At 39.5% G+C, this 72089-nt stretch overlaps 1 protein-coding gene across 1 annotated transcript; it reads left to right on the top strand.

Moving 5' to 3' along the window:
• The first annotated feature begins 22388 nt into the window (after positions 1 to 22388).
• LOC121441953 (tRNA-uridine aminocarboxypropyltransferase 2-like) lies at positions 22389 to 67522 on the top strand. The gene is made up of 6 exons (XM_041643374.1): positions 22389 to 22632; positions 43958 to 44048; positions 46732 to 46826; positions 47128 to 47320; positions 61629 to 61757; positions 65953 to 67522. Exons 1-6 carry the CDS (start codon positions 22415 to 22417, stop codon positions 66121 to 66123), a joined length of 897 nt encoding a protein of 298 aa, XP_041499308.1. The 5' UTR covers positions 22389 to 22414; the 3' UTR covers positions 66124 to 67522.
• Positions 67523 to 72089: the final 4567 nt, after the last annotated feature.

Below are 72089 nucleotides of genomic sequence, written 5' to 3'. Positions count from 1 at the left end.
CAGTGTGTAGTGTTAATCTAGGCATTCCACAGCCTCAGGGGAGTGCTTGCTGTGGCCTTTAGGTGATGGTGGCTCAGTCCCTGCTCTAATCAGGATTTTCCTCATATCAACAGTATGATCCTTGAAAAGTGCTGGAGGCCACTGCTGTCTGAAATAAATGCTGACATCCATAGTCTGCATGGGTAGCCTCCATGTTTGTGACTCATTTCAGTCACTGCCCAGCACTGTTTTTCTAAGCTAGAATGTGTAGCACAACCATTTTACTGGTCTTCTGAGATTATTTAAATGCATGGTCCTCTTCTAAACCTTCGGTGATGCTTCACCACGACCACACTTGGTTTCGCTCTTGGGGGAAGATTTCCTGCACCTGTTCAGCTTCCACTTTTTCGTGTTAAATGGACTCATTAGTTAATTTTTATGTATTATTGCAGAAATATAGAACTCTCAGCAGACTGAACAATTGACACACATTTTGGTGGCCATACAAGTAGCCACATATTTTTTCATTGCCTGCTGCAATAGATTCTTTGCTTCCCCTTACAAGTGATTTGTTAAGATATATTATATTTATATATTGGGGTTCATGATGGCATTTTGACACAAGCATACAATATATTCTCATTTAACAACAGATTCATTCCTCATTGCTGTCTTGTCCTACTCACTCCCCACTTCCCAGAAAGTCCTCCTCCTACTTTGTATCTTTGTATATGTGTATGTCTGTGATTGTATGTGTGTGTATGGGCATGTGTGCATGTGTGTGCGAGTGTGTGTGTGAACCAATGAGTTTAATTAAGACTACTTTAAGGGGTACAAATGGTCATCGGTAACTGTAGCACTGAAGAAAATGTCTGTCTCTCCTACAGCAACTGTTAACTACCTATAAATCAATTCACTTTGTTTCTAGCAATGTCCTGCTGCTGCTTGTGGAGGGCACACTATTGTCACATGACAGAAGGCAGATAGGCAAAAGGCTTATGCTAGTTTCTTCTAGCATTATAGTAAGACAATACTTTATTTTAAAAAATGCACCCCACCTCTTAAGACCAACACAGTAGGATTTAAATGCCAACATCAACTTTGAAAGTGTTCTAGTTTGCTTTTATGTTGCTGTGATATAAACCCTCTACCCAGGAAAGGAAAGAGTCTACTTCATTTTGCACTTCCAAGTGACAGTCTCATCACTGAGCAAAGCCAGAGCAGGAACCTCAAGGCAGGAACTGAAAGAGAGACCGTGGGAGAGCTCTGTTTACTGGCTTGCCCCGTGCTTCTCATCCAGCTCTCTTCTCTTTCCTGTCCTCCTGCCTAGGGATAGTACTTTCCACTGGGCTCTTCTACATCAATTAGAAGTTAAGAAAATGCCTCTCACACATGACCACAGGCTAGTCTGATCCAGGCAGTTCTTCAGCTGAGATTTCTTCTTCCTAGGTGACTCGGTGAGTCATGGTTGAAGCTAGCTATGACAAAGAGAATACATTGAACCAGCAACATTTTATAGAGTTTTATTTTGGTAACCTTCTTTTTCTTCTTTTCATTTCCTGTTATTTTCTTCCTGATTACCCTACACATCTTAGTTGGTCGGCATTAGTTTCAGATTTACACTAAATTTCAGTAAGAGAGCTGATAGAAATGTTGCTCTTAATGTAGACCGAGTTCCTCTTCCTCTTCCTTTTGGGGCCATATTATGAAGCATATTGTATCTATAACAGATACAAATGTTATGGTCCAGCATTGCATTATTTTAGTTACTTGTAGATAGTGTTATGGGTTTGTTTGTTTGTGTGTGATCCTGTGTAAGGGAGTACATATGCACATGTGTGGGCATTTGCCTGCAAAGGCCAGAGGACAATCTCAGGGGTCATCCTTCAGATGACATCCACTTTTATTTTGCCATCTCAACTTCATTATTATTCATGGGTCATTGTTTTATTAATTGCGCATTATTTAAATCATGCTACAGAAACATGTTGTTGAAAAGGAGTCAGCTTATCCACCGTCTTATTAATATTTATCGTCATATTGCTACCATTCCTTTTTTCTCATGTAAAAACTGAGTTGTAAAAAGGTTACATATTTGAAGCCATATAATTAGCATTAATATGCTTATTCCAATAGGATGGCTGTCATGTGTGGAGAGTTAACACTGAAATTTAAGAGGTCTAATAATAAAGGCTTGCTGTGCTTATATTCATTCTCGTTCTTGTTATATACCCCTAGAGAGTCGCTAGGAGGTTGTATGCTATATGCACCCTGCAAGATCCAAGGTGGTGCAGATCAGCCACCTTTTATCTGCGTTATCTAGAAGAGGCTTCCACGAACACAAAGGTGGAGGTGATGAGTGAGGCACTGTATTCTTTAAATTAAAAATATTACTGCCTTACTCTCGGCCTCTAAATAAGAAAACAGAATAACTTTTACTTTTATAGACCCGAGAGGAAAGTGGAGAGGTCATTATCAAACTTACACGTCAAAATTGAGCAAAGGTTGCACATCACCGGTGCCGTTTTAAAAATTAGTGCACAGAGTAGTAGACTCCCTTATGAAATTATAGTACCTGCTGCCAGGAGTTGGCTGACCCACCTGCGCCTCACCTCCATCATCTTCCTGGCCCTATCCCCTCTAAGCCCTCGATAATCTCCCTTTCATTTTCACGGCACATGTTCTATTCCTCTCTCTGCCTCTCTGTCTTAAAATTGCTCCCTCGTCCATGTGGCGCCCTTCCTAGTTTCCTGGGCTCTACACAGACTCACTTCGACTAGATATAAACACACACAAAAATAAATGCAAAGATCCACAAGGGAGAGGACATGTCTTTTTCTGAGCCTGGTTTACTTCACTTAATATAGTATATTCCAGTTCCATCATTTTCTTTGCTGAAAATTGCCTAATTTAATTCTCTCTGCTAAATGTAATTTCATTGTGGACTAGTATATTTTCATTATCCATTCATCTGCTGATGAGCATCTAGGCTGATTCCATTTCCTTTCTATTGTGGATAGAGCCACAGTGAATATAGATGTGCAGGGATTTCTATAGTACAGTATAGAGTCCTTTGGGTATTTACCCGGGAACAGCATCACTGAATCATATGGTACTTCTATTTCTAGATTTCTGAGGAATCTCCACACTGATTTCCATAGAGGCTGCACTAATTTAGACTCTCAGCGACAGTGGGTAAGTGTTTCTCTTTGCCCATACTTTCTCTAGTGTTGTTGTTTGTTTTCTTGGTGACAGATAGCTACTTTGGCAGGAGTTAAAAGGGATATCATAGTTTGAATTGTATTTCCCTGATGGCTAAGGATGTTAAACACTTAAAAACATATATATTGTTCAGTTATATTTCTTCATTTGGAAATTCTGCACACCTTCTTATTCCATTTTTGAGAGATTGATTTCTTGCCTGATCTTTTGAGTTCCTTGAATAGTCTAGATATTAATCCTTTCAGATGTGTAACTGGAAATATTTTCTCTCATTTAGCAGGCTGCCTTTTCACTTGGTTAATTTTTTTTCATAAGAAGTCTTTTAATTTCACAAAGTACCATTTTTCGAGTAATTATCGTATTTCCTGAGTCACTGGAGTCTTACTTAGAAAACCTTTTCCTCTGTCTTGAGAGGTTTCTCTTACTTTTTCTTTAGCAGTTTTACAGCTTCCATTCCTGGATTATGATTTTTTGATCCACTTGGAGCTGACTTTCATGCAAGATGAGAGCTATGGCTTTAATTTCACTCTTTTCCATGTAGACATTGGATTTCCACAGCATCATTTGTTAAAGAAGCTCTTTTCTAAAGTGAATTCATTTGGAATCTTAGTCAAAAATCTCATGGTTGTAGCTGCATGGATTTATGACTAAGTTCCCACTTTATTCCATTGTCTTACATGTCTATTTTTGGGCCAGTGCTGTGTTGTTTTATTTCTGTGGCTCTATATTGAAGAAATACGAAACCAGGTGCATCCTTTATGTTATATATTGTACAATGATGTTACACATTAGCTCTTTACACTTATCCTATATAACTGTAACTTCATGCTCTTTGACCCATTCATGGTAGCTTGAATGAAAATTACTTCCATAGGCTCATAAGAGTGGCACTTTTTGAAAGAACTAGAACATGTAGTCTTGTTGGAGTAGGTGTGGCCTTGTTTGAAGAAGGATGCTACTCAAGTATGGATTTTGAGGTTTCAAATGCTCAAGCCAGGCCCAGTGTCTTTCTCTCTTCTTGCTGCCTGAAGATCCAGATGCAGAACTCTCTCCTCCTTCTCTAGGAGAAGGAGGATGTCTGCCTGGATGCTTCCTACCATGTCGATAATGGACTACACCTCTGCGCCTGTAAGACAGCCACAAGTAAATGTTCTCTTTTACAAGATTTGCCATCATGGTGTCTCTTCACAGCAATGGAAACTCTTAACAAAGGCACCATCTCTTCCCTTTCTTCTACACTATGTCCTTGGTAAACAACATTCATCTGTTGCTATGTATTTTAATTTTTTTAGAGCCTATATATAGGTGAGATTTTGTGCTGTTTTTCTTTTTCTACTTGGTTTATTTCACTTGGCATCCTTGTGTTTACAAACATAGAACTTCCTCTTATTTTCAGGAGAACTATTATTTTTTATTATTATTATAAATTATATATTTTAACTTTTATACAGTTTATATCACCCTTTATATTAAGAAAAGAATACTGCAATACATTATACTGTCCTTTAGAATTGTACTCCACAAAGAAAACCCTCAGTCTCCCACTACATATACTTCCAATATCCAACCATTTCTGTGAATACTTCAGTATATATAAACACTTAAAACTATGAGTTCATGTGAATACTAATAATTTCAACCAGTTCAAGCAGTGGTGGTGCACGCCTTTAATCCCAGCACTCAGAAGGAGGATTTCTGTGAGTTGGAGGTCAGCCTGGTCTACAAAGTGAGTTCCAGGACAGCCAGAGCTACACATAGAAACCCTATTTGAAAAAGAAAAACAAAACAAAAGTAAGAATAATTTCAATAAAAAGCAAAGGGCTTTGTCTTACCCTCCTCCATGACATATTTCCCTCTTATCCCTCAAGGAGAGCTCTGATTCCAAGGAGAATTTACTCAGTTACACATTCCATGCCACCTTCCAGAGTTATGTGACAGGATGGAGTCTCAACCCCACACAACTTAATCTTCTGTGCCTTTACTTTAGATGCTCATCTCATGATATATTTTTGGGGGAAATTCAGAGTAAGTCACACTGCTACTCACCTCCCTACATGTCCCAATTAGTATAAATGCTCTTGTAACAGCCACTAACATGCAAATGTCTGAGTTAGGGTTTCTATTGCTGCAACCAAACACCATGATCAAAAAGCAAGTGAGGGAGGAGAGTGTTTATTTGGTTTATACTTCCATATTGCTGTCCATTTTGAAGGAAGTCAGGACAGGGAAGGATCCTGGAGGTGGGAGCTGATGCAGAAGCCATGGAGGGGTGCTGCTTACTGGCTGGCTTCTCATGGATTGCTCAGCCTGCTTTGTTATAGAACCCAGGGATGGCATCACCTGTCACAGGCTGGGTCTTCTTCCATTGATCACTAATTGAGAAAATGCCTTACAATTGTATCTCATCGAGGTATTTCCTCTACTGAGGCTCCTTCCTCTCCAATGACTTTAGTTTGTGTCAAGTTGACACAAAATCATCCAGTACAGCAAGCTAAAATCATAATATTACAATAACAGAATCATAAACTACATATGGAAAATGAAACCCAGTACATAGTCAGTAAGAAAAATTTACTTCCTCACACTTCTATTTTAATAGTCCATGTTTCTGTTCTTTTATGAAAATAGAACCATGTTATTGACAGTAGTTTCATTGGTGAATTAAATTGTAGGTATACAGTTAAAGAAAGAAAGAAAAAAGGAAGCAGGCTAGAAGGAATGGAGTGAGGGAACGACAAGCGTATTTTCAGGGCTAATGCTTTGTCATTAAGTGGCTTTTATGAATCACACACTTTAGCAATGTGTCACTTGACCCACACGCTCACCACAGGAGCAAATGTGGGAAGAAATGAACATGAAACCTTGATTTTGATCTTAGGCAAAAAGGAGGAATGTCTCTTTTAATTTAGTACTTAGGTAAAAAAATAAAAATAGTAGGATTCTCAGATCAAAGAATTTAATATGAGCTTAGAATACAACAAAACATTTCTTAGCCATTTTAAAGACAGAGGAAAATGTACGTCTTTGTCCTAAACCTCATTTAGAGATGAAAGACAAATACAGCAGTGAAAAAGACTCTATGTTGGACACAAGGAAGTTCTTTAGAAACATGAACTACACTCAAGAGGCAGAGACAGTGGCATCACTTGAGCCCATGAGTATAACACAAGCTTGGACAACCTAATGAGATCATCATTTCAACAAGACAAAAAAATGAATATTTTAAAAGTTAATTGAAAAGTTTAAAATATACAGGGCAGTTATTTCCAAAGCATTAACAGTGTGCTTCCTACATACAACTTTGTTTTATGAGCAAAATCATCATAAATTGTTAACAGATGTAACTCTTGGCATGGAAATGTTCTTTGATCTCTCATGTTTGTCTATATAGAAATCTTCATAAAGTGCCCTTTTGGGTGAGGAATAGCAAGTACTGTTATGTGCAGTCTTGCTTATGGAGTTGTTCTTTAATTCACACGATGACTTTACTCAAATAGATTGGGGATGGTTCCTTTGCTGATCTTCCGGGGCACTCTTCCCTACCAGCTGGAGACATCTTCAAGCCCCGAACTATGTCTACAGTGTTGTGTAAAGCTCCTTCACTTGGAAGAATTTACCCGTTTGACTCCAGCACTTGAACAACTGAACTTCCAGATAACTCACAGGAAACAACCCTGCATTTCTGCTTGCATGGGCTATTTCACTCACCAAGGGCTAGCTCTCTAATTGCTACCTGGATTGTACGATTTAAAAAGAGGTGGAACAAAGTTCAGGCTTTGCCACTTGTTTTAGTGAATATTTAAAGACAAGATGTTATTGGTAGTGGATAATTGGTGGGGAGGGATAATCATTCTCTATTGGTGATATGGCAACCACGAGGATTCTCATGCTCTGGTGGATGGCCACACACCCACGCACATAAGTGCAGCATTAACTGAACTTTGTGGGTTTTATTTAAAAAATACATGACATTGGAAGGGACACATGATGGCGGTCTGTGGGAGGATTTGGATGGGGAAAGAGGGTGCATATGATCATATTTTGTTATGTACATGTATGAAATTCTCAAAATGAAGAAAACTAAAAAAGGAACAGTGAGTTAAAAATTAAAAAACAAACAAGCTACATTGTCCAATAAATGGCTTTAGTCCTCTCTGGGTTCTGTGAATGAGCTAAATGGGGCTGGGAACTCTGTTTTCTCACCAGTGGAGGCCAGTCTCTGGAACAACCATACCCCTAACACACCTCTGGTGCATTTTCTCCAGTGGGTAGAACTAAGCCATAGACTAACTTCACACAAGCACAAACAAATATGTTGCTGTGTGACAGTCATTAAAACCCAACCATTTATCCTTCCGTTCCAGATCCTGCCTTTGGCTTCTGGAGTCCTTCCTCACTTTGTCACAGAGAGGAATGAAGATCAGGGAAGGCAATCCTCACCTAAAGCGTAGCTCTGTTTGATCTGGCTGCACCCTCAGAGGACGTGAGCAGGATGCACATAGCCAGAGCTCACCAGTTATTCACAGTAGGACCTTAGACTACTGATATCTTAATTTCTAGTTGGGAATGTCGTTGGGAATACAGATCTCACCTAGTTAGATTCTAGTGTTCACAATATGCCTTACTCTTATTTTTTGATTTTATGGACTTTAACAAGTCAAATAATACAGCTCAGTAAAATTGATTTTCTAATTTGGGAAGAGAACTATGGATTAGTTTTGATTCTATATACTAACAATCTTTTCTTCTTTGTACTATATTTTTCTTGGGATATTTTTTTTTTTTTTGTTTTGAGACAAGGTTTCGTTGTGTAACTTTGATGCCTGTCCTGGAACCCAGCTCTTGTAGACCAGACTGACCTTGAACTCACAGAGATCTGCCTTCTTCTGCCTCCTGAGTGCTGGGATTAAAGTTGTATACCACCACTGCCTTGCCATCTGGGAATATTTTTACTTTGGCTAAATACATGTGTAGAAGTGTATGGATCTTTTTAGTCTTTAACTATTTAATTTTGTGTATTAGCTATTGGCCACTGTGTGTGTTTTAAAAATAGAAATAATTTTTCAAAAGCTAGGGATGCACTTCAGTGTATGGATCTCTAGTATGTAAAGAACCTAGTTTGATTCTTAGAGCCACATCACACATGTGCACATACAGACACACACACACACACACACACACACACACACACACACACCTACAACACATATCAAGCAAGAAATAATAATCTTGCAATCTTGGTAGACATGATAGCTTATATCTGTTATTACATGGCTTAAAGGGTAAGAGAAGGATTGTTGCTTCAAGGCCAGTCTGAACTACTTAGTGTGTTTGAGGCTACACTGGTCTAAATAGAGCAATTGCATATTAAAGCATCAAGAAAATATGTAAAAAGAAAAGTATCGGGTTGGTTTCAAAGGGTAAATAACCTCTTGATTGAGACCACACTTACATACTTAAGGCACAATTAATTCTGTCTGTTGATCTATTGCTATATTTAAATCCAATTCTGGTTTACTCAAAAGTTACTCAAGAACAAATAGTTTTTAAGCTAAGGGACTTTAGAAAAGTGGAGAGACGTTTCAGTTTCCCATTTGCTGGCCTTTCCTTAAGTGGCACTCACACGACTTCTAAAATAAATAAAATAAATCATCTAACATATGCTCAAGTGATGACATTTTCAATGAATGGGGGCTTTGTGCCTAGTGAAAAATCTAAAACTCTCCCTTGTGTGAATGTTACAATGAATGCACTCACGGTCTCGACACCTGGCATTCTAATGTGATTTGAATACTTAGTTTTCTTTTAAGCTTCCTCTTTCTTTGTCATAGCCACATCTGCTTTCGCAACTTTGTGATTTTTGAACTTCCTCTGCAGAAGAGTTTTGAAAGCATTTTTGTTGTTCGTTCGGTATAATCATTATCCTTTTGGAAGCTTGAAGCTATAGTAAAAGTGATGATAAATTGAATCATAAACTGTTGTAAGAGAATATTTCCCTTGTCACATTTTGGAGACAGGGTTTCAAGTATTCCAGTCTGGCATTAAACTTACTGTGTTGCAGAGGATAACTTTGAACTTTTGACCCTACTGTATTCATGTCCCAAGTGTTAGAATGTAGATGTGGACCCCCAAATCCAATTTATGTGGTATTGGTGTGTCATGGTTGTTGTTGTTGTTATTATTATTATTAGTCAAGCTGTTTGGAAAGAGAAAACCTCAATTTAGAAAATGCCTCCATCAGATTGCCGATAGGTCATTTTCTTAACTAATGGGTGATACAGGAGAGATCAGCTCCCAGTAAGCAGTACTATTCCTGTGCAAGTGGTTCTGGGTTGTATTCAAAATCAGGCTGAGCAAGCCAAGGGTATCAAGCCAGTAAGCAGCACTCCTCCATGGTTCTGCTTCAGTTCTTGCCTTCAGCATTGTGCTCCTGCCTCGACTTTCCTAAATGATGGACTTGAATGGAGATCTGGAAGCTGAATTAACCCTTTCCACTCCACATTGCTTTTGGTCATGGTGTTTTTTTTTATTATAGCAATAGAAATCTAACTAGGACATGGACTTTGTGCATGCTTGGCAAGCATTTCACCAACGTAGCCACTTCCCAGCCACTCTGTAAGAGATTTTATACCAAGCATATTTTCCTTATGGATTTTGGTTCAAAGTATTTATGTAGTTACTACTAGAAGAACGAATGCCCAAACCATCTCTCGCTGAATCATCAGTGGATGTTTAATGGATTCGTGAAGAAATAGCAACTCAGGAAATAGTAATTCTAATCTTGGCTGCTTCTGACATAACTTGATGATGTCAAACCTTTCATTTTACTCTAAGGTATTTTTATCTTAGACCTTACAAATATGGGAAAACTATTAATAAGTACCCCCTCCCCAGAGGAGGGAAGAGTGAAAGAGGCTTCACAGCAGAGGAAAAAAAAAACAGGCCAGGAGATAGGCTTTCTGAGGACAGCCTTGTCAGGAAGAAGCCATGTTAATTTAGACAAGCGACTTAGTTTTGCAGAGGCTGTCATCCTGCCTCATCTGTCATCAGCAGGTGAGGACATCTTTCTTCTTTAGCTTGTACGCTGCAGGAAAGCACACAGTACTGAGATGCTGGGGACGGACTTTATAAATCACAACGTGCCCTCTACATGTGCTATAATTCCATCAGGAGCAGCAGGGCTCCGATGCAGCACCATCTGCTGCAGCAAAAAACGCGCTGTGGCACTGCCCCGTGTCAGACTGCTCAAAAGCTGTGTGAGTCGCAAGGCGACATCGTGTTCAGCTTTGTGGGAATTTCTAGGCTAGCATTGTCATGAAATTCAAAGCGTGTTTATTTGTGAAGTTGGATTCTATTTCTGTCAAACCACATGCACACGGCTTCACTGGTTTGCATTTGTCATGAGACGTGTCAGACCTTCCCGTGACTCACCTGCCCCTTTTTCCATTAACTGTGGAAGCCCCTCCTCTGGAAAAGGATGCTTATAGAGGAACCAGGGGCCATGTCTGTGTTCCAGATTCCTTAGACCTCTGCAGTACAGCAAAGGGATCTGAGATCTGCTGTCTGGAGCAGCTTCTCTCTGCTCTGCACCCTTTACTGATCCACAGGAATTGGGATCTTGCAGGGACACACAGGCACACAGACTGTGTGCAGGCACACACACACAACATGCCCAGGTAATGATAGTCCACACCTCTTACACCTCCCCCCAAGTATCACCGTTTGGAGGGCATTTTCATTCAAACCACACTGATTTCATGGCGTGGTGGTGGTGATAAAAAATCCTATTTGGGAGAACTTGTATTTTATTTTTAGATTTTGTTTCATTTTATGTATATGAGTTTTTTTTTCTTGCATGTATGTATGTGCGCCACAGAGGTTTGTGTCAGATTCCTGGTAACCAGAGACTTGGTGGTTAGGTACCATTATACGGTGCCAGGAATTGAACCAGTCATCTGCAAGGACAAACACTCTTAGCCTTTGAGCTATCCAGCTCTGAACTCACATTTTCAAAAGTCAAAAGTATATTTAGTAACATAAGCATCAAATTCAAACATGGCCTTCCCCTAATATTCTATGCTTTTATATCAATGGGATATTTAATATGTTCCACTATTTCAGGTTTTCCTTTCCTTCCATATTCCTTTCCTCCCTCCATTTCTATGAGGTGATTTTGACCTTGTCCTTCGTTTCCTTGTCTCTGCTTGCTATGTGCTGGGATTGCCAGTGTGTGCCACCAATGCCTGATTCAACCACGGTGCTCTAAGAGTAGGGACAAAAAGATTTTTTGGTTGATTACTAGATCTTTTCTTCCTCAACTAATTATCAGGTCTTTATATCACTCAGTTATTCCAAGAACAACAACAACAAAAGATCATTTTTCTTCTTTAGTCTACACACATAACCATAAGTCAGTCTTTTGAGTTCACTTGTAAAGGTCATCTTGAGTCTGTGAACTTTTTTAAATGTCTGATTATCACTTTATTATGTCACATCTAATTGCCATTTTCTTTTTTCCTTCCTTCCTTCCCTCCTTCCTTCCTTCCTTCCTTCCTTCTTTCTTTCTTTCCTTTCTTCCTTCCTTCCGTGCATGCATAGATATATAATCCCACCCGGCACCACATGTTTAAAAAGTTTAACAGTAGGTTGCTGATAAAATATTTCATTACTTCAGTGTTCAAGCCTCAAATTCTCTAACGATTTTCACAATTCTAAGAATAAGAACATTAATACTGACATAATAATATTACCTAATCTATAGACTTTACTCAGGTCTCAGTTTTCTAAATAAAGGATGGTCACTTTTAATGTCTCCGAACGTTAGGTCCAACTATACCTCAGAGAACACTACCACAGACACACATTTATCTTTTATTTATTTTTTAATTTAGTTTTTTTTTTGTGGTAGCCCTGTTTGGCTTTGAACTTGTGGCACTTTCTGCCTCAGCGAGTGTAGGAGCCATCTCTTTATTATTTTTATGGTGCTATTCTGTAGATACAGGAAAGGAAGAGGGGACTTGGCTCCATCTGCCTGCTGTCAGACACTTCTTTGGTAACCTCAAGTGTCTGGACCTCGGTTTCCTTAGCTATTTGGCAGTAGATGGTTATCTCGGAGAAGCCCCTAGGTTTTAGAATTCCCAGATGATCGCTTACACTCTCATATTTAAGTCTCAGGCAGAATTACAGCACTGTTCTGTGGCTCCTTGCTAACAGTCGGGCTAACTATAGGAAGCATAGGATGATCACAGTTCTTGAGCTAACAAGGCTTCTTCCTTTGGAGGAAGCAGATGAGAAGAGTTGGGCTTCTATCTACTCTAGAGTGCAGCTCCCAACCTTTTGGCTCCTCTCAGCCATGTTCCAAACTCTCTGCCAGCCAGACACTGCAAATCTTTACCATGGTTGGGCCTTGTAAATCTACCTGACCCTTCCTGCCATATGCCTTTCTCAACGCTGCAGGTCTAGCCTAAGTCCCACATCTAGCACCCCAGCCTAGCTTGGTCACCCCTATTTTTGCAGGCTCAACCTTCAGACTCTAGCCAGGACATACCTTGTCTGTCTTTTGTCAAGGCCCCTCTTACACTATACTCAACTTCTCTGCCCAGCCAGGTCCTGCACAACTTGAGCCAGGGTCTAACCAGGTGAGCCTGATTAATCACCTCCTCCATTAACCCTTTCCAACCCCCAGCCCAGCCTTAGAGTGACAGGATGAACGAAAGTACTCCAATCAAACAGGATCAAGGAAGCAAGCAACTGTCATCATCCTAATATCTGTCAAAATTAAATTTCATTTATTGAAAGAGATAAAGATACTTTATTCTAATAAAGGAAATAATTAGCCAAGAACACATTCCTCCCCTTCATACATATGCAACAAACTCTGATGCACCCAATTTCATAAAATGTTTACAAGTGCTGGAATTGAAGGCACAGATTAATAACCAGTAATACTATCTTCAATCCTCTCCAATAGACAGGTCATCTGGACAAATAATAAACAGAGAAGCATCAGAATGGAATGACGACATACACCAAAAATCAGATGGCCGTAGGATGGTAGGCTTTTATCTAGACCTTTAATTTATGCCATTATCCACTTTGTCTATTTTTATGACAGTACCATGCTGTTTTCATTAGCTCTGTACTATTACTTGAAATCTGGGGTGGTGATACCTCCAGCAGTGTTTAGTTTTCAGGATTTCTTTGCCTTTCTTGGGTCTTTTGTGTCTCCATATGTGTTTTAAGATTTGTTTTTCGATTTCCTTGAAGAAGTGCACTGGAGTCTTAATGAGGATTGCACTGAATTTGTAGAATATTTTTGGTAATATGGCCAGTTTCACCTTAGTTTTCTGAACCTATCAGCTTGGGATTTCTTTCTATCCTCTGGTATTTTCTCAGTGTCTTCTGTGTCCAGAAGTTTGCACCATATACATTTTCCCTTCCTTGATAGACTCAGTATGATTTTTGAGGCTCTTGAGAATGGAATTGTTTCTGTTTTTCCCTCCCTTCGGTGTGTTTACCATTGGTATACAGGAAGGTTGTTGGCTTTTATGGATTAACTTTTTATCCCGTTACTTTGCTGAACGAGTTCATCAAATGTAGGAGTTTTCTGGTGGACTATTCTATGTAGAGAATCACATCATCTGAAAATCAAACAGGGATATTCCCCCCATATTTTTCTTCAGACAGCATCTCACTATGGAACCCTGGATGATCTGGAACTCACTATGGAGTTGAGGATGGCACTGTGGATCTCTCTTTTCCAGAGATCCACAGAGACTGCCCAAATGCTCTGTTTGATGATTTCAGCCACTTTGTCCAGGTCCTTTCTTTTTGCATCCTCTGTATCTCTTTCTCTTGTCTTGTTTAAGGTGAGACTTCAAAGACTGTATCGAACAGGAGTGGAAAGAATGGGCATCTTTTTCTCAAATCGAAGTTTGATGTAAATGCTTTGTGCTTTTCTCTATTTAGCAAGATACTGGCTGTGGGCTTGTTGTATATTGTCTTTATTATGTTGAGATAACTCCCACATATCCCTTGATTCTTTGGGGCTTTTAACGTGAAAGGACAATGGACTTTGTCAAGAAACCTTTTCTGCATCTAATGAAATATTCATGCAATTTCTATTTTAAAATAGCTGTAAGATACTAAAGTTCTCCTATGCTCAGGGGCCTAAACCAGCGCCAAATCTGGCCCTACCTGGAGTCTGCTGGTTGTTCTGAAGCTGCTGGAGGGTGGAGAACTTTCCAAGCACCAGTAATTCTTACCCTGCTTCAGGACTGTTCGTATCTTCAGTTTCAGCCCAAACCACTGGGCTGAGAATAGGTACTCCCACGAGTTAGAGAAACAAACCTGGAGAAAATCTTGTCTCCATGCCGGGTCTGCAGCTTTTCTGAAGTTGCTGCCAGATTCATATATGGGTTTTACATTCTTTATCATTTATTTGTTTTGTGTGCTGCAATAAGTCTTCTGTAAAAGTCATCTATTTTGTTTCATTGATTGATTTTAATTATAATAGCACCATATGCACCCTTATCTGGGAAGAGAATAAAATGTTCCCTGGAATTGTTCAACAGGCAGTGTTATCTAGAAGGGATCCATGGTATTAAAACTTACCCAAGCCCTGAATTTCTGGAAAAGAGACAAAATTAAATCCTACAAGATTTTATGTTTAACAAAAGAAGCCTTTTTCCCACATAATGTAGATAAGCTAATACTTCTCTTGTTTCCTTAAAAGGCTAGACACCACACCCCCAACCAGAGACTCTCTGATCTTCTTTTTCCCTTCACTTGATCAACACTATTGGTAAGGCTCTTGACTAAATTTTAAAAAGATTTATGTGTTTTATCTTTTATGTTTGTGTGTGTGCACTGAGTCTAAGCCTGTGCGTCACGGTATACAGGTTCTCATAGAAGCCTGAAGAGAGCATTAGATTTCCTGGACCTGGAGTCAGGGCAGAATCTGGCTCCTCAGCAGGAGGAGCAGGTGTGCCACCAATGCCCAGCTTTTTTTGTTTTTCCTTTTAATTGAAAATTCATATAGCATATTTTGGTCATGGTTTTGCTTCCTCTGTTTCCTCCCAGGTCTACCACACCTCCTCATTCAACTCCACATCTTCTTTCTCTCTCTTTTAGAAAACAAAGGCAAATAAAAAAATGAACCCAAATAAAGCAGAATAATAAATAAAACAGCAGAAAAAGCACAAACACCTAAAAACACAAAATCAGGAACCATAGCACACAAGCGAAAGGCCAATGAGATAGAAAAAAAAAAGCCAAACAAAGCAATGCGAGACAAACAAAACAACAAACAAACAAAAACATTAGTGAGTTTGCTTTGTTGGCCATCCACTGCCGGGCGTGAGACCTGCTCTTAAGCGTGGTTATATACCCAAAGAGAATTTCAGTGAGTTTATTTCAGAGAAATAAGGCTGTCTATTGGGAAAGAACTTATTTTTCCTTTGCAATTCATTGCCAGTGGAAGAAAGCTTCTTAGATGGATCATACCCACTTCCCCCTTGGCACTAGGACCCACCCTGGCTTGAACTTGTGCGGGTCTTACGCATGCTGCCATGGTCTCTGTGGGTTCAGATGTGCATTAGTCCTGCTGTGTCCGGAAGAAACTGTTTCCTTGGAGTCATCCATCCTCTCTGGCTCTTAACATCTTTCCGCTTTCTTCTTTGCAAAGCTCCCTGAGCCCGGAGGGGTGGGGTTTGATGAAGACATCCAATTTAGGACTGCATGTTCCACAGTCTCCCACTCTCTGCACAGTGTCGTGGTGTGGGCTTCTGTTTTAGTGCCCGTGGACTGCAGGAGGAAGCTTCTCTGATGGCTGAGACCCACCTGGGTCCAGGTTCAGTGTGGCCCATGTTCTTTGCTACCAAGCCACTCTCTAATCACTCAACTAAGGTTTTCTCTTTTCATATTGAAATTTCATTTCCAGCATTTGTTTGTTCCTTTGCACAGATCTCTGTCTTGCTTGAATTAGTGTTTCATAGTAATTCACCTAGCTATTTGTATTCTCTTTGAAGTTGCTGACCATGAAAATAATTAATTCCTCAATTCTTGATCTGGCCTTTCATCTACTTTGATAGCTTTTGATCAGTTACAGGAAAGTTAAGAGCTTTTGGAGGGGTCATGTTACTTTTTTTTCATATTTCTTGTGTTTCTATCGTGATATTTAAGGATTTATTGTATTTGATGAATCTCTTCCACTTGCAGGTTTATATAATGTTTTGAAGTTTAGGAAATGTCTTACTTAGGGCTCTATTACTGTGATAAAAGATGCTGACCAAAAGCAGCTTGGGGAGGAGAGGGTTTATTTCATCGTACACTTCATTGAAAGAAATCAGGGCAGGAGCTAAAGTCAAGATCATGGGCTAACATTGCTTACCTGGTTCTTACCGCTGGCTTGCTCAGCTTGATTTCTGATATATCCAAGGCCCAACTCCCCAGGGATGGCACCACCCACAATGGGTTGGGTAGGTCCTCCCACATCACTCAACAATCAAGAAAATGCTCTACAGACTTGCCTATAGGCCCATATGATGGAGGCATTTTCTCAATTGAGGTTCCCTTTCCTCAAATGACTCTAGATTGTGTCAGGTTATCATAAAAGTAGCCGACACAGTAGAGATAGACTCTAAGTGTGAAGTCTCACGGGAACTGTTGAGAAGAGCTGACCCGCTTTCTTTCTAGAGTCAAGAAGTGATAAACTACTCGGTTTGAGGAGAAGGATCTGGTCGTGGAAACTAGTACTTTAGAAAAGAGAACCATTTTATCAGCTAGCTCCACTGAACTTGGTTACATACAGGGCTGCAGTTTTTCTTATGCTCACTCAATGGTGGCTGTTTGTCCTCCTTTTACAGTATTGGACTCTCCGAGAATGCTTCTATACCAGGAATTTCCCATGTTTTTGCTTTCAGAACTTCATAACAAAAGGAATCTTTGTGTGGGTTGTTACCTACTGATATTAACAGTATCAGAAATTGAAGTGGAAATTTCTATACTCGTTAATTTTAAGATAGCAGTATGATATCCATTATATGATAACAAAATATATTTTCAATGAGCAGTCTGCGAGAAGGGTGGTATTGATTTGTTTTTCAGATCTCTGAAATGTCTTTTTGCATTCTGCTATCTATTTCTACATCCAATCTTATGTTATTTCCACTCACGCATACATAAACAATTTGGCATGAAACAGATATACTATAGAAAAAGCACGTCTTTTTTTATAGTCTTTTCAGATAATTATATTATGAACCTTGTACCAAAATTTTAGCATATCGGTGAACTTGTCCTGTTCAGTTAATTCAAATGCATCGACACTTTCTGTGCTCTGAAGATGAGAGAAAAAAGAGATTTTGGTAAGTGATTTCTACTCTGGTAAAATTCCCCACGGTGGTGTTTTCAAACACAAGCAAAAACAAAACAGAACATATAAGGCAGGCGTGAAGGCTAAAACTAGGATCTCAGCTCCTGGGTAGTCTCGACTACATAGGACAATTATGTCTAAGAAAATAAGCAAACAAGCAAGCCGACAAGGAAACTGACATTCATTTACTATCCCTGAAGCAATAACTATTGCCTTCATAAGCTAGAAACCCAAGACCAGTAACCTTTTTTCCCCCTTTGGAATGAAACCTCAGTTCTTCTTTTCTGGCAGAAAAGCCTGGTTACGGTAAGTAAATTCCAATAGTTCACAGCCTTCGTGCTCACCTGGGTCACATAAGGAGTGGCAGATTCTGTTTAATCAGGTTAAGACTTAAGATGTACTGAATAATTGCGAGTGCCTCACAGAGGATTAGAATCACCCCCAGACAGGCTGGTATGGTGAAAACCTTGCAGGTTTGAAGCTGGGCAGTGCAAACTTCCTGCGTGGTGCTGACCTTTCTGCAAATGCAGGGTCAGCTCAGAACAGTGGTTCTCACTTCGAACTGGAGGCAGAATTCTTGGGAGTATTGACGTCTACAGGCTCTGGGGCTCTCAAGGGACCCCAAAGGAAACTAGACTGGAAACATCCTGTGTTAGACTGCCTTTCATTTCCCACCGTGGTCTAAGAGAAGCTGTTTGTAATGACACAACTGACTTTTATTTCACGTAATAGTTACTTATTTAACTATTAAGTTATTCACTCAAAGATAGTTACTTCAAGATAGAAAAAATGCTTCTATTGTTATAAGACTAATTGATTAAGCAATCAAACAAACAAAACAAGAACTCTCCCCCATAAATCCAAGCATATAGGATACACGAAATCCTGTAGGCAAATGTTGAAAATTACATCTGTGAGCAAAAGGCGTTAAGTTTCCAAGTGACTGTAGCATAGAATTTCAAACAAACTTTAAAGCAAAATCACACAGGCAGGAAATTGGAGCAGACCTACAAGGAAAATCAAGCAGAGAAATGGGGCTGCTCTGTGTAGAGCTTGTTTTTCTGACCTTTCTCATCGCTGTGACAAAATATCAACAAGAGCAACTTCAGGACGAGTTTACTGTGGCTCACAGCGTGAAGGTCCAGCTCATCATGGGGAAGACAGGGTGACAAATGAACACATTTCAGACACAGGACATAGAGAGATGAATGGTTGTGCTCAGCTCCCTTTCTCCTTTTCATTCAGTTCAGCATCTCAGCCCAAGACGTGGCACCATCGTGTTTCATGCAGGTCTTTCCACCTCATGTAAGCTGGTTGATAATACCAGACCCAGGTGTCCACACATTTGTCTCCTAGGTGATTGTGGATCTGTTGACAATGTCTCCTGCCACAGAGGGAGTGTCAGAAACTTAGGGGAAAAGAGAATCTGATAGCAGTGCTGTAACTCAGGAGGAAACAGACTATTAGATCTTGGTGACACATTGGGTAAAACGCATGAAGCTGTGCAGGAAGGCCTTACTCTGAGAAGACAAGAGCAACTGTAGACTACAGGAAACAAAGTGTCTAGGAACTCGGGGGAAGTCGGGGTTTAAGAAAAAGAGGAGCATCTCTCTATCATTGCCTAGGTTACTTAGCACCAATTCGTTAACACAGTCATGTCAGATGGACTCAGGGAAGCTGCAGAAATGTAAGCATCACTGAACTCATTGCTAATTCACATAGAAAAAGATCAGAAATATTTCTTATGGAAAGGGCATCAGGGACCCAAGGAAAGTACAGCTAGCAGGAAAGGGCGGAATTGACAGTAACCGTCTTCCACATATGATGGAAAGGGCATCAGGGCATCAGGACGGAATCAACCGGACTTGTCCTCCTGGTATAATACTGGTACTGCTTTGAGGATTATTAGGTCTGGTGTCTTTATGCATGTTCCATGTTCTTCTCAGAATACTGTTTACATAGTTCTTGGGTACAGTGCTTGTAAGCCATGTGAAAAGCATAGTATCTTGACATTCGGTGATTGTATGTCATCTAATTTCTTAAGATAATGATTTATTTATTTACATTTTATGTGCATTGGTATTTTGCCTGCATGTATGTCCATGTGAGGGTGCTGGATTCCCTGGAACTGGAGTTACAGACATTTGTGAGCTGTTGTGTGGGTGCTGCGAATTGAACCTAGGGCTTCTAGAAGAGCAGCCAGTGCTCTTAACTACTGAGCCATCTGTCCAGCCCCTATATTTCATTTTTCACATGCAGTTTGTATGAATATGAAATTACTAAATTTGGTGAGCATATACAAGGTGAAAAGAATTTTGGCTCCCATGACATTTTCCCTCTGCCATGTTTTTGCATGTAACACTACATGAATGGAATCAAAGTTGCCAGTTGAACTCAATACAGAAAAATTGCCTTGGGTGATTGGAGTTGAAGAAGTGGTGAAGAAAGGCGGAGGGTTTTTCAGAGAGGGAAGTTCCAGAAGAGGCAGGGAAAGTTAGAACGATGAAAAATAATCAGCCCAGTTACTGGCTTTTAAGATGGAGGAAGGGGGGCTCTGAGAAAATCATGCGAGTAACTTCTAGAAGCTGGGCCCAGCTGATAACACTGCAAGGAAATAACCACAAGGAACTGAATCCTGCCAGTGACCCGTAGGAAAAAACACACCCCATCTTAGAGCCTCCACATTTGTGGCCATTTGTTGCAGTAGAAAACAAAATGCCCTGCCTTTATTTTTATTTGAATCAAAGATCATCCTCTGTTGGCCCTACTTCTGCTGGATTGGCAGGGTATGTAATATATGGCATTACTGAGGTCCTTGCTTGACATGGTCCCCTCTTCCTCTCACTTAAAGGGGCCCTATCATAGAAACTCGTGAAGGGAAGAAATATAAAACCCTGGTTATCTGCATAATGAACAGCTAACTGCATTATTCTGCCCCTAGTAAATTGTATTTCTTTAAAAGACATTTTATTTCCTGCCTTAGTTACTGCTCTATTGCTGTGAAGAGACATTATGACTCTTACAAAGGAAGGGAAGCTGTCTTACAGTTTCAAAGGTTTGGTCCATTACCAGCATGGCAGGAAGCATGGCTGCTGCATCCATGGCACTGAACAGTAGCTGAGCCTGCTAATCCTGACCCTGGCCTCAGGAAGAGAGAGGATGGAGCCTGGTGTGGACTTTTGAAACCTTAAAGCCCACCCTAGTGGGTTTTCTCCAGCAAGACCACACCTCCTCCAAGATCATACTTGCCAATCCTTCTCAAGTAGTGCCGCTCCCTGAGGCCTAAGCATTTAAATATATGAGCCTCTGGGGCCATTCGCATTCAAACAACCACTTCGTTCCTTAGGTCCTAGCCTTTTCCAAGCAGGTTACTGCTAGACTTGTGTTACTTTTGTATGCTCCATGGTGGTCACTACACACATGGGTTTCCTCGAGGTGCTCCAGGTCAGGGTTTGAAATGATAGGCATAAGGGTGTATATTCCACTTCCCTGAGGGCGTCAGATACCTGTTTTTGATCGCATCCCTTCTCATGGAAAAGATTTAATAATTAGCTTGTTTTGTTTCAAGGTGTTGCTGAGGAATCCCAGGTCTAGCCCATGCAAAGGACACGTGTCTGCTAACCCTATATCAGCCCCTGAGAAGCTTATGTGCTTGTTTATTAACTATTTAATTTTTTATTCTAGTTAACTACTGGGAAATTGGACTTGTAGAGAGATTTTTCTTTCAAATATAGAGATGAAGCAGGACTCGTCCGTGGCAATGGTATAAACTGAGCAAGAAACATGGAGAACTGAATGGGGCAGAGGTGGTGACACAGATGAGTGGCTGGATTCTGCATCCTTCGACGGTCAGAGCCAGGGACCAGGTGAGGGTTTCTTTAGAAAACCACCGGCTGTTAGCACTCATCTGCTGAGACATCAGCAAAAATACCTTGCTTTCCCTGCCCTGAAATGAGAGAGCTGGAACATCCTTTGGTTTAAACCTAATCAGTAGAAAATTTAATTCGTTAGTTAGAAATAGCTGGTCCTTCGATCTATACCTGTAGCCAGGAATCTTTATTTTCTGATTTATCCTCCTTCCTACAGTTGCTGAGTTTCATTGATATCATAATTTTAACACAAAAGTGCCAGTTTTTTTTTTTCTACTACATCCATTCACCAGGTAGACTGTCCCCTTCTTTTCAGGTTATCCCCAAATAAAAGAGAGATACTGTTTTTAGGGTGAGAACTTCGTTATAGGTAGTGCTTGTGTAGTGTTTTCTCAACCACACAATGTGTATCGTAACCACTGTTCGATTCCAGGCGGTTTGGGTAAACACAGCACTGGGATCAAACAGTGTCAAATGTGAACAAGGCACGGGACACAAGAGATCCGAATTTATACTGGAGCAGTTCCTCGACCAGTTTTCAGCGATTCCAACAGCTCCTTTGCAGCTTTTGGCCATTAAGGGCGCGAGTGGCCGCAGGGTTGAGCGCGCACACGTCCTAGAATCCGGCACTGCTGCCTAGAATTTCACGTTATCCTTTAAATACAGAGAATGGCGCTGAGGTTCGGGGTCTGGGTAGCTTCTGGAGATGACTCCTTTACTTGTCTCAGGAAAACTATACTTACTAGCATGCCACATTGCCACGCCTTCCCTCCTACCTATGGACTGACCTACCCCCGCACTGACCAATGGGCTCCTTAATTTCTGCAACGGGGCGGGGCCTCACGGCACTTCTGAGGCCCGCCCCTTACGTGACGTGCGTGCGTGCGTGGCGCAGATCGCTTTCTTCAGCGCGTGGCGCCCCCCGGCGGCGGCGCCCCCTCAATGCGACGGCTTGACTGCAACACCAGCCATGGAGCCGCAGGAAGAGGCGCACACGCTCGGGGCGTCCGTGCTTCGGCCTCCTGGGGCCTCGGGGTCGCCGACGCGGGACGAAGAGGAGCGGCCGGAGGGCAGCGCAGCGCCGGTGGCGGCTCCCGCGGGCGAAGAGGGCGACGGCGCGGGCGCCGACGGGCTGTGGGGACTGCCGGTGGAGCGCACCGAGCGCAGGCCCGAGTGCAGCCGCTGCAGGTGAGCGCGGGCTCGGCAGCTGCGGCGCCCTCTGCCGGCCAGGCGGACTCCGCGCGCCGGTCGCTGCAAGAAGTCTTTCACCCAGGGCCATGATGATTATTTAACCTTTCTGCAAGACTTAGTTCTTTGTGTGTTTGTGTTTTCATGGCAGGGTTTCTCTTTGTAACAGAGCCCTGGCTATCCCGGAATTCGCTTTGTAGACCAGGCTGGTCTCGAACTTACTTTAGATCTGCCTGCCTCTGCCTCCCGAGTGTATGGTTTAAAGCGTGCACCACTAAGCCCTGCAAGAGTTAGTTTTTTTTTTTCCCCAAGAAATTTAAGAGTCTTTGATACATGGAACTCTCGAGGCCTAATGACATTAATACTTAACGACGCTTAAGTGGGCTGGCCATCATGAAATGAATCGGAGGAGAATAATAAAGGGACTGCTTGGATTGAGAATTTTTAATTTATTTATCAGTGTTTACTGAAAACCAGGTTTGTTAGCTGAGTACTTGGGAAGTAGAGGCAGAAAGGTCAGAAATTCAAGGTCATTTTCAGCTACCTATCAAGTTGTAGGGTAGCTTAAACTATATGAGACACCTTCTGATTTTTTTTTTTTAAAACGGAATTTCTGTGTGTCTGCTGCATGCTGGCTGTTCTGGGTACTAGAAATGCATTGAGGAAAAAAATAAATCATGGTCTGGCCCTAGCTGGGTACTTAGAGGCTCATGCAGAGCGTTTCTTGGGTGGATGATGACAACCCGGGCCGACTGTTCACAATATAGCTGATTATTCTTCGGGGGCCACCTCAGGTGTGTTTCAGCTGTGTGATTTGTTCCTCCTGCTTATTTAATTGCAGAATTTAAGAAACAGCACTCCTTGCCATTTGGACTGATGTCCCTGGTTCCTGAAAGGTCTTCAGCTGTCACCCATCCCTGGTGTCCTTTTTAATCATTACATACTGGTCAGCCTTGTCTTATTTTAGTACCTGAGGTCTTCAGCTTAGAAGGAGAAACTTTATGTAGGTTTAGGGTCTCAGAGTTTGCAGCCCATAGCTTGGTGGGTTGTGTTGGGCCTGCGGTTCTGCATAGGTCATTGTGCACAGAATAGAGGCCTATAGAAAGGGACCAGATGCCCAGCTTATAACCACTCTGCAGTTCGCCATCAGATCATATAGTTGCCCTGAAATGGCTTTGAGTATAACACCCGTAACCTTTATGAGCTAAAACCCAGTGGATCGTTGCTGTATTACACAGTAGATGAGCTGGCAGCTTTCTGTATACACTCTTTCACACACTCTTTCTTTAGTTCCCCTTGCATTTAGATGACTTCTTTGGCCCAGTCTCCTTGGCCTATCCTTCTCAAAGTCTAAATGTTGGGCCTCTCTGCTGGAAGCATGGAGGTCCTTCAGCCCACAACCAGGAGTGTTAAGCATGCAGGATTGTCTTCTCAATGAAAAAAAAAATGTAAAAACTATTCTTCCATCCAGAAGGCTGGGAATTGGAGGTGATTAATAGCCTGGTGATTTGTGTTATCTGTTGAGTCAGGCCAGATCAAACTCCTACAACCAGGGCCAGAGGTGGCTAGCAATCTAAATGACCCTTACAGCCAGGGGCTCTCCAAGGTCCCACAACCAGGACCAGAGATATCTAATAGTTTAAGAAACTCTTATTAGTATCTGTATAGCCAGAGGCTCCACCAAGAGTCCACAGTCAGGAACAGATGTGGTTAATATCCCAAGTGACCTCTGTGCTCTTTGAATAACTAAGACCCGGCCAGCTGCTTCCTTAGGCCCTTAAGCTAGTCTAGGTAACCTATCTCTAGAACCCATCTTCTTGGAAGAAATGACGCGGATCCTGAATCAAGTTTCGATATAATAACACTTCTTTGTACACCAGGGACTGTATTGCACTAGGAAACCTTTCCCCAAATTATACTGTGTTTAAACTTGGCACTAAACCACCTGGCATTAGACTCCCCAAAGTCTTGATCCAGGTTGCTGAAGTTGATCTACACCAAGTTTTCATCCTCGCCTCCATGCAGTTTGCTTTCCTGCCTGCCTGATACCTGCAGAGACCCTCACTTCTCCAGAGTACTGATTCTAAGTCCTCTTCTCCTTCAAGCTCTTCCCACTTCCCACTGGTGATTTACCCAATTTCTTGGGAGATTACCATGTTTTCTCCACCCTGGGCCTTTCTCCTGAGCTCTAGACCTACACATTTGCTTATTCCTTTCTGAGTGCTCTGCTAATCACTAACAATACAATGACCCAGGTTCATTTTCTTACTGGATACAGATAATAAACCAGCAAGCAAGTGAGCTGCAGACTAGGGGGCAGGCAATGTTGGAAAGGAATCAAGATGATGGGAAATAGTTGAAATGGCGTTAGGAAAGCTCTGGTGGGTGAGGTGACAAAGTAGGATGCCTTTACTACTTGAGCACTTGGGATATTTTATCTTACATGTTTTGACTTTTTGCCAGAGGTTGGCTAGTACAAACTCAGAGAATGGATCTTGATTGTAGGGTACCTTTTTACCATTATGTGGCCTGCAGTTTTCCAGCTTTACAGTAATAGAAAAGCAATATGCATTCAGTAGGAACTGGATTTCAGACTTCGTATTTTATCTTTTCTTGGATTAGCAGTATGGCTCAGCGCGCTCTCGAGAAGCTGGTCAGCAGCTGTGAGCCGCAGTTCTGTTAATCCCACTGTCCTCACTGGCATTCTCACTGTACTGTATTGCTAAATTATTTCACCTAAGTTACGTGTATCAGATACATTTTAACTTAATAATCTTTTCACTTCTCTCCCATCCCCTCCTTTTCAGCATGGTATTATGTAGCCCAGCTCGTTTCCAACATTCTGTAGCCTAGAGTGCCCTTCCATTGATCCTTCTGTCTCCCACTCCACTTGTGGGTTGCTGGGGATTTTACCAAGGGCTTTAGGAATGCACCATCTGAGATACATCAAATGGATTCATGACAACAATGTTTAGGGTAAAAATTTAGGTATTCCAAAAATTTAAATTTTTGTACATATAAAAATCATATTTCTGTCGGGCGGTGGTGGTGCACGCCTTTAATCCCAGCACTCGGGAGGCAGAGGCAGGCGGATCTCTGTGAGTTCCAGGCCAGCCTGGTCTAGAAGAGCTAGTTCCAGGACAGGAACCAAAAAGCTACGGAGAAACCCTGTCTCGAAAATTAAAAAAAAAAATCATATTTCCAAGGAAATTCATTAATTTGCTTTTTCCTGTTTGCATAGAAAATATGTTTACTCTAGAAAGTGGTTTGTTCATAATACATGAGCAAAGCTGATTTGTAAATTGTCATGTAAGCTAATCATATGTTCAAAGTTGAGCAAAGATCATACATGCCAAGAGACATTTTCCCTCTTAATCTTAATTAAATCTTTAGAGAGTGACCAGTTAAAAATGAAGCACATTAGCGCTTACTAAATATTTGATTTACTTTCCCTTAGAAAAATAAGAATTACAGTATTATACTCAGACATTTTCTTCAAAGAACATTGAACCACATTAATCCCTATGTTAATTTGTCCCAAATTAATAATTTATAGTATTAGTAGTGCTTATGGAGTTAAGGACTATGTAATCAAGTGATATTCTAGTTTAAAATCTGGTATTATTTAAAGGAGCTCTTAAGTTATGAAGTAATTGAGAAGAAAGTGTGTATGTGTGTGTACATATGCTCACCTGTCAGGCACGAGTATGGAGGAGCGAGGACAACTTTGTTCTCCGTTGTTTCTCTCTTCCCATCTTTAAGTGCGTTCCTGGAATCAAACTCGGGTCTGTAGGCTTTTGCAGAAAGAGGGCTGCTGAGCCCTCAATGACTCCAAAGTTCTTTTTGTACATTTTTATCTAGTAAGATAGCTTTGTGATTTGAATAGTGTTTTCCCTCTCTTGGTTTTAAGCTTCTCCCCCCAACCTCTCTGTGTGTGTACGTGCACATCTGTGGAGAATAGTTGGTCCTCCCTGTGGTCCTATGCCAGGCTAGAGGCCCCTGGGCTGACAATATAGACTCAGCTACAGTGCTGACTTTATGTAGGCTCAGAGGATTTGAACTCAGGTCTTCCTTCTGTGTGGCAAGTGCTTTACCCATTGACCTATGTCTCCCACCTCTGTGTTTTTGTCTTTAGACGCTGTTAGTGTTAGATGCTTAGTTCTGGCTTTCCTGGTTCTGTTGCTGCTGCACTGGTCATAGAAACAAGGTGTTTCTTTGCCTTTTCTAATACATTGATTGTTTTCCATGCCTTTGGTTATGGCCATTTTTAATTATTTGAGATTTTTATTTATTTATTTTTTCCAGTTCTCTTGCCAGGTGTTGGGATGACAGTTGTGTCCCACCATGCCCAGCTCATTATTGCCCATTTTAAGGGCAAGCTTATATCTTCTGAGCCTTCTTTCTGCCCATGGCCAGATTCTTATTTCTCCTGATGGCTTGTCCTTTTTATTTTAGGAATGCAGATTTAAAGGTAGTACTGGTAGGTATTTACTTTTTTCCTCTGCTAAGGTTTTTTTTTTCTTTTTTTAAATTTTTTTTTATTTCTGTTGGAAGCCTAATGAAAAGATGGGGAAAGAGCATTGGAATAGAGTGAGGAGAAGATTCAGGACCATTCAAGGAAAGAAATCCAGAAAAAAGTCCATCAGTACAGCACTGGAGGGTGAAACAAGATTCTTGCTCTTAGAGTACACAAGAGTGAGTCCAAATGTGAAATCTCCACTCTCTCCTTGTGTCTTCCCTCTGCCCTGTTTCTGAGCTCTTTGCCCATCTGACTTCTGTCTGTTGTCTGTGGTTGAGTTTGGCCCTAAGAAAGGACTTTGCTCAATATTTATTGCATAGCATGGAAAACATGGAATGGGAAGGAAATCAGGAATGGTGTTTTACAGAAGATTTTAGCAGAATCTTACAAGGAAAGAAATTATTTTGCTGACCCCCAAGTGACCCAGAGTAGTACTTAAAACCACAGGGGTTGTTATTAAACTATATCCACATGTTGCTTCCATATGGTAGATATTTGTTTTCTTTAAAATTACATTCGACCTGTTGGCTGCTTTCAGCAAATGATTGCTACCTCCTCCCCCATCTCTGTTCCTGTCTCTCTCTCTGTATCTCTCTCTCACACACACACACACTAACAGCTATTCTGAGTCTGAGGCATGGAAGAATGCATAGTTTAAGATTAAATATTAGAATTTAGCTTATGTCATAGAAGCTGATTTCATGTGAAGTCCAAGGGAGGATTAGGTTGGACTATACTGTTTTCTGAAAGGCAAGTTAAACAGAGTGAGTATATAATAGTGAAATGGATTAAGTGTATAATTTTGAATGGTCTCAGGGCGTATTATTAATTTGGTTGCAAGATCTTGTTGAGTTAGTTCTGAACGCAAGAGATATTTTCGGAAAAAGTTATTCCCACAAACAAAATAAAAAGAATAGGTATGCAATAAGCCCACTGGCCTTGCAAAAAGGATTAGAAAAATCAGCTCAGTAGAAACAGATCTGGTTTGTTTATATGGATAAGTTTCTTGCCAGACTTATCTTTGTTTTTGAGTTGGGATAGCATGCTTAAGAATATATTCATTATTTCAACTGTGCTATAAGTTTACATTCTGTGGTGGTTTGAATGAGAATGGTCCCCATAGTCTCCTGTATATTATTGTGTGGTTCCCAGTTGGTGGACTGTTTAGGTCTAGGAGCTGTGGCCTTGTTAGAGGAGGTGTTGTCACTGGGCATGGGCTTTAGGGTTTCAAAAATTCACTCCAGGCCCAGTCTTTTTTCTCTCTGCCTGCTACTTGTGGCCCTCAGCTACTGCTCTGGTGCCATGCCTGCCTGCCTACTGCCTTGCTCCATACTGTGATGATCTAACCCTCAGAACAATAAACAAGCCCCCAGTTAATTTTTTTTTATACGCTGCCTTGGTCATGGTGTCTCTTCACAGCAACAGAACAGTAACTAAGACACATTCTATTGCATTATATTTGTAGTGTTACATAGTCATCAGCACTATGTGGGCCCAAAGCCTTTCATCATCCTAATATAAATTCTGTGTCTTAGGTTTCTATTGCCGTGATAAAACACCATGACTAAAGCAGCTTGAGTAGGGTGGGGTGGGTCTCATTTCAGCTTATACTTCCTGGTAATGTCTGTCACTGGTAAGTCAGGGCAGGACCCTAGCTAGAGGCAGGAGCTGATAGAGAGTCCGTCGAGGAGTGCTGCTTACTGGCTTGTTCCTCACAGCTTACTCAGCTTCTGCTCTCTTAAACATCTCAGGGTCCTCTCCCCAGCTGTAGCACCGCCTGTAGTAGGTTGGCTCCTTCCACATTAACCTTCAATCAAGAAAACGCTACAGACTTGCCTACAGGCCAGTCTAATGGAGGCTTTGTTTGGTGTTTTTTTTGGGGGGGGGGTTCAAAATGGGGTTTCTCTGTGTAGCCCTGACTGTCCTGAAACTCACTCTGTATACAGGACTGACCTCACACTCGCAGAGCTCCACCTGCCTCTGCCTCCTGAGTGCTGTAGGCCAACATCGCTGGCTTAAGAGGTATTTTTCTAATTGAAATTATTTTTCTCAAATGATCTTGGATGGTGTCTTTAGTTAACAAAACACTAACCACCATATTGTCTCTAGTTTTCCGTGTATCCCTTTTCAGGACTCAAGTAATTTTACTTTTTTCTTGACTCTGACAAGAAAACAAATTCAACATATATATGGGATCTTACATTGTGCTCTAATGTTTGTAAGCATTCTATAATGTTTGCGTCAGCATACCATATTTCCCCAATGACTGAAACCTTTAAAATCCTTTCTTCTGCACCATATGTTATCATTATCGGTCTCTCTAAGCTGTGAGGTTCTTCAGGCTTCTCTTGTTTTTCATGATTTTGGTGCTTTTGAAGGGCACCTACTGGTCAGTTACTCTGTGAAATGTTGTTTAATTTGGGCTTGATTTGTGATTTTTTATGGTTAGTGTAAGGTTATACATTTTTTGAAAGGATAACAACTGCAGAGCAGTGTGTCCCTAGCATATCACATTTGAGTTTCATAATAGGATGGATGCCTATATCAAAAGAACTGTGTGTGCAGGTGCATGTCCATGCTGAATACTGGTGGGGGGCAGAGGACAAGGAGTCAGCTGTCTCCTTCTACCCAGCAGGTTCTGGGGATCAAACTCAAATGATCAGACTTGGAGGCAAGCATCTTTACCTGCTGAACCATCTCACTGGCCTAAGGGCTGCTTGAAAATTAATTAAATGCGTGTGGATGTTCTGCTTGACTGCAGTCCTGTGCCCCACATGACTGTGCCTGCCGCCTGGTGCCCGAGGAGGCCAGAAGAGGGCAGCAGTTACAGCTGTTAGCTGCCATGTGAGTGCTGGGAATTGAACCCAGGTCCTCTGGAAGAGTCACAGGTTTCGTTACCTGATGAGCCATCTTTCCAGCCCCATTGTTACCTTTATTTATAAATTTTAGTTTATATTATTCATATTTAGTTTATATGTATCTGTTTTGCGATTTTTTTCTCTTGGCTTTTTTTGGAGTACCTACCACCCAGCTCCCAAATAAATCACACACGGAGTCCTAATTCTTTCTTACAATTGGCCGTCCTTAGCTTGGTTTGTTTCTTGCTAGCTTTTCTTAAATTATCCCAACTACCTTTTGCCTCTGGGCTTTTTCCTTTTCTTTCCTCTGTATATCTTACTTTCACTCTGACTCCATGGCTGGGTGGGTGCCCCTGGCATTCTTCTCCCCTTGTTCTATCTTGCTCTGTCCTGGTCCTTGGTTCTCCTTCTATTTATACTCTCTTGTCTGCCAGCCACACCTAACCTTGCTCCTCCCTCGCTATTGGCCATTCAGCTCTTTATTAGAACCACGAGGTGTTTTAGACAGGCAAAGAATTAAAGCTTCACAGAGTTAAACAAATGCAACATAAACAAAAGTCACACACCTTAAAATAATATTCCCCAACACGTATTTATTAAAACACTATAAAGATTATTAGAATTGATAGTTTCAGATACAAACTTGGAAATTAAACTTACTCATAAAAACTTTTACTCTTTTGAAGTAGCAGCTTAAAATAATACTGTACAGTTAAAAACATTTGCTTTCTTCCTATTTTTCTTTTAGCTATTTCTTTTCTATTTTAGTTACTCTATAAAGAAAGTCATTTAGGCCTGCTCAGGGTCAGGGTCATCACCATCCCTGCTCACCAGTCTCTGGTCTGTCCTGCGGGACGTCTTCTGGACGGCAACACCTCAGGATTCATCTGCTGTGTGGAAAGAGCCTCTGGAATCCTTCCCCAGATCAGCTGGCAACTAAACCTTTACACATTCACCCTCAAACTGTAACAGCATTCTCCCCAGTGACCAGTATGTGGAATATATGTGACGCTAGTTGAACATGATCATAACGGGGCCCTCTTCTTTTTCTTCTTACTTTTTTTTACTTTATTTAGTTATTATCGATCAGGCTGGCTGTGAACTCACATAGATCTGCCTGCTTCTGCCTTCCAAGTGCTGGAATTAAAGGCATGCATCACCACTGCCCCTCTGTGGGCACTTCTGTGAGATTCTCTTGGTTTCCATATTTAGTGTTTCTTAATTATGTCTCTCCCTCAATACAAAGGAGGTATATACTTAATGGAAAAGGCTCCACATTGCCGGATCTTACAATGGAACATATGGAAATACCTCGTAATGTTCCATGGCAACCATTACTTATTCATACCTGCTGAATGACTGTCCACTGACTTAAAAAGGACTTCACTATTTTATATGTATGTCTGTTTTGCCTGCATGTATGTATGTATGTACAGCATCTGTGCCTGGTGCCTGTGGAGGCCAGAAGAGTGCATCAGGTCCCTGGAACTGGAGTGACACACACTGAGCTTACTAGGTAAAATCTGGACATGGAATCTAGTCCTCTGGAAGAGCAGCCGGTGCTCTTCAGTACTGAGCCATCTGTCCAGCCCATCTTGTTGGCTTCCCTGCCAAGTAGACTTCAATTCTAAAGATTAAACTCAGGGCCTCATGCGTGCTAGGCAAGTGCCCTCCTCTTCCCACACCTACGTTTCCCCCCCTTAAGCTTGTAATTGCTCTTGTAAGTTTGCCAGATCCTGCTGTATGTCTGGGAATTTAGGTGGCATCATGGAATTTTGATACGGTTAAGGTAGTTTTCTTGGCAGGAATCCTAGTGACTTCTTCAGTCTGCGGTTGACGTCATTGTGAGTTTGGGCAAAGGAAATGCCGGTGTGTGTGTAAAGCTCAATACAAGTGAAGAATGAAGTCTTAGGACACACCTGTCCCAGGAATCACGGTTCCCAGGGCTACCGTTGCAAACCACAACAACTTGGAAACTGTAAACAACAGAGATTTGTTTTCATACTTTGGGAATCGAGAGTTGGAGCTTCAGTTGTCACTGGTGCTGGGTCTGTCTGGGATCTTGGGGAGACCTGTTCCTTGTTTCTGTCTTCTGGATGTTAGTGGTTCTTGTATAGTGGTCTCTCTTCTTTCACCAGTTCGGCCTTTCCTTATAGCAGCTGTTCTAGGCCATCCTAAACTGATCTCATTCTAAGATTCTTAATTAGATTTGCAAAGTTCTGATATTCAAATGCAGTCACATTCACAGGTATTAGGGGGTTAGGACTTTTCCATGTCCTTTAAAGGGACACTGTTCAACCCAGTAGTCTACTGTTTGTATCTCCCTGGTACTCTGGTAAGATTTTAAGAACACCAACATTTTTACCTTTTTTAAGGAGTGATACTTTGTCTTAGTTTGGTTTCCTACTGCTGTGAAGAGACACCATGACAGTGACAACTCATAAAGAAAACGTTTAATTGGGATGGCTTGCTTATAGTTTTAGAGGTTCAGTCCAGGGTGGTCATGATGGGGAGCATGGTGGAATTCAGGCAGATGTGCTGGAGCTGTGTGTGCTACATCCTGGAGACAGCAGGAAGTCAGCTGACAGTCAACACTGAGGGAAGCTTGAGCAAAAGAGATCTCAAAATCTCTAAGCCTACCCTCAGTGATGCACTTCCTCTAACAAGGCCACACCTCCTATTAGTGCCACTTTCTTTGGGGGCTATTTTCCTTCAAACCACCAAATATTATAGTAAGCAACCATGAGAGATGAGATCTTTGTTTCAACATTCTGTATACCACTTAAAACCATTGATTCCCCAAGCTCTATGTTCCTCCTCTGTAACATACCCACTGATCACCCACTTTGTTCTTGTGAGTCTAGGGGAAGAGGGAGACTGCTGTGAACATTTGGGATGCTCACAGCACCACAAATAATACAGTAAGATACTTTGCCTTTAACTTAGAACCCCCACCTCTTCTGTTAGACTTACTGGCCACCAAGGGGGTAGAATACTATCAAAGGTGGCCAGGAAGCTCCTGTGTTGTCATATTCTTTGGTGAATTCCTTGGGCAGAACATTCTTGGAATTTGGTCCAGAGCATGTGACTTAGACTAAGAAAGAACTTTACCCCGTGTCTAACTCAATTGTTACCATCGGAGGATCAAAAGGATAGCACCAAGCTCGTCTCCAGGGATAGCTAACCAGCTGGAGAATAAACAGAAGGCAGAGAAGTCCTCTCTGAGTATTGGACCCAGTGCCACTTAGTGACTCAGTTTCTAAGAAATTAGTTTAGTGCACGTCTTAGAATCTAGGTAGATGTGAATCAGTGGTTTTTCTTAAGGAAGAGCATGACTGAGTTCAGTAGTACAGTTCTAAGCCCTAGCCTCTTGTGGAGTAGGGATTAGACCTCAGCTCATTCTTCCATCAAATCGCTAAGTAAACACACTCAGATGTTGTGATCTGCACGAGTGTGTGTTTGGCACCTTTCACCAAGCTGGACGCTGGCAGTGTGAAGATGAATGGAACGTGGCTGTTGTCATCAGGCGCTCTAGAGGAGAAACACGTGAGGCGGATTGTACTGTAGCATGGATGATGAGCTTGAGGAGCACAGAGCAGTGGAGGGACTCACTACTTCAAGCTCCACAAGAAACGAGCGGCTTACGCTACTCTGTTACCTGTTTTTTCTCACTGATGTACTGTCATGAATTTTTACAGTTCTGTACTCATGGTTCCCAGCTTGCATTTCATCATCAGACCAACTCAATATCCGGGCCTGCTCATTTTATTATTTTCCTGGAGATCTGTGCTTGTATTTTAGGTAAAGGCAAAGGGTTCAAACTCCTGAATTTACTGCCCAAAGGCCTGCAGCTTAATCCCCAGTCTGTTGATTTGCGTCTTTCTCTGCCACTTCGTATGTATCCATCCCCACCTTGTTATCTGGAACTGCTCCTCCTAAACAGTTATCTTTATGTTTGACTCTTTACCTTTGTTCTGCTAATTTTTTTTCCCCTTTGAGAATCTCTTGCCTTCTCCCTGCTGTATGAAATCCTCTATCTCAGGGTTGTACTTAATTGTCATGAAGGCAGTTTCTATCCTTTTTGTTTTTTCCAAATTTGAACTAACTCCCCCTTTCCTTCTCTATTCATTCTTTATTTGCATCTATGCAAATAAATGTGTGTGTGTGTGTGTGTGTGTGTGCGCATGCGCATGTGCATGTTTGAGTGTGGGTATGCATGTGCCATGGTGCATGTGTCAGAGATCAGAGGACAGCCTTGGGTGCAGGTCCTCACCTGCTGTTTTGAGACAGGCTCTCATTGTTTGGTGCTGTGTAGTCAAGGCTACCTGACCTCCCCTGTCCTCCTCCCCTCTCCCCTTAGGAGCACTGGGATTTTATAGATGTGTGGCACTGTGCCTGGCTTTATGTGGGCTCTGAGATTCTAAACTCAAGTCTTGGTTTCTGCACAGCAAGTGCTTTTATACACTGAGCTTTCTCCTCAGCCCTTGAACTATTTCCTTTCCTCCTGTTTGCTGTACTGTACTGTTTGCTTCCTCTTACCTATTCTGATAGTCAACCTCATATCCTCTGTTACTTTTAGCCATTTTATTTATGGATACTTGGGCATTGACCTTTTTCTTCTAGCTCTCTTGCAATGTCTAAGGTTTTTTTTTCCAGCTGTTTTAGTGGTATCCATGTAGAGCCTAAAACAGCTTACATAAAGCTGCACGTAAAACTTCATGAGCGTCAGGCATATGGACTCAGTGCGGTGCCCTAACTAAAGGCATCTGTTTTGAAGTGAGAGCTGTTGCGGCTCCTGCAGTGTGTTCTTGAGGACGCTATTAACTCATGTGAGCCTGCAGTTTCTCCCTGTGCACTAGTGGCGCTACTGCCTTGCACAGGAGGAATGTTCGCATCGCTCCTGTAATGTCACAAGTGTGTGGCAGATGTTACCTTCTCCCTCTGCCCCCCCTTCCCCCGCTCTTCTTTTACTTCCTACCCTTCCTTTTTCTTTAGGAAATCTCACTCTTATTATCATCTATGAATTAGTGCTTTGCTTGTTATCCAGCCTCTTTATTGTTAGGATATCCCTCCCTCCCCAAATCCAGAGGCCTTATGAATTTGTGTTACTCTGCAGATCACTGTAACTAAATTACCCCTTCTGGAGGTGTCACCCTGGAGCTCTCAGTGGGTCTTTGCTTAATATGAATGTTAAGTTGCTCAAAACTACTTAAACAAAAACACTTTTGGGTAAGATAACATCAAATCCATAGGTTATTTATAATGTTGGGTTCTCATGCAATAAATTAACAGTATACTTTTTTTTTACTTCCAAAAAAGTTCTCAATTCCATTTATATTTTTTGAGGAAATAGGCATATAAATAAAATTAGGAAAATAAAAACTCACTTTAAAATATAGAGTTTTTGAAAAGAAAAGATGAAAGAATCAGCAAATGAAAGTGTTTTCTAGTAACATGATTCTCTCACTCTATATAGGTCTTGTGAAAATAGCTTTTTACTTTTAACCTTTGACTACTTGTTGGTGGGGATGGGTGTTTCTCCCTTTAATTGGCCTGAAGGAGAGAACATGGGCTTCTGCTGTATGGTCACACAGAAGCTTGCATCCTCTCATATATGGGCTGGAGATATTACCTAGGGGCACCACTTTTAGCATGCACAGGGCCTGGGTTTGATTCTCAACACTAGAAGAAAATAAAGAACAGTCTTTTTTGGGAATGGGATGGGGAGGTGGAGGGAGCATGTAGTTTTAAATTTTTTTTTCAGTCATTAGTTATTCAGTGTCCAGTATCTGATTAATAATGAACACTTGGTGGCATATAAAGTGATTAAAATTGTTTTCTTTAGAAAATTAATATGGAGGAAAACATGTATAAGTAATATTAAAAAATATGGAAGTATAGAAGAAGCGTTTTCAGAGGAAACACTGATTAATTTACTACTAAGACAACTACTTGCCATCTTTTTTGTTTCTCCTGTCTTAGGCATCAAAACCGGGGTATTATAGATGCTTACTAGGTGAGAGCTCTCTTTTACTCACATACATCCCTCAGACTGTTTCTTCCTTTCATCCATCCATCCATCCCCCCATCTACTGTCTGTCTATCATCCATCTATCTGTTTTTCTTAAAAGAACAGAAAGTAAATCATAGTTAGCTGGATATGGATGATAAGGTTCTCAGTCCTTTTTAGTTTCTCTTTTTGTTATTTCAGTGTGGTAGGGCCTTTGTATAGTTGCTATGGTAGTTTCAATGAAAATGGCTCCCATAGGTTCATGTGTTTAAATAACTGGTCCCCAGTTGGTAGAACAGTTTGGAAGGATTGGGAGGTGTGGCCTTGTTAGAGGAGGTCATCACTGGGGGTGGACTCTACTATTCCCAATGTCTCTTCGTCTCCCTGCTTTGTTTCCACGTGTGAGCTGATATTGCAAGCATGTACACACACATGAATAAAAGTGAATACATCTTTAAAAAAAGACAGCAGAGGGCACTGTGGGATTTAGTCTTCTAAAGCCTGCTTTAAAATGAGAAAGTTGTTGCCATTTTTGTGTGTGCTGTGTTGTAGACAATTAATATGGTAAAGAGCTGTGGAGTTCCTAATTTTCTTCCACTTTTGAGAATATTAAAAAAATTGTGTTTTGGAAAATTTGATTTAAACTATTTTGGGGGGCAGGTTTACATGTGTATTTCTTTAGTTAGTGAGTAAAAATCCTTTAAAACAGTTGGTGTGGGAGGTCCTTCTGTCTGTTGCTTTTATTGGTTAATGAATAAAGAACTGCTTTGAGCCTATGACAGGGAAGAACAGAACTAGGCAGGGAAAGCTAGGCTGTATGCTAAGAGAAAGAAGGGCGGAGTCAGAGAGAAGCCATTAGCCCTGCCAGAGCTGGATGGAACTTTACCCAGTAAGTGACTCCCACGTGGTGATACACAGATTAATAGAAATGGGTTAAATTAATATGTAAGAGTGAGCCAATAAGAAGCTAGAGCTAATGGGCCAAGCAGTGATTTAATTAATACAGTTTCTGTGTGATTATTTTGGGGTTAAGCAGCCAGGAACAAACAGGCGACTTCCTTGCTACAAACAGTAATTATTCTAAATCTATTCATACATTTTTAAAGTTTACTTTTTCTCATGTGAGATTATCTTAATTAAAATCATTACTGTAATAGGAAAAAGCTTTCAGTGACTATTCTGTAAGGGACTTAATTAGGCTTTGAAAGATGTTTTTGTAGGCTCTAGCATCTCAGATCCATGCCACACGTAACTGCATTAGCCCACATGCTGTCAGAGGGCGTGTGCTCAGAGTGACAGGTTACCCTGGGCCTCACTTGCCAAGGAAGTCTGTCAGTTTGTGTCTGATAGGTGGACCACATATTTGTTCCTACATCTCTAGAGAGAAACAAAGGAAAAGCTTCTTGTACTCAGTTCCCTTAGGAAAATTCCTTGTTTCCATTCATGTTTTAAGAATATAATTAAAACTTATTGGGTTATGTAGATTTTTAAAGAAGATAAACCCCATTGAGTGGAAAAACAATAATGTATTTACAATGCATTATAAAGGTAGTGAATGGAAAAATCCAGTTCTTTGCTCATTATATTATAGTTAGATACACATCTAACATTTAATGTATACGTGTAATGTATATTAAAATAGGAATTGATCGAATTACTTAATATATGCAGCTTTGAGGTTTTGTTTAATATATTATCTATCCAAAATATAAAATAATCTTCAGGTTTAAGTTTATATATATAGCTTTTTATTCTTTCTTTTTCAAAGAGTTAAGAGTACAGACAATTACTCTGCATTTACTATTTTATTAAGAGATAGTTTAATGGCTGAACAGTTAGTCATCATTACTGCATTGCTGCAGAGAGAAAGTATTTAAGGTAACAGACTCAAATTCTCGTTGTAAAGTAACTCACTAAATATAGAGTTGGTCAATTGAAATGATAAGATGTTTTAAAGAACTGTGGTTTGGGACTGGAGAGATGACTCAGTTGTTAAAGTACTTATCATACATGCATGAGAACTTGAGTTTGATTCCTAGAGCCCCTAGTTTTCTAGGCAATATACATTGTATTAGTTGTGGGATGTTTTAATCATATGCGGGTTGCCTAGTGATAGAGTTGTCAGGGCAACTGAACTGGTTGGCTAGGAAAGGTCATATTTTCATGAAGAGAAAATGGTTTAACTGACTTGTTCCTTCACTGTTTTGTTGTTCTTTGGTAACTGTTCCTTTAAAAATTCAAAAGGCTTTGACAGTCTTCAGATGCAGGAATGAATAAGTAGGCAGCATTTAGATAGGAGTGAATTCAAGTCATTCAGTGGGAAAGAAAATTCTACAGGGTGGATGCTTATAGGGAAGTGCATCTGAGACCACCCTCTGTTCTCCATGCCCACCTGCAGCACCAGTGTCCCCCACAAACTTGTCAGAAGTACAGATTCCCAGCGTTTTCCTGTCAGAAACTCAGTGAGGTGATGGGCAGGCTCAGCCATCTAGTTTAATGTGCCTCCTAGGTGATGATGATGCAAACACCTAACAGGAAGTAGAAAGCATACTCAAACTCTGTCCCCAATGACATACTTCCTCCAGCAAGACCATACCTCCTAATCCTCTGAAAAGCTATAAACTGGGGGCCAGGTACTCAAATGTCCAGGGCTTACTCAGAGTATCTCATTCAAACCCCACATTCCTGGCCCCCAGGTCTTGTAGCCAGATCACAGTCTCAATTATCTAAAAGCTCAGAAATGCAAGTAAGACTTTAAAGAAATGTAAAAGACTATAATTAATGCATGAGTTCAGCCCTGTGAGGAAGAAATAGTTGCAAATAGGGAGCGTTTTAGAGCATAAACATTTCTCTGGTTAGACCCACCCTTAAAACAACATACTGAGTGGTATGCAGATTGATGACTTAAAGTGACCAGGAACCTAACCAGTTCCTGAGAACCAATTTTATTAATAGACTTTTAGAGTGTACTTGGTAAATGTTCTTAATGGTTCCTCCATAGGAAGGAAACTTAATTTTTTGTACGTAGCTGTATTTAATATTCAAATTTTCAAAGATAAAATTTAAAAAAGCTACAATATTTTGCTTCGGTTTATTTTTTTATAAAATTAATCTCATGTAACATTTTCACTGAGTTCTTTGAGGGAGTGTTTATAAAAGGTAGCTTGAGTAAGTTGATCTCATAATGCCAGTAAGGAATTTTAGTGATGCCAAGGTTTGTAAAAATGCCCATAAGAATTGAAATCAAACCTAATAATAAATGCTGCACAACACAGCTGATAAATAATAATTATAAAAATGTAGTGTAATTGGTGATTTATCTACTAAAGGTTTGAAATGAATGTTCACCCTGTGATAGCACAGGGTGCTATAATATCAGGACTTTTATCTACAAAATATTAAAGCTAATGTTTGTAGAACCATAGCTGTTCTTTGGCTAAAATTTGTCTATGTTTATTAAAGATTTCCAAAATGAATTCTGCCTTACTTATTAGAATATGATTAAATTGTCTGATGTTATGCTAGAGAAACAAATTTTTATTTGATTTTTTTCTTTGATCATCTTAGTTTATATTTTTGATAAATTTCATGTGAAAAATTATAATCTTCTTTAGAATTTGAATGTTGCCCTAGTTCTTCTTTTACAAAAAGTTCTTTATTATAGCAGTCGTTGACCTATATTTGCTGGTGTACTCAGGTTCATTGATGTCTCTGCTTTTTTCTGTGCTTTATACTAGTGAGCATGAAAGTACTTGTCACCCTGTAAATCTGTTTCTGTCCATGACAGGACTTTCCTCCTTGGACAAGACAGTCATATCAGATCATCTCAAAGGAAAATGGGTGCATTGGTTTTTCTTGGATTGTTAATCTACTTAAGATTCATTGAAGGAAAGAGACTGGGATCGTGTATGTGTATGTTCTAAGATTTATGCATTTTGGGCTCAGCAATTAAGAACTGCTCTTCCAGAAAACCCGGGTTCAATTCCCAATACCCACATGGCAGATAATTCCAAGATCTGATACCCTCACATAGACATATTATATACAGGCAAAACACCAAATAAGATAAACAGAAATAATTAAAAAAGATTTATGTATTTTGCTGGGCAGTGGTGGTGTATACCTTTAATCCCAGCAGTTGGAAGACAGAGAGGGCAGATGGATCTCTGTGAGTTCTAGTTCAGCCTGGTGTACAAAGTGAGTTCCAGGACAGCCAAAACCATTACAGAGAAACCCTGTCTAAAAAAACCAAAAAATCCAAAATATCAACAACGAAAACCAAAACCAAAACAAAAAGTTTTATGTATTTTATTATTTTATATATTTGACTGTTTAACCTCCATGTATATCTGTGTACCACTTGCATGCCTGGAAGAGGGCATCAGATCCCCTAGTACTGTAGTTATGGATGGTTGTGAGTTACCATGTGGGTACTAGGAATTGAACTTGGGTCCTCTGCAAGAGTAAAAAGTGCTCTTAACCACTGAGTCCATTCTCCAGTCCAGGATCATGTGTTTTAATCCATGAGCAAGGTACCATCTAGACCAGAGCTCGCTCGCTCGCTCGCTCTCCCTTCTTCCTTTCTTCCCTCCTTCCTTGTCTTGATTTCTCCCTCCTTCCTTCCCTCTCTCTCTCCCTCCCTTCTCTCTTTCTCTCTTTCTCCCTCTCCTTTCCCTTCCCTTCCCTCCCTTTCTTTCATTTTATTTTAATTAAATAACATTTTTCATTTATTGTACATACCAACCACAATTTCCCCTCCATCCTCGTCTCCTAACACCCCTACCCACTTTCCATCTACTCCCCCTCCTCTTCCACCCTCACTCCTCACTCCTCACTCCTCCATCTCCATTCAGAAAGGGGCAGGCCTCCCATGGGCCTGAACAAAGAATAGCACATGAAGTTGAGGCAGGACCAAGTTCTTCCCCTTGCATCAAGGCTGGGCAAGGTAATCCAGCATGGGGAGCAGGTTCCCAAAAGCCAGCTAAGCGCCAGGGTCAGGTCTTGACCTCACTGCAAGGAGTCTTACAAAGAGTCCAAGCTACACTGCTGTCAAACACATGCAGAGGGCCTAGTAGACCAAAGCTTCTTTAAGCCCTTTCCCATTGTTGGGGTTGAGGAGATAGCTTGGGTGGTTAAGAATACCTGCTACTCTTGCTAGGGACCCAAGAACCCACATGATAGATAGTAACCTTTGTAATTCAAGCTCCAGGGAATCCAATGGCCTCTTCTGGTTTCTTACACACATGATATATATACATACATATAGTCAAAAGCACATAAAATAAAAATAAATTTTTAAAAACCCTCCTGTTACTTATCTTTTTTACTTTTTTAAAAACCCTCCTGTTACTTATCTTTTTTACTTAATAAAATTTTATGTACTTTGTGCATATAACTATACAAATCAAATATTTACTGATAGCAAATCATCAAGAACTTTATTTTAAAACAATTCTTTGGAATAAATACAAATTTATCATTTCTTAAAATTGAAAGAAAATTTATATACTAATGAGATATAAATGTTTGTTTTTGCATACAGAATTAATCTTAGCAGAATATTTGATCCTGAAGAATATGCAACATCTTCAGCAATTTTCAGAGTGGATAGATACTTTTAATTTTTGTAAATATCGGTGTGAAATATGCATGACTATATAGTACAAAACAGCAAAAGTATGTTTGGGGCTATTTCAGAAATAGTTGGAAATTCTGTCCTAATCTCCAGAAAAGAATTTTTTTTTTAAAAAAAAAAAATTGAGACATGGTCTCTTGTGCCCCAGGCTAGTCTCAGACTTTAACTTTCTATATAGCTGAGGTTGACCTTGAACTCCTGATTTTCCTGCTTTCATTTCCCAGTGTTAGAATTAAAGGCATGTGACACCATATTGTATGCTGAAATTTATTTAGTTATCTTATATGAGACAAACAGCAATTTGGACACCACTTTTTACAAAAATCAAACCTTATAATACAGTATTAATTTAGTACTCTCAGTGCTGAGGATGATGATAAAGTATTTTTGTTTTCAGTAATTAAATCATTAAGTTTCTATAAGAACAAGAAACATCACATGTGCAGTAAAAGCACTGCATTTCCTAACATAGTAGTCTGAGATTGAGCTAGTGTGTATTAAGAAGCAAAGGTTTGATGGTGCTGCATGGTGTAATAGCGTGTGCATGCAAAGTATGCATATTATGTGTTAGAATCAAGGCTGCAGGGGAAACATGTACAATGCTATATGGTAGGTGCTACCAGACACACCTCAGACCTGTTACATGTTTGATTTTGTTGCTTTTTGGTCATTGTACCATCAGGAACCCTTGCCGCTGTCAGATCTTTTGTGACTCACTTGTTGAGATATTTGACCTCATATTGGTTTGTGAACTGTAGTTTGAGAAGCTGGGATTTAGATATGTCTTTAGTATTTGTAGAAAGAGTTTGTTTCTGTAATAACTATTTCAGCCAATTTACCCACACTCTGTAGTTTAGCATACGTGTTTCTTACCCTGTGCTCCATCACACTTAAATAGAGGAAGGATCGCCAGTGATCAGTCCTGTAAGTATACTGATGGGTTTTCACTTGTTACTGCTGGAACATGGCAGGTGTCACATGTCAGTATAGCCACAAACACACTTCAAGTGTTTATTGATCTTTTGTATTTCTTCTTTGAAAATTATTTATTCACCTCATTTTGATCTTTTGCTTATTGGATGATTTGGTTTTTTATTTTTTATGGATTGTAAATAATAATTCCCAGAGACATATTTAGTTCTCAAAAATTCATTCTGTAGTCTCAATCTTCACTCTGCTCATCATTTCCTTTGCTGTTGAGAAGCTTTTTAATTTCGTGCAATCCCAGTGGTCACCTGTCAGTTCTTGGGTCATTTCCTGTTCTATTTGAGTCCTTTACAGAGGGCCCTTCTTCTGCTTATATTTTGACCTAGTACTTTCATTCTCAGATTTAGTGAGGGTCTTTGATGTATTCTGAATTGTTTTGTATGGGGACAGAGAAACAAATTTGCTTCCATTCTTTAAAATGTCAGTGTTCTGCTTTAATAGCACAAGTGCTGCCTTTTTCCCCGGTGTATATTTCTGACTCCTTTGTCAAAGACTGGGTATCTAGTGACATGTGGATTTATTTATGGGTTCTATATTCTGTTCTTTTGGTCAGTGTGTTTTTTTTTCTGCCACTACAGTGTTGATCATGTTACTGTGGCTTTGTAATATAGTTTGAGGTCTGGAATTGAGATACCTTTGATAGTGCCTTTTCTGTTTTGGTTGCTGTGGTTGGGACTGGAGAGATAGTTCAGCAGTTAATAGCACTTGTTCTTTTTTGTTTTTTGTTTTTTTCCCTTCCTTCTCTTTTTAGGTGGTTTCTAGATAGGGTTTTTCTGTAACAGCCCTAGCTGTCCTGGAACTAGCTTTTGTAGACCAGGCTGGCCTCGAACTCACAGAGATCCTCTTGCCTCTGACTCCCAAGTGCTGGGATTAAAGGCGTGTGCCATCACTGCCTGGCTAGACTTCTGGTTTTTATGGTAAATGAAAGTATTGCTCCATGAATGAAAATGTCCTGGTGACCTAGAGACTATTTTTCCACTAGAGACAACTAATATTTATTAAAGTTCTTTAATATTTACCTATTTGTCTTGAGGTGAACCAAACTCATGCCTTGTAAGCACTAAACAGGTGCTACAACACTGAACTTTAGTGCACTGCAAAGTCCAGAGTTTCTATGGTTGGGGAAAATTTACTTAAATCTCGTTCATAGTTTTCATGTCTAAAACGTCTCATTAAATGAATTAATAGTGTTTCATTTTGAAAGTACGTAGCTTAGCTTCCAGACCTCTTTAGATATAAACATGGTATGATGTTGGTGTATTTGGATGATGTTATATCACATTTTAAAGCTTCTCTTTGCTTTTTTTGCTCTTTAGCCGGCCCCAGAAAGTATGCTTGTGTCCATATCTACCAGTGTACCCACTCCAGATCTCCACCCATCTGTACATAATTCAGCATCCAGCAGAGGTGAGTTAAAGTTCGTAAGTGGTTTGTCTTCAGGTGGAGTCTGAGTGCAGCAGAGAGCACACGCATGTAAACATGCTCATTCCTCATGGTTGTGAGTGTCTCAGAAACACCACTATTGCTGATAAGTATTTGCTTTACCTATTAGATGATAGTAGAGAGTCAATGCTTGAGACAGTGTTTCACAATCCTGCTGCTGTGAGGTAGAGATTTAGAACTCTAGCAGATTTGTAAGATGAAAAGATGCAATTTTGTGAATAAAGAGCTGAGAAAAATGACTGCTTTTGAAACTCTCCTCAGCATCTTGGCTCCCTGATGGCTTTTCTTGCTAGAGTAAATACTTATTTTGGCATTTTACTCTTAGAAGATGGATATGCAAGTAAAATTTTCTTTCTTTTAGGTGGCTAGCACAAACGCTTTTAGTTTGTACTGTACCATCTGTAAGGCTTTTTAGCTAACATTGTTCTACTCTGTTTAGGATTAGATATGTGCCAGTGTGTATGTATGTTTGTTAGTTTTGATTTGTGACGAGGAGATGTAAGGAAACTACAGGCAATTATAAATTAGTTAATACAAAACTACTCAGTGCATGATGTAAACAGATTTAGTGGTAACCCAAGTGAGAACTCTTTTACCTCTTTAAAAGAAAATCTTGTATAGCTTATGCAAAGACACAAGGGAGATGTAAAATAAATTAGCCTTTTCTGTTTTGTGAATGATGAATACTGTTTCTTTGTTGCAAATTATTTGTTGACAGCTCCTCTCCCAGACTTGACAGCAGGCTCTTAGGATTCTGGCAACTATGTCACTGAATTACTACAGCAGTTAAAATTATAAGACTGTACAACTTACATTTATAGAAAACAAATTGTTATGGTCATACAGGATTAAAACCTGAATTTTGGTTATTATTGTTTCCACATTATGATGCAGATATGGTACTTTTCCATTATTATGTTGTCCGATGGTATGAGATGTCCTTCAAAATACAGCTTTAAAAAATTGATTCGTGCTAATTTTTGTATTTTGAAATCTCTTGCAGTTTTTTCAAAACGACAGTCCCCACTTTAGATGACCAGTTTAAGACTGTGCCCACTATGGATGTGTTTTATGACTAGACAGGTACATCCAGATTGATCTTCCCTATCAGCAAAGGGACTTTCTGGCCTTTCTCTTGTTCACCAGGCTGCTTGTGTGTAACTTTAGCACACTACTTTGTATAAACAGATTTGACAGTTTCATGGTTCTCCCATAAAAATGAGACTGAAAAGCATTTGGATGGGTTCCAGGAGAGAGATGTGGTGGAGAGGATTATGTGACCTAAGGCACAGTGGCTCTCTGGTTGCCTCCACAGGACTAGCAATAGAGTTGTGGTAACAAGAAAGCTTGTTCTTAGCAGTGGAAGCTAGGATACTGAAGACAACCACTGATTGTTGTAGTGCGATTTCTACTTGGTCTTAATAATAACAACCTGGAGTCAGTATGGGGTGGAAAGCTGCAATATCAGAGAAGCAGAGCAGCCAGCCACTAGTTCTTACCTCTACGAAATCCTCAGACCGAACGGGGTATCCTGTCTCTACAAGTCCTCCTGTCCCTTCCTGACTTATATTCCTCTCTCCACCCAGCCATATCACTCCTGTCTCCACCTCCCAAGTGCTGGGATCAAAGGTGTGAGCTCTATTTCTCTTTTAGACGGATTCAGTCTTGAGTAGTCCAGGGTGGCCTTGAACTCATGGAGATTCACCTGCCTAGTCTCCCAAGTGCTAGGATTAAAGGTGTATGCCACCACTGCCTGGCCTCTGACTTCCCACTGTCATCTTCAGGCAAGCTTTATTTGTTATAGCACAAACAAACTATCAACTACAGAAGGTGGTCAGCTTTGTGCTTGGGTCTGAATCCTGAAAGTGCAGCTCACTTCCATTGGAGGAGGAAGGAAGCTTTCTGGAGTGGGCAGTGTTTTCCCTGGGGACTTAGAGTTGTGTAAGAAAGCTACTTCCCTTTCTCTCATTAGTTAGTTTTCAGGTAACAGTGTGGAGACTTTTGTATTTTGTATTAGAGTCTAATATTTGTTGCTTAAACTGTCCCATTTGGCCATTAGTAAGTCTCTAAATTTGACATGTCCTTTGTTTTATATTTTGCATATGTTGCTACTTTTTTGGTATAGAGATACAGGCTATCATCTGCAAGCTGATATGTTCAAAATGTAATTACTGTTGAAATAAAAAGCTTATCAGAATAAATTATTCAGTTTAACACAAATTTATGTGCATTTATAATTTATTTAGTTTATTGCTAATATGTATTAATTATACATAACAGTGGATTTTATTATGGCATTTGCATACATATCTATAAAGTATTTTCCCCCTATAATTTGAAATTCTAACCATTAGCCTATAAATATATCTAAGTAAGTTTTAAAAGTGTGCTTATGTTATGCCTAATACTGGTAAATTAGAGAAATGTTATTGCTTCTTAAAGTCTGGTCTTAGGTAAAAGATTTGTAAAAATGTATAAAGTTAGAAATCAAATGTTTCTCAGAAAAGTTTTTTTTTTTTTTTCTGCAACACTGCTGCTGTCACTGAGTTCCCTGTACCTGTGTGCAAGCACTTGATCACTCAGTTCCAGGAAAGTTTTAAAAGTGTTTACCTGAGTAATGACTCCATCTTTTAATTTTTCTTTAAAGGAAAGCAAAGTGTTGCGCACGGTCCCTCTGCTAGCAGCATGCCTGCCCCCTGACAAGTGCACAGTAAAGATTGGCCGCCGCTTCAGTGAAGAGCGGTAAGTGAGCAGACTGGCGGGCAGTTGGAAGCGGGTCTTTCCCACATAGACGTTTCTTTGGGAGGGTTAAAAACGATGTCACTGGTCATTGGCTAGGAAAGACTTGGCAGGAAGAACTGTGGCTGAGGAGACAGCATGCCAGGCACCAGATTCAGAGGCTTTTGGGTAACCTTTGAACTGGCACTCCTGTTTGACTGGACAGATTCCTTGAGAGGGCAGCTTTGCTTAGGCAATCACTAAGTGTATTAAATTTTTGTTTTCCCTGTACCTAATAAAGATATCTTAAAAATTATTGTTTTAGAGATATTGAACTTTCAACTGTTTGCCGGGACTCTGGTACATTAATATTATATCCAGGGGCTGAAGCTACTAATTTGGAAGAATTTATATTAGATTCTCCTGTTTATCCTTCCACAATCATCATCATTGATGGTACATGGAGCCAGGCTAAAGACATTTTCTATAAGAATTCCTTGTTCCGACTTCCCAAACAGGTAAACTAATACTTTAACAAAGAATAAGTACAATTGTACAATTACATGCTCTTTAGGCTTTTGGTAAATATATACATATATTTACATATACAAACTTATATATGTATTTATATTTGCCATATTCTCTAATAATATACTTTAAGTTGATTTATGTTTATGAATGTATGCACATATAAATCTCTGTTGTAAGTAAGTATGTATACTTACATAAGTGAGTACATATATTGTATATAGAGAAAATTTCAAATGTGTCATCTCTATATGTGTATAAATGATTTTGTTAGGAAATGTTATTTAAATACATAGTTACTTATAAGTAATGATTAAACTTTTGCAAGGTACTTTTGGGGTAGATATTATTATCATCATATGGTTCGTCCTTCATTTTTCATGTTAAAAGCTTTTTTTTTAACATTGTGTGTGTGTGTGTGTGTGTGTGTGTGTGTGTGTATACACAGAAGTTTGTGGGTCCTGGGAATCTAACTCAGGTTGTCAGGCTTGGTGGGAAGTGCCCTTTCCTTCTGAGCCATCTCTCCAGTCCTGTTTGATATAATTTGTTGTAATCATAGGGTTTGAAATATTCAACTGTGTTTGTGTTTTGGGAGTGAACTTTCCTGACTGTTAACATTTTGTATTCAGCTGGAGCTTGGATTTTGTGTAATGTATTAAACTGTCATGCACATGGTTTTCATATTTTTCCCTGGCAAGTTTGAGTTTTAAGGTTTTCCAGCTTCACAGGATAAAATGAATAAATATTTCTCTGTAGCCTAGACTAGTTACCTATAGAATTAGATCCTCCATAGAAATAAGATAGAATGCTTTGGTAAAGCTGTCTGCTCTGGGTACTTTTAAATCCCTTCAGATTCTCCTGCGGAGACTTCAAGCTTTCTATTTACATTTGCCTTTTTTACTTCAGTAATTTTTTCTTGATCAATTTTTCAGTTGTATTTTAATTGACATAATACTTGCACATGGAATACCTATGGTTCTCTGGGGTGTTATACATTGCTTAATGATCAAATTAGTGTGTTGGGTCCCATTACTTAAGTATTATTTCTCTGTATTAAGAACCTTTCCTTAAGCAGCAGCTGTTTCTTTGTGGTGAGAACATTCAGATTTGTTTTCCAGCTATTTTGAAGATTGGCTGTTGTTGACTGGAGCACTGTGCTGTGTGACATACCATGAGAACTTACTCCTTCCTTCTCTCTCTAACTTTGTTTGCTGGCCTCTCTCCCTTCCTCTCTTTGCCAATTATTATTTGACCTCGAATTCTGTAATAAACTTTTTTAGGTTTCACAGGAGTGTGATGAGATGGTATGATGGTGTCTGTCTGTTTTACCCAGGATGGTGTTGTCAGTGTTCATCATGTTCCTGCAGTTGACCGGGCCTCATTCTCCTTTGCAGCTGACTCATGTTTCACCATTCACATGTGGAGGACACTGTCCTTCTTCTTCCCTGTATAGTAGTCTTTGGAAAGTTTTTTCTGTTCTCACTTGGTTACCACAGAGTGCTTTAATTTGTGTGTATCTTGCTCAGTTTTTAAACATAACATCACTGGGTATAGCAGTTCATAGTTATTTGCTTTCTGAGGTTGAAATATTTCACTTCATGTTTTTTGAAGTTTTAGAATTACTGATGGAAGGTCTGGTTATTGTGTTCCTGCCTTTGTATGTGCCTTCACAATTTTCTCATACTACTTTTAGCATTGTTTCTTTGTATTTTTGACATTTTGACTATGATGTATCATGGAAAGTTCTTCTCTGGTCGTGTCTATTTGTGGTATATATGAAGAAAAATATCCATTTCTTTTCAATTTTTCAATTTGGTGGAGTATAGGTTATTTAAGTATGTCCTTGTTATTCTCTGGATTTTCTTGGTGTCTGTTGTTATAACTTCCTTTCCATCTCTAATTTTGTTAATTTGGATATTCTTCCTTTACCTCTTAGTTAATTTGAATAAGGGTTTGTCAATCTTACTGATTTTTTTTTTAAAGAACCAACTCTATTTTATTGATTCATTCGTTATATTGTTAGTTCGTTTCTATTTTACTGATTTTAGCTCTGAGTTTGAATATTTCTTGCCATCTACTTGTTTTGGGTATGATTTTTTTCTTTTGTTCTAGAGCTTTCAAGTATGCTGTAAAGTTACTAGTATGAGATTTCCCCACTTATTTAAATGTAGACACTTAGTGCTATAAACTTACCTCTTCCAACTGCTTTCAATATGTCCCATAAGTTTGGGTATGTTGTGTATTCATTTGCATGCAATTCTAGAAAGTCTTTAATTCCTTTCTTAATTTATGTCTTGACCCATTTTTTTCATTTAGTAGTAAGTTGTTCAGTTTCCATGAGTTTGTAAGCTTTCTGATGTTTCTGTTGTTGATATCCAGCTGGAATATACAATCTGGTAGGACAGTTATCCTGGGACACCTTTTTATCACTTTTCTGATTTTTTTTTCGAGGCAGTGTTTCTTTGTGTACCCTTGGCTGTCCTAGAACAAGCTCTGTAGATCAAGCTGGCCTCAAACTCACAGTGTTTGGCCTGTCTCTGCCTCCTAAAATGCTGGATTAAAGGTGTGTGCTACCACTGCCCAGCTTGGATTCTTTTTTTTTTTTGTATTTATGTATTTACTTTTTTTTTGTTTTTATATCCTGACTACAGTTTACCCTCCCTCTTCTTCTCCCATTCCCCTCACACTCCTATCCACTCTTCCTCTGTTTCTCTTCAGAAAAGGGCAGTCCTTCCATGAATATCAACCAGCCATGGCGTATCAGATTGTAGTGAGACTAGGCACCTCCTCTCCTATTAGTGCTGGCCGAGAGAACTGGGTAGGAGGAAAGGTCCTAGAAGCAGGTAACAGAGTCAGATATACCAGCTTGTATTTTTTTTTTTACTTTTTTTGATTCATTGTGGAATTTACATCAAGCATTCTGTTCCCGCTTTTCTCCATTCCTTTATTCTCCTTGTCCTCTCTCTGCCCTTGCAACCTCTCCCACCAAACAAAACCAAATTTGAAAGAAAAATCAAAAAGCAAACCAAGCAAAGAAACAAAACAAAAACAAAAAAGAAGAATCCTACCGTGAAAGCTGGAGGTGGGCTTTGAGGTCTCATATATGCTCAAGCTATGCCCAGTATTGTAGACCACTTCTTGTTGCCTGCAGGATCAAGATGTAGCTCCTCTAGCATCATGTCTGCCTGCATGCCATCATGTCCCACCATGATGATAATGGACTAAACCTCTGAAAAATGTAAGCCACCCATTTAGATGCTTTCCATTGTAAGAATTGCTGTGGTCATGGTGTCTCTTCACAGCAATTGAAACTTTAAGACACCGGCATTCAGGCAAACACCTAGCCAGCACAGGGGCCCTGTGACCATATATTGCTATGTCATGCGTTGTGTGGCTTCTTAGGGCTCTGTATACATGAGCAGGCTTTCCCTTCCCACCTGTTCACCCCCTTTCCACGCCCCCTTCTCCATCAATCGACACTTCCTCTTACCCCTACCTTTTCCTAATAAACTTCATGTGGGTTTGTTGAGCTCTGAGACTCATTCTTCACTGCAGCAGCTGCAGCCTAACAACAGTTGGTACCAAGAATTGGGGTATTGTTGTGATAGGCCTGAGCTTTTGTTTGGAGGAATTTGGGTTTTGATACTTTAGGTTAGGAAAGCAGTGGAATGCTTTAAGTACTGCTTAATGGGCCTTACCAGTAGGAACATGGAAGACAGTGGTACCGAGAATGATTTGAACTGTAGGGGCCTGGTTCAAGAGGTTTCAGAGAAGAAGAATTTTAGTATGTTGCATAGAAATTATTCTAGTGATAGTTGGGTGAAGAAAGTGGCTATCTTTTGCCCTTGTTTGAAGAGTCTGCCTGAGGCTAAAGTGAAGAATTTCGGATTAATTCTATTCTATTAATTGGATGGAGGCCACTTGTTGGTTCCTGGCCTCTTAGCCGTGAAATAATTGCACAGAAACTGTATCAGTTAAATCACTGCTTGGCCCATTAGCTCTAGCTTCTTATTGGCTAACTTGTACATATTAATTTAACCCATTTCTATTAATCTGTGTATTGCCATGTGGCTGTGGCTTACCGGCTGAAGTTTAGTGTCTATCTCCTCTCTGGAGGGTGACCTGGCTTTGCCTGACTCCACCCCTTCTCCCCACATTCAGTTTAGTCCTGTGTCCATCCTACTGTCTCCAGCCCCCACCCCACCTACCTCTACTCTATTAGACCAAGCCAGTTTCTTTATTTATCAATGGTATTCATAGCATACAGAGGGGAATCCCACATCAATAGTTTGGTGAAGGAAATGACTATCTTTTGCCCTTTTGCGAAGAGTCTGCCTGAGGCTAAAGTGAAGAATTTTGGATTAATTCTATTGGTAGAGAAAAATCTCAAAACAGCCTAGTATAGACTCTGTTGTGTGGTTATTAGTGGTAGCTCTAATGAAGATTTATAATGAAGAGGAGCAAGCTGAGTACCAGGAAGTGGATGGAATTAAGACTCGTGTTCAAGGAGATAAACAGATTAAGAAATGGAATAAAGAACATGGTGACCTCAGAGCAAGATCCCACCCAGCTAAGTTTTTAATTTGTGAAAAAGAATTAAAGAAAAGCCAGGTGCTGGTGGTGTGCCTTTTATTCTAGCACTTGGGTGGCAGAGGTAGGCAGATCTCTGTCAGTTTAAGGCCAGCTTGGTCTATGAGCTAGTTCTAGTACATGCTCCAAAGCTACAGAGAAACCCTGTCTTGAAAAACCAAAAAAGAAAGAAAAGCTTAGAGCCAGGTGTGATGGTGCATGCCTTTAGTACCAGCGCTTAGAAAGCGAAAGCTGACAGATTTCTTGAGTTTGAGGCCAGCCTGGTCTACAGAGCAAATGCATGGAAAGCCAGTCTTAGGCAGTGAAGGAAACCATTGAAGACAGAAAACTGGCAAATATGTAACTGAACAAAAGAGCTGTGTTCCAGCCCCTGCAAGCAGAAAAAACTGGCAGCTTTGGCCATGTGGTTTTGGCTTTAGAGTTAAGGATAGAAGAAAGAGAATTTGCCTCCATGCTAAGGAAAGCTGTTAAGTTCCGGCATGTGTCAGGGGTGTCTGTGAACAGAGGCCTAGAGAGGCCATTATGTGAAGTTGAAATCTGGATTGTCTTGGAGGCCCCAAGATGTTGGAGATGCCAGAGACATTGCTGAGGAATGCTGCTAACAGGGACTAGACACAGCCCAATAGAAAGAAGTATGTTGCAGTCAACAAAGCTAAAAGGAATTGGAGATCTAGAGAACGTTTTGACATCAGACATGGAGATGCAGAGTTTGCATCTCCTGCTTTTCAGTCTTGTTTTGGTCCAGTATTTCCTCACTATATTCCCCTACCCATGTTTTGGAAAGGTACGTGTTGGATGTTTGTGATCTGCTTTTTGACTTTGGTTTTACAGGGGATTATAGTTAAGAGGTTTCATGAATCTCAGAAGAGACTTTGAATTTGGACTGTAAAACATTGTAGAGACTGTGTGATAGACTATGGGTACTTTTGAGGTTAGACTAAATGCATTTTGCATTATGCTACTGTTATAAGCTCAGAACATGCATTAATGGATGATTCCCTTAAGAGATGAGTGACACACTGTGTTGATGTCTAGTGCACACAGTGTGCTAACAGACGGGCACCAGTTTTCATCTGGGAGTCTGAAACTCTGGTATGTGTGAGGAAGCAGAAGACCTGACTGGCCTCCAGTAAGAACTGTGGACACTGCAGCCAGTACTGCATGCAGTGTTACAGTTCACTGCTGGAGGATTCTAGTTTGACTTGAGCTATTATCACTGGAGAGATCTCTAGGAGCTTCATGTATGCTTTCACTGGGACCAGGCCTCAAGGGTCTTTTTGTTGCTTTTGCTTTAATAATTCTTAGTCATAGTTTTGACTGTGTTTTTTTTTATTTTTTTTAATTACTCCATTGATAGTGAACGATAGCTTGGCTGGGTATAGACTGTGTTTTATTTTTGTTTATTCCTATCAAGTCACTGAATCTTTGAGTGATTGTGGGGACCCTTAGAACACTGCACAGTATTCCTCATTGTCCGCTATGTTCAGCTAGTCCGGATTTATCCCATGCTCTTTTGTGGGCAGTCCTTGGGCTTCCCACAGGTCAGGGAACCCTGATTGCTCTTCGAGCAGATGGGGGGGGGGGGGACTTGATCGGGGGAGGGGGAGGGAAATGGGAAGCGGTTGTGCGGACGAGGCAGAAATCCTTAATAAATAAATAAATTTAAAAAATAAAAAAAAAGAACACTGCACAGTAGATAGACTTCACTGAAGCTTCTTATCTCAGAGCACCTGCTGTTTTACAGTGTGTCTCGATCCAGTCACAGTTCAGTATGCTGTTGACAGAACTCACATCAAGATTTTCACCACATGGTTGGTCTGAACTAGAGGTCAGCCTAGCTTCTGCAAATATGTGTGGCACACTAGCAGGAGTAGCTGCAAGGTGGACTCAGACTGTTGGGTGGAATGCATGTATGTAGATTTTACGATATTAGCACCCAAGGTGCTGATTAAGGAATCAGATTATTTTATATTCTGGATTACCTTGTATTTTTGTTTAGTAAGGACAATTGTAGTACTCAATTCCATATATTCACACACACACACACACACACACACACACACGTTATATGTAAGCTGGTTATTGTGAGAACACAGTGAAATCAGAACTGGACCACCCTGTGGGTAGGTTACTGGTGGATCAAACTGCCAAGCTGTCTCTCAGGTGAGGTGGGGGTCAGAGAGAACAGCAAAATGCCAAAAAACCAAAAAAGCAGGTTTTATATGACAATCGGCAGGGTTGTGGTCTTTGAGCTAACACAGGGTGTTCAGATTAACTGGGAACTCCATGCCCTTGCCTCAGACAATTGGAGGTGGTGGTTTGCCTGGTAAATAGAAAACTACCTTTAGGCTTCTGTTTTCTCAATAACAATCCTGTTTACCCAGTCAGAGACTTTCTGTTTAGGATGCTGTCTTTTTGGGGCCCTGTTTGGACCTAACAGTAATTCTTTTCATTTCTTCCCCAGCTATCCTTTTCAAGTCTTAAGGAATATCTTTTCATTCTTTGAATGATTTTGTGTCCATGTTATTCATGTTTTTGGTTATCTTATTAATATATAACATTCTTTCCTGGCTTTGGTGTTTGTGAGATAAACAATGTTCTGATTATATACTCATTATAGAGTGTCTATTTTATTTTATTTTTTTAAAATCTCAACCTTTTCAGGTTAATTTTTATTTGGAAATAAAAATCTGGTCAGAATGTAGAATGAAGAGCTAACATGCACCATAACTTTTGTTTTCAAGAATAACTATGAAAGAAAGAATTCTTTTTCTAGAAAATATTGCATGTTTTTATGACGAAAAGTTAGCTTTGCTTAATATAGAAACATTTCCAACATGTGATGAGAAATAGTTCTTGTTTGCTCACTCATTTGTAGCTCTGGAGAGTCCTTCCCTCTGAACAGCATGGGGAATCTGCAAGCCTTATACACATTTTATGTATAATTTCATCTTTTCATGTATAAATTCATTTATTGCTCCTATGTGAGTGTGGCTTTGTTTATACTTAATACTTGTATCTGTATTTTAGTATTTATAATGAAATGACAACTTTATGGAGGTATTATTACATCTTAGAAAATAATTTTGCATACATTTTTATTTCATTTAAATAAATTTTGAGGAGGTGTCAATAAATATTACTAATGGTTTTGTGTCATTTTAAATTGAAATTCTGGATATTTAAGCTTGAGAAAGGAAGAAGCTAGTATGAGAAGAAGTGATTTCTGGCTTCAAATTTGTTGGTTCTAATCTTTCCTAAGTGCCTTTTTGTTTTTCAGGGACATCCGTCTGTTCATCTCTGTCCTGATGTTAGGTTTGTTTTGTTTGTTTGTTGCTTTCCCCCCTTCTTTTACTTTGTCTTAGTGGAGGCAACAGGATATGTACACTTCCACTAGAGTTTGGAGACCTGAGGTGATCCAGAACACTCATGGTTGAATCTGTGTTCCTTCATTTGTAATACTCTCTCTAGATGAATTAATTTTAGCCATGAATTCTAAGTACACAGTCTGCTTATGTCACTGAGACCTTAAGTCACTAGTGTTTTAGGTCACGATACTCCAACCACTTGTTCCAGAAGTAGTATAGTGGACCAGCTCCCTCTAATCTTCTTACCTGTTCTCGTCACTAGCTACAGTGATTTTTGGCTGACCACTCTTTGGATGCCACTGAAGACCTTGGAATAAGAAGTTTTGGTCACCTGCTTTGGGTGCAACCTTAAATAAAATCACACCCATTCATCCTCCCCTTTCATTTTCTGCATTGACGTATATTTACATTGAGATTCTTAACGTTCTTTTCATTTGTATGTGCCACTTCATTATGATAATCCTAAGCTATTAATTAGATATAGAATTGTTTACACAGTGTTTTCATTCATGTTTTTTTTGCGCTACTCTTGTTTAATCACAGTGATAATTCACAATCTCTTTAAAGCAATAAATTCTCAATCTTGAGTTTGTAGGGGTGGCTAAGATCTGCCAGTCATTTCCAGATAGAAGGCAAGTTAAGTGAGCGTATGCATATTATTATCCGGAATTAGAACATGGATTGAAATAAAGAAAGGTGGTTGGAGATTTAGTGCAATGGTAAGTGCTTGCCTAACAAGCACAAGGCTCTGGGTTTGGTCACTAGTTTTTTTTTTTTTTGTTGTTGTTGTTTGTTTGTTTTTTTTGTTTTTTTTTGTTTTTTAAAGATTGGAGTTTGAGAAATTGAAGTGCTTTATGCAGGGGAGAGCATACACTGTAAAGGACACCGAATGTGTAGCCCAGTGGATAGAAGGAAAACCAGGGGAGTCTGGTGTCTCGACAGCAGAGCAATAGAGTTTCATTACTGTTGACCACTGCTTTTAGGTGAGTTAAAATGAGGACAGAAGTGTCATCAGTTTTAATGACATGATAGTTGCTGCAGTGTTGCTTTTAGTAAGCAGTTTTCATGGAGTACAGAGACCTGGCTTAAGGGGCCATTAGTCTCAAGCTGAACAGTTTGCAGAGAAAAGGGAGGACGGAGAAGCTGGCAGAATTCTGAGACTACTGTATGTGTGTGTGTGTGTGTGTGGGGGGGGTTACTTATATTTTCTTCAAGTAGGAGAGGCTTAAACTTGTTTTAAGTAAGCATGAAGGTTTAGCTAAAAGAGATCAAAGTAAGAAAAAGAATGTTTGATAGCATGAGAGTCTTTCTCAGACAGTAGGAAGGATGAATAAGGGTGTTTTGAACATTTTTTACAAGTCTTTTGGGTCTTGGATAAATAAATACCTAAAACTGGACCTTGTTTCTTATTTAACTTCTCCCTTGATTTTAGTCATTCTAACTGCAGTAGCTTGTACCTCATTGTGCTTTAATTTGCATTTGTGCCCCCCTTATGATCATTACTTGAGGGAGAATTTTTATTATTGAGATGCAAGACTTTTAAATATATCTACAAAGTCTTTGTTAGATTTATATAGCACAAATATTTATTTCATTCTCAGTTTTGCTTTGCATTTATTAATATTGATGTTTGAAGAACAAGTTTTTAATTTTAATGAAGGCCAGTTTATCCCATTGTTAAGGTTTATATTATGACAATTTTTTTATTAGCAGTGAGATAGAGTGTTCTTGTTTATATAAAATTGGTGCATAATTTATATGTGTGTATGTATATGTACATGGTGTGTACATATATGTAAGAGGACAATTTGTGGGAGTTGTTTTTTTTCTCTCTACCATGTCCTGGGGTCCTGTGGATTGAATTCAGGTTATTAGGCTTGGCAGCAAGTGCCATTCATTACTTAGTAAGGCATTTTGTCAGTCTCAATTTTTATTAAATATTTATTTATTTATTAAATATTAGTTCCTTGATTCCATGTATTTTGTGAATTGCAGTCATACCTGAAAGGGTCTAGTAATGTGAGATGACTTGTGTTTGTTTTTAATTAACTATAACTTTTAGAGAGCCATATTATTTTCTGATGATGCATAAGCCTCTAATTGTGTACATTTTTGGAGGAGTACATTATTCAGAAAAGTCCTGCATAACCACAATGAAAATAAGCTGTGCGCAGCAGCGTATGCACTATAGACTTCCATGCAGCAGCTGTCACAGTTGGCAGAGTCATCCTAGAGAAGCACTGTATTAAATTGGTCCAGTGGACACAATTAATTCAGAAAAAGGAGCTGTTTGCATGACAGGCATGGTTGGCATAGTTAGGCAGCTGGTATGATTATGTATCTCAATTATAGGGCATGGTGGATAAAAGTGTTTATGAAAAGATGAGAAGTGCAGAGTGTGAACAGATGGCTAAGAATACTTGACTTTCGAAGAATACCTTGCCATATTACTAGTAATTTTTAAAAGAACTGGGGATTTTGTATAATTTGAGAAATACACTGAATACAAATGGAAAATACTTAGATAATCTGATTTAGAAGAAAGATAACATTAAAATGTATTTCATTGCTTTTAGAAATTACTAATGAATTTTATTATAAACGTTATATAAGCATGCAAGCAGCCTTTGTATCTCATAACTTTCATACTGTGTACTATAAAATACAACACATTAAAGCATTTCTCTCTCTCTCAGAACACACACACATGCACAGATTCATATATGCACACATACAAATACAGCCTGTATAAGCCATGACATTTCATTTACTTTTTACTGATTCTTCTTCTTATGCTCTGAGGCTACTAAAGGTTCTTGCTAAGTATGTATGTCCTAAACCAACTTAAAAGTAGCTCTTGCTTTTCAGACTTATTGAACCAAAAGCAGATAGGATATACATTCTAAATATTGTCCTTAAACTTACAGATGAGTGTAGTTTTTACCCCTCATTAAGGAAACTTCTCTTTACAACAGATAGAAACCATTATAAGAAATCACAATCCATCAAAATGCAGAGTTATGGAGCCCAGTCTCAACTGATCTGCCTGTAATATAACTCCTACACCTCAGATTCACATTGCAGAAATGGGAATGGAAAGATAGTAGGAGCCAGAGAAACAGGTGAAGGACAGCATCAATGGACACCCCCAAGTAAACTCGGCATGTGTTGCATGTGTGTTGGGGAGGTAGTATCACAAGTCCTCAAACCTACACAAAAGAACTGTAGGCAACTAAGGGATGCTGAGAGTGGGATACCGGGAGAGAGTCCCCAGGGAAGAGCTCACCAATTGGTTATCCAGTGCCAAATGTTTGGCCCTGAGAACACACACACACACACACACACACACACACACACACACACGAGTAACTTTATATAAGTAAGTTGTATTTATAGATTTAAGAATACACACAAGGAAGGTACAATACACATGGGAGGGTTTAGAGGAAGGAAAGCGAAGGGGAAAGTGATAGAATTATATTATTATTTCAAGGAAGAAAAGAAAATTATTAAATTTTCATTAGGTATGTAGTAGTCAGTTGCCACTGAATGACTTTTTCAAACACCATGTGTGTGTGTGTATATGTAAATTTACAAAAGTAAAAAGGGACCTACTTGATACCCAAGAAGAGGGCTACTCTGAGGTTATGAGATTAGCAAAGGACACAACACATTTTTGGAACCCAGTAATTAATATAGGGGCATTTTAATTTTTTGTTTTATTTCATTTTTGAAGGGTTTAATTATGTGTCCTTGGCTGTCCTCGAACTCATTCTGTAGACCAGGCTGGCCTCAAACTCAGAGATCTGTGTGCCTGCCTCTGCCTCCTTAAGTGCTGGGATTAAAGGTGTGCACCAGCACCTCTGAGCAGTGGGAACATTTTTATAAGCAAGCCTTGGATATAACAACTGGGGCCACAAAACTGTCCAGTTTTTCTATAATGCCTGTGCTAGAAACCGAGAATTAGGAATGAAAACATCTTTGTCTTTGTTTTTTAGAGGAGTATATGCTTCTGCTTTGCCATCAGTATTTTCTATGGTCTTTTTTTCCCCCGTTTATTTATTTATTAAAGATTTCTGTCTCTTCCCCGCCACCTCCTCCCATTAAATTTTAGTTTGTTATACCATTTCTGTTTTTAAAATCTTACTCACTTTGGGTATAAGGGCTAGATTAAAAACAAATTTTCTAGTAAAATTTGAATGCTACTTTTGGATTTTGGATTTGAGGTGTGTTAAGACTTGCAGATACTAGTTTAAGCTGTTTTTCTGTCTAAAGAGCAGAAAATAAAATCAAGTAAATAATGAACCCAATAGCTGCTGTTGCTATGTCCTTGTGTCATCTTATCTTTCTAGACTTCTAGTTCCTCTGTAATATATATGTGTGTGTGTGTGTGTGTGTGTGTGTGTGTGTACACTAGTGGGTACTTGGTCATTTTCTATTTTACTTACATGTTCAACAGAAATTTCAGTTCATTATAGTATAACTTTTTTCCTTTGCTTTATGGTATTATATAATCAGTTGATCTGGACTTTTAGAAGGATTGTCCAGAAAGGACAGAATTTTTCTCTGTTTAAGTGCCTGAATAGATTCCTATTTAACATATTTTTTCTTACACTGAGTTTTGTTAGTATGAGATTTTAATTTAGTCAAAAAAGTAACATGTTTATTTTTTTACTGTTTTTCCAGTACCTCTCATCTCTCTCTCTCCGTCTCTCTGTCTCTCTGTCTCCCCAACCCCCCTCTCTCTCTTACACACACACACACACACACACACACACACGCACGTTTAAACCTTTGTTCTGCATGTGGGAGAAAACATGATGTATTTGTCTTTCTAAGTCTTTTTTTCCCTTGACATATGATTTTCATTTGTATGTTTTCCTACAAATACCATGATTCTATTTTTTAGAGCTGCATAAAATTTTATTTTATATATATATATATATATATATATATATACACATACACACACTACATTTTAAGTGCACAGCAAGTACTTTATTTACATTGAAGCACATTATTTTTTTCCTTTTCTTGCAGAGTTTTAACTTACATAATATGGACTGACTACAGTTTCCCCTCCCTCTACTCCTCCCATTCTCTCTCCCGTTCAGGTCTATCCCCTTTCAGTCTCATTAGAAAACAAACAAGCTTCTGGGGGATAATACAATATAATAACATAAAGTAAAAACAAACACATTGGAATAGGGCAAAAAACAGAAGCAAAGGAACCCAAGAAAAGGCATAGGCAAACATATAGGCACAGAATCCAGTCATTCACACACTCAAGAATAAAAACACCTGAATGAAAATATATACAAAAAGAACCTCTGGGGTAAAAAGAGGAGAATATATAAATTAAAAATAAAAAATAATATTTAAAAAACCCAAACAAAACAAAAACCCTGACACTATATTATGAGACAAGGAGCCTCCAAAGGTGCCATGGAGTTCATTTTCTGTTGGCCATCTACTGCTGGGCAAGCAGCCTGCTGTTAAGAGTAGTTTGTTCCCCAGTGAGGTTCCCTTGGAGAAAATTAAATTTTCATTTGCAAATAGTTATCAGTTGGAGATAGCCTCTGGGTTAGCATTGTCGGGGGGTGGGGGGGCATATGTCCACCTTTTTCAGCCTAGCACCCTGACTGGTGCAGACTCATGCAGGCTTGTGCATGCTGCCTCAGTCTGTGAGTTCATAGGTGTGTAGATCCTGTTTTAGAAGGTGTCTTCCATCCCATCTGGCTCTTCTACTCTTTCTGTTTCCACTTTCACAGGGTTTCCTGAGCTCTTAGGGGAGGGATCAATGGATCTCACACTCATTGTTGGGCTGTGGGCCTCTATATTTGGGTATAATGGTGTTAATTTGGGGTGGGGGAAATAAAGGGAAGGCAGTATTCAGGATTGTTGGGTGCTTCCTGTATGCCCAGTAAGGGCCCTACCACTGAGCTGTATCCTCAACCTTAGGTTAATTTTTTTTTTTTTTAAATTTAAGCTACTCATTGGATCATTTGAGCACTTTGCCAATTTCCTATTTGCTATTCTTATGTCTTCTTTTGTGGTGTGTATTCACTCTTGTCCTCACTGGAGGGTGTTACTGGTGTCATTTGTTATATAGAAATATAAATGTATTCTGGGTATCTTTTGTCAGATATCTTTTGTAGCTAGACTCTTGCTTCTGCTACCCGATAGTAACAACTAAAGGATGTGCATAAAGATAATGATATATGTTAATATTTCTAAACTCGAAATTTTTGAAGGAAGGTGAGTAGTATTTAAAATGTATGTTTCATAATTTTAAATTTAAAATGAAAATTACATTTCATTACTTTGCATTTGGTTTCAGGTGCAGTTAAAAACTAGCATTTGTAGTCAGTATGTAATTCGGATGCAACCAACTAGCAGGTGCCTTTCTACCTTAGAATGTGCTGCTGCTGCTCTTTCCATCTTAGAGAAAAATAAGTACATACAAGAGGTATGTGGAAGTCATAGTTTTTTTTTTAAGTCGGGTTGGATTTTATTGAGAAAATGTAGACATGCATAACTTGTTAATTATGTAAGAGAAGTGACAAGTGGAGTATATCTGCAGTAGGTATTTATGGAGTTTCATAATCTTCCTCCTCTCTGGTATTTTACTGTGTTGGTTTAGCATTCCATTTTGCATTATTTAAATATTCCCACTAAGCTGTGCAAACAGCATTTTTAATATGCTAAATTGCATGTAAGTAGCACAGCACTCAATAGAGTTTTTTGGCTAGATTTTTCCTTTAGTGTTCTCTACTTCTTTTTTAAGTAGTTGTATTCTCTGGTGATCCAATTTTTTTTTTAATTAAAAGAACATTCTTCACCAACATTACTTGTTTGAATTGGTGCCTTTATTTGAGGAGATATGCTAACATTATGTTTACTTTATTAAACTTGCTTAGAGTGCAAAATAGGTACTTATGGATAGAAATGTCTATAGAATATGAAAAAGATTTAACCCACAATTATTTTTTTATTTAACTCCCATAAAATTCTAATGATTACATATATAACTAATAATTATTAGCAGAGAAAGCATTTCAATGAGCTTAGTAATATCTCAACTTTTTGGGACAGTTTAGAAACTTTATAGCAAAAGAAAAGTATCATAAATAAATAACTTAAGATGGGTTATGAAAAGTAAGGGAACTATTATTTCTTATTCAGAAAAAAATGCCATAGGATGACAGTTAAATAATAGAGTTGTTAGCTCCTCTATCATACAAGCCACCATGCAGGCACATGCCTGCATGCACAGACAGAGCCCTCTCTTCAGCAGTGACTAAAACCTAGCAGAGTAACTGGAAGTTATAGAGACGTTAGTCCTGAAGAGAACAAAAACGACCTCCAGAGTTTGCAGAAGAGTTAAAGAGTGCTGGGAGCTAGGGTTGAGTTCTTTGTTCCTCTCTGGGCCCTGAGCCATGGACAGAGAGAGTTAGGGGCCTTCTTCTTTTGAGAGGCATCGTGTTTCATGGCGATACACAGATTAATAGAAATGGGTAAAATTAATATGTAAGAGTTAGCCAATAAGACGCTAGAGCTAATGGGCCAAGCAGTGATTTAATTAATACAGTTTCTGTGTGGTTATTTCTGGGCTGAGCAGCGGGAACCAAATAAGTGGCCTTCATATAACAGAGGCTTCCTTTGTATGTGTGTGTAGACTGTTCCAACCAAACAGTTTCACTCCCACATGCTGTCCTTGAGAAGAACACTTCCCAGCAATCCTAGATCTGTTCTTTGAATGACTGGGGTGTCCCAGACACTCTCTTCTTCCTTTGCCAGTCACCTTCCCTCTCTGTGTGACTTTATGTCTATATGTTTGCCACTTTCTTTCTTGATGAAACCAGAAACATTCATGGATGACAAAAAGCTAATAGCTGACGTTGATTCCTGCTAGATTATATGTGATGGTTTGTGGTATGTTAACTTAAAAATTATAGGTCTACCATGACCACACAAAACTTGGGTAACTTATGCTCTAAGTGTAGTATCTGAGAATAAATAATGGCTAAAATATGGAGTTGTGATGGGAACCCACATGTCCTGAGCTTTTGATATTCCTTATGGATGGGTTGAAAATAAACTTTCGTAGTAACACTGAGGGTCTGGAATCCTTTTTCTGCTTACTTCAACCTTCAGGAATAATCAAATCACAGTGGCCATGAGTAGAGAAACAATGTCTATCCATGATTTGGGTGATTCTAATATGCACGATGGGAACATGAATGGGAGACATGTGTGATGAAACATCTTAAAATGCTTATTATAGAAAACAGATTTGCTTCCAGTTCATAGTATATGTTGTTTTTATTGGAAGTGAACCCTAAAGCCAATCTATTAAAATTAGTTACAAAAAATAAATAGCACACTTCTTTGTGGAATACAGACAGTTACTGTCTTCTGTGGCAATGGATGTATTATTTCTTCACTGGAAGGAAAGCTATAGAGTCTTTCTTCTAGAAAACCTTTTAAAACCTTAAGATCTTGGAAAACAGGAAATATTGTGGCTTCCTTCTATAGACATCAAGTGCCTACAAATGCACAAATTTAATGTGATATTGATTTCCAGTCTTCTGGTTCAGCCCCATGCTAGGTACTGGAGCAGCTTCCAAGCACAGGAAGTAGTGGATGTGAGGCTCTGAGAGTGTGGGCCCTGGAAGGAGCACGGTGCAGGCCTGAAGTCAGCTTGGGTTGCAGCTTTACCACCTGCTGTCAGTATGATTTGCCAGGGGCAGTTGCATAATCTCTCCTTGTACTTATTTTTCCTTTTAAACTTGTATAAATTGGGGATGTAGCTCAGTGAGAGAGTAGAGGTTTCCAAAATACTTGTCCTTTTTTTTTTTTTCTTACTGGTCTGTATCAACAGGGATTCTGTGTGACAGCCTTTAAAAATAAAGGCAGTGGTTAAATCAACTTTTTTTTTTAAAAAAAGCAAAACCTCTTCTCTAAGTACAGCATGCTAAAGTGGACGGTCCTGAGTTATAAACGCAGCTCGGAAAGGACTTTAGGAGCCCAGATCTGGGGCTGGAGAGATGCCTTCGCAGTTAAGAGTACTGGATGCTCTCCAGAGGACCCAGCATTATCTCAGCACTCACAAGACAGCTCATAACTGTCTGGACCTTCAAGCCCAGGGGATCTAATGACATCTTTTTGCCCTTTGGGCACTGCATACTTGTTTTGCACAGACATACATGTAAGCAAAACACCCATACACATAAATAAACACAAAAAGCCCACATTTTTTTTTCCTGTCTGTCCATTAACCTCTGTGTTTGACTTTAATTGTCACATTTATTGCCAACTGATCATGATGGTTTGTCCTACCTCTAATAACCATATTCTTGACAGGAAAAGAGCAAAAAAAAAAAACCTATGCTACCTAAATCTGTTGGCTTTGAGTGCCTCTAAAAGCCCATCCCAAGTGATTTTCATTTACCTGCCATTACTCACTGCTTTATTAGTAGAAGGGCATAATACCTTCATGAATAAAATTGGGTTCTATTAATAAGATAAAATTATTGGGTAGGGAGAGGCAATTATCAGAGACTGCCAAAGTATTTAATACTTCATTGTAAAGTAAAGCCCCTTTGTATGTTTTTATATGTAAAAATATACCATGTATTTTGTATATGTGGGAGAACAAATTTTCACACAGACAGTTTGAAAATTTTCGATCAATCTCCCCCCCCCCCCGCCCAAGACAGGGTTTCTCTGTGTAGTGCTGGCTGTAAGCATGACTGGCCTTGAACTCAGAGGTCCTCCTGTTTCTGCTTCCCAAGTGCTTGGGCCAATTTTTTCCTTTTAAAAAATGAATCTTTAATGGCCTTTTCAACCAAAACAATTGCTATTGTTATTTATATTATTTTTTTCTTTTTTTATTATTCTTATTATTACAAATTTCCCCCTCCTCCCCTCCTCCTATTTTCCCTCCCCCTCCTCCCGTTTTTCCTCCCCCTCCCTCTCCAGTTCAAAGAGCAGTCAGGGTCTTACATACAAAGAATCTGATCCAAAAGTGTCTTCAAAATGCTATTTAATTTTGTTTTAGTTTTTCATCTTGAATAACTTTATATAGCGCGTATGTTCCAGCTTTGTATCAGCCTTCACCATCTCTGTTAACTTATGTGTAAATTCAGTTAACACATGAGTGTTTTATGCTTGGCCCTGCAAAAATTTTCATTAGACAAGGTTTAAATTACAGTATTTCAAATGTACCACATGTGACTTTGTGGCATCTGTGTTTTCCATGTACTACTGTGAGGAAGACTTCGCTATCATCATAGAATTGTTTGTGTCAGTGAGGTACACTAATTGTGATTGGAATTCAACTAATGTGATGTACCTATTTATCTGTTTTCTTTAATCATCTTGTTAACTGATTAAATGATTGTAATGAGAAATTTTCATGTTACCTAAATAAATTACTGTATAAAACACAACTCAGCTTCCATTTCCTATATGGAAAATCATTATGAATCCTTTTATTAGAATCTGAATTAGAAATAATTACGAAGGTTAGAATAGTCATTACTCTTCACAGTTAAAAGCAATAATAAAAAGGACATCTAAATGTCTGCATTGGAAAGAAAAGTATAGATAGAATACATGTTGCCACAAATATGTTTTTAGTATCTTTTTTTCCTTAACAGACTTTGCTTCGCCCTCTTCAAGCGCTATGTTCTTTCCAGCTTCAGCATGGTGCTCAGATTCGCCTCAGCAAGGAATACCTTCTGAAAAACGGATTATACCCCAAGCCAATGCCAAAGAACAAACGCAAGCTCAGGAAGATGGAGCTGTTAATGAACAGTGTTAAAATTTAGCACCACTGGCTCCATGGTGCTCATTCACCTGTCTTTAGCTGACAAGACTATGTAAACTTTCCCCTGGTTTGGGCTTGAAGGCTTTGACTCCGAAGACGTAGTGCTGGCAGGCACTTGTGCAGAAAGAGATGGGCTGCTCAACAGCATCCTACAGCACACTTCCACCCACTCTGGGAAAAGCAGACTTTCACAGTGTATTTGTCATTTGTTTCATTTTGGTTTTTGTTTTCTTTTGAGACAGGTTTCTCTGTATAGCCTGTAGACCAGGCTAGGCTCGAACTCAGAGATCCACCTTCCTCTGCCTCCTGAGTTCTGGGCTTAAAGGTGTGAGCTACCATTGTTCAGATACTATATTTGTTTTGAAATATGTGCTTCTGCTACATTTTTTTTCTTAGATCTATTCAACATACAGTTAGTTGTTGGTCTAGAGTAAAGAGTTGTCTATATAATGAAAACTGTGCCTGGGAACAGTGTTGTTTCCATCGGTGTTGCCGATACCTAGGTATATAAATGATGGATATACCCTACATTGGTTTCAGCCTTACTGTGAAATAAATGGCAAAAAGGGTTACTTGTTTTATTAAATAGTATAAAGGAACAGGGAAACTTTCCTGTTTAGGTTTGAACTTGGACTCAGTGAATGTAATTTACACCTTCTGTAATTATCTGGATTCCTGTGGAGTGCATTTAATTTTGAAATAGCTTGCATTCTCATTGGAGTTGCATTGCCTAAGTTTTAGTTTTTCAGTGTTCATTTAACAAGTTTACTGGTTGTAGTAAGAGTTTTTTTTTTTGATGAAGTGTCTGTATAGAAATGAGTGAAGTAGAGTATAATACAGTTATCATTTTGAGAACATACTTCTGTAGTAACTCTACGTAAATTTTTTTAAGAGCAAAAACTTTCAATATGAAAGATCAAATTTTCTCACCCTATTAAGAGAATATTTGTTGAGATTTTGTATAGAATAAGAGAAATTTATACACTATATATCCAATTTACAGTTAAGTCAACACTTCGGCAATATCAGGGTGTTTCCATTTTGACCTATGTTCACGATTACTACAATTCCCTGAATCCAGGGTTGTATGGGAGGAAAAATCAAGCATGCAGTTAAGTGATGATTTTGATAAATACATGTGTGTGACACACACTGGTTTCTGATGTTTTTCATGCTCTTTTGTTTATTATTGGTCCAGATGACATTCATTAATAGCTTGGCTGGTCCCAATTAGAATGCTAACAAATATGTGTCAAATTATGTAAAAATATTTAAAATATTAAAATTTAGATTTGTGACTTCAATTGCTGACTTATATTTGCATTTAAAAATAAATTGGCCTTTTATAACCTGTATCAATTGACTATTTGTGTAATAATGGAAAAATAGTATAATGCATAATAGTTTCTTAATGAATAAGTTAAAATCATCTTTCAGTAATTTTTTATGTTGGAATTAAATTTCACAAAGTTCTTTGAGTGTTGTGATTGCTCTTTAAGAAAAATCAAGCAAATGATACCATTTATATTTCCAGACTTCAGTTTGTGTTTACCATTTAGAATAACATTTTAAATATATTGACTACTTAAATCCTTAAATGTATTAATTTGGCTGTGTGTGTGTATTAAAGAAGATGTATCTAGATAGAAGGAAGATGGCATATTTGAGACATTTGGCACTTTGCTACATCTGTGTATCTACACCAGCATCAGGTGCATGGCTACATGGAGCGGTGAGCAGCATGGAAAGTTAGGATGCTACAGTAGACAGAGATGAGGCAAATGCAGAAATACAGAAGTTTAGATTTGTAGAAGAAACTGGATCGTAAGGTAGTATGCCAGTGGAGCTTTAAATCAAAAACAAAGGAGTGCGTTACTGAGCTCTACAGACTGAAGTGGCATTTTTCAAAACTGTAGTGTAACATGGATCTCTGCCATTTGAAGTCACCATCTGCACAGGAGCAGACAGGGGAGAAGATCCCTACCTCCTTCTTGGTTTGTACTCTGGTGCTGTGGGGTCATCTTAGAATTGTATGGTAAAATCTTTTGACCAAGAAGAGAAGAAAACTCTGTATTTGTTTATCTTCAAGTATCAAAGGCCTCCTGGTTGAGTGACTGACCATTCTGAGAGTTACTTAACCCCAGGAAGCTGGCTGTAACTTGGACATTGGTTCATGAACCATTAGTACAGTACCATTTGCTGCATGCTTTGAGGAAAGTAGAAGGTGGTGATATTAGGAGAGGCAGCATGACTTTGAGAAGAGAGAGATTCCCCACGCGTGTATATGAGCTGGGAATGAGGGAAACTGGTGTGTCTAGGGTAGCTGTTTTCAACCTGTGGATCATGACCTCTTTGGAGGGGGCGGTCAAATTACCCTCACAGATGTCACCTAAGACCAAAGGAAAATACAGATACTTAACATTATGATTCATAACCATAGCAAAATTACAGTTATGAAGCAGTAATGAAAATAACTGTATGGTTGGGGGAACACTGCAACACAAGGAATTATATTAAAGGGTCACAACATTAGGAAAGTTGAGGACCACTGTTCTAGGGTATAGAGGATCTCTGGTTTCCTGTTGTCACTGCAGTCTTTCTTAATTCTTGAAATTTATTTTTTTGATAAAATAATTTAAACCCAGTGGGAACCCAGAGACAATTCATTAGGGTTAGAGGGAGAAAACAGTGGAGCAGATAAGCTGGAGATCTTGACAGCTGATAGAGGAGGGAAATGGGAAGGGGAGAAAGATAGAAAGTTATATTTATTCATTCACAAGGTAAAGTCAGCTTTATCCCAGAAATGTGGATAACTCAACATATGTAAATCAGTAAGTATGGTTCATTACATAAGTAGACTCAATGATAGGAATCACATGATCATGTGTAAGTATAGTTCACTACATAAATATACTCAATGATAGGAATCACATGGTCATGTCATTACATGAAGAGAAGCCTTTGACAAAATCCAAAAATCCTTAATAGACCTGGATGGAGGTGGGTGGTCCTTGGACTTCCCACAGGGCAGGGAACCCTGATTGCTCTTCGAGCTGATGAGGGAGGGGAACTTGATTAGGGGAGGGGGAGGGAAATGGGAGGTGGTGGCGGGGAGGAGGCAGAAATCTTTAATAAATAAATAAAAAATCCCTTTATGATTCATGTCTTGAAGAATCTAGGATACAGGAGACAACTCAAAATAAAAACTACCTACTAGACAACAGAGAAAAACAAACCCAGTGTAAGGAATGGGTTTTGAAGTTGTTGGTCAGAGAGGTTTCAGAGATCTCCAAACATTACATGCTCTTGGTTGCCAGAATTTGATGATGAGACCCTATTGCTGAAGATACTACACATCTGAATCATAGAAGATGGAGAAATCAAACTGGTACTGACCTGGAAGCTCTATCCCTACTGGCCAGCTTTCATAGTGCCGGGAGATGTGTGCATACTACCGGAGAAGAAAAGTAACCATAGTTTCATCTGGCTGTGAACTGTGTGAGCTACAGTAATACTAGATTGGTGGAGTTGTGATTCGAACATCAATGGAATAACTAAACACTTTCTGATTGATTTAAACTCCATCGCACATGAGGAAACTCATACCTAGCAACATTATCGAGGCCAAGAATCTTAGCCAGAAAAGCCTGGGGAGAACCTACTCCTATTACCATTTTAATGTGCATAGCATTAAACTTAGTCCTAAAGACTTGCCATTATACCCACAGGTTAGTGTAGCTCTTAAATGTTATCAGGAAAACTGCTTTTTCCAGTAGACCATGATTAACACAGAGAACCACAACTGGTCAAGGTGCAGAAAATACGGGGTTGCAGAATGCTCACCCCTAAATAACATATTGGTATCACATACCCTCCTCCCAAGGCTCGGGGTTCATTGCAGAAGAGGGGACAGAAAGATTCTAAGAGCCAGAGATGGTGGATGACAGTGTTTTCTAGATTTAACACAAACTTGCAGTGCTTGTGACAGAAGCTGAAGCCAAAGCATAGACAGGGAAGATGGGGATGAACTGGAACCCCTAACTGAAGAGCTCTTAGAAAACTGGGAGCTTCTAGGAGATGGAAATTCAATTTTCTTTGTGTGGCCCTTTTTGCAGGTCAACCACACTCCAGTGCATTCAAGAATGTATGGGCAGCATAAATTAGACTCAGTGCATATTTTTTAAATGACAGAGTATTAAGTGAGTAATGAAGAGGGGTGGATCTTGGAGGAGTTGAGAGGAAGGTTAATATGAAAATACATTGTATAAAATTATTAAAGAGCTGATAAAACATGAGGAAGAGACTAGGTAAGCAGCACCGGTGAGGAGAAGTGGAAATAGGATGACCCTCTGGCTTGCTGGCTAGCAGAGTTGGTATGCTTTGGGTCCTGTGAGACTCCCCTCTAAAAATTTTAGATAAAACATGGAACATGTTTGAAAAAAACACCCAACATTAATTTCTGACCTTAACACATGAATTTGCACATTACCTCCTTCCCCCCAGTTTACTCTTCTTTTGGGGTGATATGCGCCTTGGGCATTAAAAAAGCATTCTACCTTTTTAGGCCAATCGAGGAGAATACATTTAGCTTTAATATTTGGGTTAGCGCTGTAGTTGGATGAGGATTCCTGTGTATGACCTAGAATTCAGTATTCCACACTCTGCCCCTTCTTCTCTGTTCACACATTCTTTTAATCTCTTATTTTTCAGTGTTCTCTGAGCCTTGGAGTGACTGTTAAGATGTCCCATTTGTGGTTGAGCATTAAACCGTCACTTACCATCGGCACTTTGATCAGTTAAGAGTCTCTGCACTTACTGTCACCTACTTGAAAAGGGCAATCCTCTGACCAAGGTGACATCACACTAATCTGTGGGCATAAGGAAGGTCACATGATGGTTATAGCTTGTCCACTTAGGAAAACAGCAGCTATACTTTTCCACTAAGGGCCTATGAATGTTGTAAAATGGGAACATGCTGCTTTTTGTCCCACCCAGCCACCCAGCTAGTTTTACCTGGAATAATTACACAGAAACTGTGTTCATTTAAACACTGCTTGGCCCATTAGCTCTAGCCTCTTACTGGCTAACTCTCACATCTTGATTAACCCATTTCTATTAATGTGTATCGCCACTTGACTGTGGCTTACTGGCATGAGTCTAACCACTGTCTGTGTTGGGTAGGAGAAGCATGACATCTGCCTGACTCTGCTTTCTTTCTCCCAGCATTCTGTTTGGTCTATTCTGCCTATCTATGTTCTGACTTATCAGGCCAAGCAGTTTCTTTATTTGACCAATGAAAGTAACACATAGAAGATCCACCTACATCATATGAACTCTCCAGCCATAGACTTTTGAGCAGTACCAGACATGAATTCCCTTCTGTGGAGTAGACCTCAATTACAGTTAGAAGATGGTTGGTTCCTCCCATGATAAATTTGTCACAGATTTGCGTTTATGGGCTCATTTTGTCTGGCTGGTCAGTATCATAGCATGCAACACCTAAGACAGTCTGCCAAATACTTTCTGGCACCATGAGGGTTGGCTATCAGGAGGAAGCTTCCAACCTAGTTTCAACTTGATTTCTCTATGTTCTGCAGCCAGAACATCTGGTAACTTTGGTAACTGGTCCTTACCATCCAGTTCTGCTGGGCAACCAACAACAGTAGCAATCATTGTCTGTATTGTTTGGAGAATCTTAGAGGCCTTGCTGACCAATAACTCATCGGAAGGTAGCAGCTCATCCTGGCACTGGAATTTTCATTAATAACCTGTGGCAGCTTTATACTCACACACAAGGCACCTCTTTTTTTGTTTGTTTGTTTTGTTTTTATTTTGGTTTGGTTTAGTTTTTAAATTAGTTTTCCTATAATATGGTTTCCTTACCATTTTAAATATATCATTAGTTTTGGTTGATCTTATCCCATCCCTTTCTCTCCCCTCATCCTTCTGTCCCAATTTCCCTACTCT

Source organism: Microtus oregoni, unplaced genomic scaffold, assembly GCF_018167655.1.
Source record: "Microtus oregoni isolate MIOR12 unplaced genomic scaffold, Mior012 000085F_ref0000168, whole genome shotgun sequence".
In the NCBI taxonomy this organism is placed as follows: Eukaryota; Metazoa; Chordata; class Mammalia; order Rodentia; family Cricetidae; genus Microtus; species Microtus oregoni.
This window is presented reverse-complemented; position numbering and strand designations above follow the sequence as displayed.

What these genes read in the sequence shown, in the direction of transcription:
- LOC121441953 (XM_041643374.1), top strand. Translation starts at nt 22,415, where the DNA reads ATGGAGCCGCAGGAAGAGGCGCACACGCTCGGGGCGTCCGTGCTTCGG. An exon ending in CGCCGCTTCAGTGAAGAGCG is followed by an intron (nt 46,827 to 47,127) that starts GTAAGTGAGCAG and finishes TTATTGTTTTAG; the next exon opens with AGATATTGAACTTTCAACTG. An exon ending in AAAATAAGTACATACAAGAG is followed by an intron (nt 61,758 to 65,952) that starts GTATGTGGAAGT and finishes TTTCCTTAACAG; the next exon opens with ACTTTGCTTCGCCCTCTTCA.